This window comes from Coregonus lavaretus (assembly GCF_964263955.1).
Source record: "Coregonus lavaretus genome assembly, chromosome: 14".
Classification (NCBI taxonomy): domain Eukaryota; kingdom Metazoa; phylum Chordata; class Actinopteri; order Salmoniformes; family Salmonidae; genus Coregonus; species Coregonus lavaretus.
This window is the reverse complement of record NC_140001.1, coordinates 47,008,056-47,075,300: the sequence shown is the minus strand read 5'-3', so window position 1 is coordinate 47,075,300 and position 67,245 is coordinate 47,008,056. Positions and strand designations below refer to the sequence as shown.

The following is a 67,245-nucleotide window of genomic DNA, read 5'->3' as shown; positions in this document are numbered from 1 at the left end:
TGTGGGGTACAGTGATGAGGTAGTCGTTCAAAAATAATCTTAAACACTATTATTGCACACAGTCCATGCAACTTGTGTGACTTGTTAAGCACATTCTTACTCCTGAACTTATTTAGGTTTGCCATAAAAAATACTTATGACTCAAGAGATTTTAGTTGATCATTTTTCATTAATCTTTGAAAATAAAATGAAAAACATAATTCCACTTTGACATTATGGGCTATTGTGTGTAGGCCAGTGACACAACATCTCAATTTAATCCATTTTAAATTCAGGTTGTAACACAACAAAATGTGGAAAAGGTCAAGGGGTGTGAATACTTTCTGAAGACACTGTAGTCTCTCTACATAGTCTCTTTTATATCAGGACATTATTGAGGATATTGTGACATGTACATCATTTCTGGATGTTTTGAGCCTAAACTACACTGACAGTGATTGTCTCTCTTTGGCTCAAAATATCCTGTAATGATATCCATGTTATCATGCTGTGTATATTATGTATATATATATATATATATATAAATTAATGTTCTTTCAACCTTAGGGGCTTTCTGGTAATCGGCTAAGATGGCTGTTGTAGCTGTGTGGTTAACCCTATAGGTAAATGACGTATACTACTTTGTATTACTAATATAATAATATATTTCACTATATCACTGTATTTTTGCTTTATATGTGAGATTAGATTAATAAAATCCCTCTCTCTTACCCTTTTCTATTTCCCTTACCGCAAATACACCGACATTTAGTCTGTCGATAGCAAATTGGTTAATTACAAAAACTATACATTGTAAAAAATGTTTGTTCTCTGCAAAAACCTGTCAGAGATCCTTCGGTGTAGCTAAAGTATCCTGGCAAGTTCCTGACTCAAAATCTTAAACACTGTTTAGCATTTTTGTCTTAAAGGTCCAATGCAGTCGTTTTTATCTCAATATCAAATCATTTCTGGGTAACAAATAAGTACCTTACTGTGATTGTTTTCAATTAAAATGGTCAAAAAGAAACAAAAATTGCTTCTTAGCAAAGAGCAATTTCTGAAGCAAAAGTTTATCTACGACTGTCTGGGAGTGGTCTGAGTGGGGAGCAGAAAACTGAAAACGATCTGTTATTGGCAGAGAGGTTTGGAACTCTTTTTCTTATTGGTCTATTAACTCATTTACCGCCTGGTGATGTCACCAGGTAGGCCATAACTCCATCCCACCAAAACAGGCTGAAATTTCAGGCAGTCTTTTCAAACAGCTCTTACACTAAAAGGACAATATCTTCATTTTCACAATTTCACAGTATTATTCCAATCGCATAGTGTGGATATATATATATATGTGTGTGTGTATATATATATATATATATATATATATATATATATATATATATATATATATATATATATATATATATATATATATATATATGTGTGTGTGTATGTATGTGTATATATATAAAACCATATTAAAAAACAAAGACAAAATCACGTTTTTGACTGCACTGGACCTTTAAACAATCAATATGAGGGCTTTGCTCATAATTGTGAGAAATTAAGAATGTGAAATATATACCTGTAACTGTTACTAGATCTGTATTTTATGGGCCGAGAATATGTTTTTGTGCAATAGGCCTACGATGCTCGTTTTTAATGATGGTTTTAGAGAGAGACATGAATTGATCTGTCTGGAATAAAAGTTAATTTTTTTATTATGGTTGCAGTATTGACAGGCTCAAATTTTGTAGAGGTGTTCCTTATCATTCAAGTGAAATAATGTGGGAAAATATGTGAATTATTACTTATAACAATGTAGCCATCAACCAGAGATCGGAAGTTTAGCTATGGTTGTGTTAATGTTCTCATGGATACTGAAAATATACCTAACTGATTATGTAAGTATAATAATTATTAATGAAGTTTAAATTGATGTAGACATTTTTGATAATCACATTTCTCAAAACAGAGTGTTTATTCGTAATGCATTGTAACTCGAGTGAGTTGGGTTTGAGGCTGTGCAAGGGAAAATTCCTGTTCTGTTAGCCAAGACAGTTCAGTAGTTGCAATGCTTGTGAAAACAGATGACATTGGATTGTGTGATAGAACGACAGACCGTGAGTACAGTGTACAATTGTCATTCAGGTGACTCAAAACATATTCAACAACACAGTTTTTGTGTTATTTTAATGTAAAATTACAATTTTGCAGGGCTTTAAGATATTGTAAGTTACTATAACTTAATTATCAATCACTACCAAATGTGCTTTGAATATCATTCCTATATTGTGTGAATAATGACTATACATTATAATATCTGTTTGTAATAGAAAACAGTTGTACTAATAAAACGTCTGATATATTAAATGCTATTTGGACACACGTTTATTTATTATTGCACACATTTTGGTAAGTAGCCTAAACAATAAAGGTAGGCCATAGCCCACTAGATCTACATGTAGGCCTATGGAAGACATTTGCCAGGAAAGGAACTAGTTAACTAAGGACACACTGTTATTGAATGGGTATTGATGCAATGCTAACATAGCCTTTAAACCTTTCTATTTTATAATATTGATGCAATGATAAAGTATAGGCTATAACCATTAAACTCACTCCATTCATTCTTGATTGAACAAAGATGCTCCCAAGGATGGAGGAGGTCCAGTTTTTAAAAGCAGATTTATTCTCCTCAACGGCTTTTTGACCTGAAGTACCATTTAGGTCTCCACATGAGCTGACAAAATGTGACCAAACTGTTTGACCACACCGTTTTGTTGCGAGTCCGCTTTTGCGCACAGCGCCATGCAAAGGGTAGGTCTCTGTTTCCATTACAGTTTTTTTTCCTTTTCGTTTTGGTCGTATTTTCACAAGTATGTGGTGAATTTTCAAAACTCTTCAAAACTCCAAACTGGTAACACTTGTAACACAGCCAGTCTTACATTCAAAACCTTTCATTGTGCATTCATTTTGTTTGTAGACGTCTTTCACCACACAACCATTGATCCAAAATATATACTGAACAAAAATATAAACGCATCATGTAACAATTCTAACAATTTTACTGAGTTACAGTTCATATAAGGAAATCAGTCAATTGAAATAAATAAATGAGGCCCTAATCTATGGATTTCACATGATTGGGCAGGGGCGCAGCCATGTGTGGGCCTGGGAGGGCATAGGCCCACCCACTTGGGAGCCAGGCCCACCCACTGGGGAGCCAGGCCCAGCCAATCAGAATGAGTTTTTCCCCACAAAAGGGCTTTATTACAGACAGAAATACTCCTCAGTTTCATCAGCTGTCCGGGTGTCTGGTCTCAGATGATCCCGCAGGTGAACAAGCTGGATGTGGAGGTCCTGGGCTGGCGTGGTTACACGTGGTCTGCGGTTGTCAGGCCGGTTGGACGTACTGCCAAATTCTCTAAAACAGCATTGGAGGCGGCTTATGGTAGAGAAATTAACATTCAATTCTCTGGCAACAGGTCTGGTGGACATTCGTGCAGTCTGCATGCCAATTGCACTCTCCTTCAAAACTTGAGACATCTGTAGCATTCTGTTGTGTGACAAAACTGCACATTTTAGAGTGGCCTTTTATTGTTCCCAGCACAAGGTGCACCTGTGTAATGATCATGTGGTTTAATCAGCTTCTTGATATGCCACACCTGTCACACCTGGATTACCTTGGCAAAGGAGAAATGCTCACTAACAGGGATGTAAACAAATTTGTGCACAAAATTTGAGAGAAATAAGCTTTTTGTGCGTATGAAAAATGTCTGGGATCTTTTATTTCAGTTCATTAAACATGGGACCAATACTTTACATGTTGCATTTATATTTTTGTTCAGTATATGTGTAATGTGAACTATAATGAGTACATTGGTTTAATCACCAAAACACAACATACTGAGATCTTCTCAATTTAGTTACTTTAACAACCAGTTCATCCAATAGCAAAAAAGTTAAGATACATTTCAAAATTGCCCTTTGAATGTAGAATGCTACTGTACTGTAAACTACAGTACATGAATCTGTTTTCACATTAGGCAATACAGTTGCACTACCCATTAAAATTGAATGAACATCAGATTTCCATCCCATGTGTGATCAAAGGTGTTATCAATAAAAACATATATTTTTTAAATATAACTAGGCAAGTCAGTTAAGAACAAATTCTTATTTACAATGACTGCCTACACCGGCCAATTATGCGCCACCCTATGGGACTCCCAATCACGGCCAGTTGTGATACAGCCTGGAATCGAACCAGGGGATCTGTAGTGACGCCTCAAGCACTGAGATGCAGTGCCTTAGACCGCTGCGCCACTCGGGAATGAAGACATCTTCACAGTTTTTTTAATTGCTTTGGTACTATTTTCAAAACTCTTAGTACAAAACTCCAAACTGTTAAGACTTGTAACGCAGCCAGTCTTACATTCAGAAACTTTTATTGGGCATTCATTTTGTTTGTAGTCATCTTTCACCACACAACCATTGACCCAAAAATATACAGTGCCTTCAGAAAGTATTCACACTCCTTGACTTTTTCCACATTTAGTTGTGTTACAGCCTGAATTTAGAATGGATTCAATTGAGATTTGTCACTGGCCTACACACAGTACTGGCTTACACATATAATATCAAAGTGGAATTTTGTTTTTAGACATTTCTACAAATTAATTCAAAATGAAAAGCTGAAATGTCTTGAGTCAATAAGTATTCAACCCCTTTGTTATAGCAAGCCTAAATAAGTTCAGGAGTAAAAATGTGTTTAACAAGTCACATAATAAGTTGCATAGACACACTCTGTATGCAATAATAGTGTTTAAGAGGATTTTTGAATGACTACCTCATCTCTGTACCCCACACATATAAAGTTACTGTATCTGTAAGGTCCCTCAGCCGAGCAGTGAATTTCAAACACAGATTCAAACACAAAGATCAGGGAGGTTTTCCAATGCCTCGCAACGAAGGGCACCTTTGGTAGATGGGTAAAAAAGCAACAAAAACATGTTTTCACTTTGTCATAGGTGGGTGAGAAAAAAAAGATGTAATCAATTTTGAATTCAGGCTGTTACAAAACAAATTGTGGAATAAGTCAAGGGGTATGAATACTTTCTGAATGCTCTGTAAGTTTACTGTGAAATATAATGAGTACATTGGTAAGATCCCCATCCGCTGGACCGCCCCAGAGGCCATCGCCTTCAGGAAGTTCACCTCAGCCTCCGACGCCTGGAGCTACGGCATCGTCATGTGGGAGGTCATGTCCTTCGGAGAGAGGCCCTACTGGGACATGAGCAACCAGGATGTGATCAACGCCATAGAGCAGGACTACCGCCTACCGCCGCCCATTAATCACCAAAACACAACATAATGATATCTTCTCAATTTAGTTATTTTAACAACCAGTTAATACAATAGCAAAATACATTAAGAAACATGTTTCAAAATTGCCCTTTGAATGTAGTATGCTACAGTAAATGGAAGAAATTACAGTACCTTACTCTGTTTTCACATTAGGCAATACACTTGCACTACCCATTAAACAATCAACATTTCCATCATTTCTATCTCAGGTGTGATCAAATGTGTGATCATTGAAGACCTCTTCCACAATGTAATCAAATGAAAGAAATGAAAGAAACATAATGTTTAGCAGGCATTAGTTTGCATCAAGCCTGTCTTGAGAATTTGGCCATAGGTTCTCATTGGAATCGCAGTAAATATCCTAATTGTTCATGGACCTGGGGAAATTCCTTTTGGCATGGCGAATCCAAGCCTGACATAGGTCTGGATTGAAATCATTGCATGCATCATCCATAGCCTGAAGGAGGGTGGTACAGTCATGGCGATCATTCCTCTTCCACCTGTATTTTAATAATGTATTGTATTTTACAGTATTGTATTGTACTTATGTATTGTAGTGGTTCTGTATGTGACTCAGTTCATAAGAGCATGGCACTAGCAACACCAGAGTTGTGAGTTCGATTCCCACTGTTGTCACTTTGGATAAAAGTGTCTGCTATGTAATTGGCATACACAGTGCATTCGGAAAGTATTCAGATCCCTTGACTTTTTCCACATTTCGTTACGTTAAAGCCTTATTCTAAATAAAAACATGTCCTCATCAATCTACACACAATACCCCATAATGACAAAGTGAAAACAGGTTTTTAGAAATGGTTGCAAATGTATTACAAATAAAAAACAGAAATACCTTATTTACATACGTATTCATGCCCTTTGCTATGTGACTTGAAATTGAGCTCAGGTGCATCCTGTTTCCATTGATCACCGTCCGGCCAAACTGAGAAATCGGGGGAGAAGAGACTTGGTCAGGGAGGTGATAGAGCTTGGTCACTCTGACAGAGCTCCAGAGTTCCTTTGTGGAGGTGGGAGAACCTTCCAGAAGGACAACCATCTCTGAAGCACTCCTCCAATCAGGCCTTTATTGTAGAGTGGCCAGACGGAAGCCACTCCTCAGTGAAAGGCACATGACAGCCCGCTTGGATTTTGCCAAAAGGAAACAAGATTCTCTGGTCTGATGAAACCAAGATTAAACTCTTTGGTCTGCATGCCAAGCATCACGTCTGGAGGAAACCTGGCACCATCCCGACAGTGAAGCATGGTGGTGGCAGCATCATACTGTGGGGATGTTTTTCAGCGGCAGGGACTGGGAGACTCTTGATGAATAGCTGCTCCAGAGCGCTTAGGACCTTAGACTGGGGAGACGGTTCAACTTCCAACAGGACAACGTCCCTAAGCACACAGCCAAGACAACGCAGCAGTGGCTTCGGGACTAAATGTCCTTGAGTGGCCCAACCACAGCCCGGACTTGAACCCGATCTAACATCTTTGGAGAGACCTGAAAATAGCTGTGCAGCAACGCTCCCCATCCAACCTGACAGAGCTTGAGAGGATCTGCAGAAAATAATGGGAGAAACTCTGCAAATACAGGTGTGCCAAGCTTGTAGCGTCATACCCAAGAAGACTCCAGGCTGTAATCGCTGCCAAAGGTGCTTCAACAAAGTACTGAGTAAAGGGTTTGAATACTTATGTAAATGTGATATTTCGGTTTTTATTTTTAATACATTTGCAAACATTTCTAAAAACCTGTTTTTGCTTTGTCATCATGGGCTATTGTGTGTAGATTGATGAGGGGGAAAACAACAATTTAATCCATTTTAGAATAATGCTGTAATGTAACAAAATGTTGTAAAAGTCAAGGGGACTGACCCCAGCAATTTCATTTTGAATAGATGTTTACTGTTTAGGGGATGCATTTATTTCTTGTTTTGATCTTTCTGGATTATTTGCGGATTGGTATTGTATTGATGTTGTATAACTGCACTGTAGGAGCTAGAAACACAAGCATTTCACTGCACCTGCTGTTGTATCTGGTAACATGTGTACGCAACCAATAAACCTTGATTTGATGTGTTACAGTGGCTTGCGAAAGTATTCACCCCCCTTGGCATTTTTCCTATTTTGTTGCCTTACAACCTGGAAATAAAATGGATTTTTTGGGTTTGTATCATTTGATTTACACAACATGTGTCACGACTTCTGCCGAGGCTGCCTCTCCTCCTTGTTCGGGCAGGCTTCGGCGTTCGTCGTCACCGGCTTACTAGCCACTGCCGCTCCATATATCATCATTCCATTTGTCTTGTCTTGTCAATTACACCCCCCCCCCCCCCCCCCCCAATTACAGCTGCAAGTCTCTTGGGGTATGTCTCTATAAGCTTGGCACATCTAGCCACTGGGATTTTTACCCATTCTTCAAGGCAAAACTTCTCCAGCTCCTTCAAGTTGGATGGGTTCCGCTGGTGTACAGCAATGTGTAAGGCACACCACAGATTCACAATTGGATTGAGATCTGGACTTTGACTAGGCCAGTCCAAGACATTTAAATGTTTCCCCTTAAACCACTCGAGTGTTGCTTTAGCAGTATGCTTAGGGTCATTGCCTTGCTGGAAGGTGAACCTCTATCCCAGTCTCAAATCTCTCGAAGACTGAAACAGGTTTCCCTCAAGAATTTCCCTGTATTTAGCACACCCCCAGACCATCACATTGCCTCCACCATGCTTGACAGATGGCATCAAGCACTCCTCCAGCATCTTTTCATTTGGTCTGCATCTCACAAATGTTCTTCTTTGTGATGCGAACACCTCAAACTTCGATTCGTCTGTCCATAACACTTTATTCCAATCTTCCTCTGTCCAGTGTTCTTTTGCACATCTTAATCTTTTATTTTATTGGCCAGTCTGAGATATGGCTTTTTCTTTGCAACTCTGCCTAGAAGGTCAGCATCCCGGAGTCGCCTCTTCACTGTTGATGTTGAGACTGGTGTTTTGCGGGTACTATTTAATGAAGCTGTCATTTGAGGACCTGTGAGGCGTCTGTTTCTCAAACTAGACACTCTAATGTATTTGTCCTCTTGCTCAGTTGTGAACCGGGGCCTCCCACTCCTCTTTCTATTCTGGTTAGAGCCAGTTTGCGCTGTTCTGTGAAGGGAGTAGTACACATCATTCTACGAGATCTTCAGTTTCTTGGCAATTTCTCGCATGGAATAGCCTTCATTTCTCAGAACAAGAATAGACTGACGAGTTTCATAAGAAAGTTATTTGTTTCTGGCCATTTTGAGCCTGTAATTGAACCCACAATTGTTGATGCTCCAGATACTCAACTAGTCTCAAGAAGGCCAGTTTTATTGCTTCTTTAAACAGTTTTCAGCTGTGCTAACATAATTGCAAAAGGGTTTTCTAATGATCAATTAGCCTTTTAAAATGATCAACTTGGATTAGCAAACACAACGTGCCACTGGAACACAGGACTGATGGTTGCTGATAATGGGCCTCTGTACGCCTATGTAGATATTCCATAAAAAATCAGCCGTTTCCAGCTACAACAGCCATTTACAACATTAATAATGTCTACACTGTATCTCTGATCAATATGATGTTATTTTAATGGACAAAAAAACAAGGATATTTCTAAGTGACCCCAAACTTTTGAACGGTAGTGTATACATGACAATGTTTTCTAAAGTTATTGTTGTCACACACTGATCTGTTTCACCTGCCTTGTGCTTGTCTCCACCCCCCACCCGGTGTCTCCCATTTGTCCCCATTATCTCCTGTGTATTTATACCTGCGTTTTCTGTATGTCTGTGCCAGTTCGTCTTGTCTTGTCAGGTCATTCCAGCATGTTTCCCGTTTTTCCTGTTTCTCTAGTTTTGTTTTCTAGTCTTCCCAGTTCTGACCATTATGCCTGCCCTGAGCCTGCCTGCCGTTCTGTCTCTGATTGACTCTGCCATTGATTACTGACCTCTGCCTGTCCTTGACCTGCCGTTTGCCTGCACCCTGTTTTATAATAAATATCTGAGATTCGAACTGTCCACCTCCTGTGTCTGCATCTGGGTCTTATCCTGAGTCATGTTAGTACGAACTGGTCCTGACTGACCCAGCAGACTCGGACCAGCTCCGCAACGCTGTCTACTTCCAAGGAGCCACCATTGGAAGACACAAGGAGTTCCTTCAAAGCCTTATGGAAAGACTCCAGACCTTGGCGGAACACCATGACCATGCTTTCAATCCATTACTGAAACTATTCCACGGATTATCTACCAGGCAGCAAGCCACTGCGGTAACCTCCCAGACTCTCAGTAACCCCGCTACCAGCTACGTTTCTCCCCAGCCTACCCCGGCTTCCCGTGAACCCCGCTTACCTCCTCCGGAGAGCTGTGATGGAGATCCAGGAACCTGCCGGGTGTTTCTCTCCCAGTGCTCCCTCATCTTCGAGCTGCAGCCCTCTTCATTTCCCTCAGATCGCTCGAAGATAGCGTACCTGATAACGCTCTTGTCCGGGAGAGAACTCGCCTGGGCTACGGTGCTGTGGTAGCAACAATCCACCGTTTGCCTCAGTCTGGAGGAGATTATGGTGGAGGTAAGAAAGGTGTTTGATTCTCCGTTGTCCGGTAGAGAGGCTGCTCGGAACCTACTTCAACTGCGTCAAGACTCCTATAGTGTGGCAGACTTCGCAGTGGATTTTCGCACTTTTGCCGCCGAGAGTGCCTGGAACCCAGAATCCCTGTTCGACATGTTCCTTCATTGATTATCGGAGGTGGTTAAAGACGAGCTCACAGCCCAGGAGCTGCCCATGGACCTCGACTCTCTCATAGCCTTGACCACACAAATCGATGGGCAGCTACGGGAACGTAGGAGGGTGAGGAGGTCTGTTCCCGGTCACACTCATTCATCCACGATTACCACCTCTTCTCCGAGGAATCCCGGATGTTCCCGTAGTCTACATTGCCGGGAGAATCCGATGTCACCCGAGTTCCCTCGGGAATCACCAACGGCAGTCGACACGTCTCCTCCGGAGCCCATGCAACTGGGCAGGGCTAGATTGTTTCCTGTTGAACGCTTGTGCAGACTGAGCACCAAGAGCTGTCTGTATTGTGGTACTACATGACATCACATATCTATCTGTCCATTAAAAGACCAGGCTCATCAGTAGATACAAGTATGCTGGTGAGCCGTACGGGGAGTTTCCAATCTTCCTTTACTCGCACCCCTCTTCATGCCATCCTGCTGTGGGGTGACGGTGCTCATTGACTCTGGGGCCGACAAGAGTTTTATGGACACTACCCTGGTGTCGGAGCTGGGAATCACCACACAACCCCTCTCCATTCCCATGGACGTCACTGCGCTGGATGGGCGTTCTATTGGCAGAGTTAAACACAATACTGTTCCTATCAACCTGCGAGTGTCAGGTAATCACAGTGAGTCTATGCAGTTCCTGCTCATCGAAAAACCTTATGTACCCATGGTTTTGGGGTTTTCATGGCGCCAGAGGCACAATCCCCTGATCGACTGGGCTACTGGATCTATCATGGTGTTGGAGCCCGTTCTGCCATGCGCACTGTCTGGAGTCAGCGCAGCCTGCCCCGGAATGTCTGTCTGCGGGCTTGGGAAAAGCCTCGGATCTCTCTGCCGTTCCCGCGGAGTACCAGGACCTCCAGGAAGTTTTCACACACCTACTCATTCAAGATTTTTCTTAGTTTTTTGCAGTTTTTTACATTGTATAATATTAGTGAATACAGCAAAACTATGAAATAACACATATGGAATCACGTAGTAACCAAAAAAGTATTAAACAAATCAAAATATATTTTATATTTGAGATTCTTCAAATAGCCACCCTTTGCCTCGATGAAGGCTTTGTACACTCTTGGCATTCTCTCAACCAGCTTCACCTGAAATGCTTTTCCAACAGTCTTGAAGGACTTCCCACATATGCTGAGCACTTGTTGGCTAATTTTCCTTCACTCTGCCATCTGACTTATCCCAAACCATCTCAATTGGGTTGAGGTCGGGGGATTGTGGAGGCCAGGTCATCTGATGCAGCACTCCATCACTCTCCTTCTTGGTAAAATAGCCCTTACACAGCCTGGAGGTGTGTTGGGTCATTGTCCTGTTGAAAAACAAATGACAGTCCCACTAAGCCCAAACCAGATGGGATGGCATATCGCTGCAGAATACTGTGGTAGCCACACTGGTTAACTGTGCCTTGAATTCTAAATAAATCACAGACAGTATCACCAGCAAAGCACCCCCACACCATAACACCTCCTCCTCTATGCTTTACGGTGGGAACCACACATGCGGAGATCATCTGTTCATCCACACCGCGTCTCACAAAGACACGGCGGTTGGAACCAAAAATCTCCAATTTGGACTCCAGACCAAAGGACAAATTGATCATGTTTCTTGGCCCAAGCAAGTCTCTTCTTCTTATTGCTGTCCTTTAGTAGTGGTTTCTTTGCAGCAAATCGACCATGAAGGCCTGATTCACACAGTCTCCTCTGAACAGTTGATGTTGAGATGTGTCTGTTACTTGAACTCTGTGAAACATTTATTTGGGCTGCAATTTCTGAGGCTGGTAACGCTAATGAACTTATCCTCTGCAGCAGAGGTAACTCTGGGTCTTCCATTCCTGTGGCAGTCCTCATGAGAGCCAGTTTCATCATAGCGCTTGATGGTTTTTGCGACTGCACTTGAAGAAACTTTCAGTTCTTGAAATGTTCCGTATTGACTGACCTTCATGTCTTAAAGTAATGATGGACTGTTGTTTCTCTTTGCTTATTTGATCTGTTCTTGCCATAATATGGACTTGGTCTTTTACCAAATAGGGCTATCTTCTGTATATCCCCCCTACCTTGTCACAATACAACTGATTGGCTCAAACGCATTAAGAAGGAAAGAAATTCCACAAATTAACTTTTAAGAAGGCACACCTGTTAATTTAAATGCATTCCAGGTGACTACCTCATGAAGCTGGTTGAGAGAATGCCAAGAGTGTGCAAAGCTGTCATCAAGGCAAAGGGTGGCTATTTGAAGAATCTCAAATCTCAAATATATTTTTATTTGTTGAACACTTTTGTGGTTACTACATGATTCCATATGTGTTATTTCATAGTTTTGATGTCTTCACTATTATTCTGCAATGTAGAAAATAGTAAAAATAAAGAAAAAACCCTTGAATGAGTAGGTGTTCTAAGACATTTGACCGCTAGTGTACATCCACCTATTTTTTTGTTAAAAAGCCGGCTGTTCCGACCAAGATCAAACTCTGTTGAGGGTGTAGGATGGCCTGACTGGATTCGGAGTGTTTCCAGATCTACATCTCTTAGTTGAATGGCATGCTCATGTTCCTGTTCTTGTCTTTCCTTGTGCTTTAACTCTAATTTCTGTTGCTTCAATCTCTCCTCACTTTCTCTTTCCTTTTCCTCAAATTTCTGTTGTTCCCATTTTGCCTTTAGTTCTAACTCTTGCAGTTGTATGTCTACAGGACTCACCCTACTACCCGTAGCACCCTTTTCATCAACCTCCCTCTCCGGAAGGATTTCCTCTTCTACCAAAGCAGTACCGATCAACTCTTTGACTACTGCTTTTGGATCGCCTGATGCCACCTTGATGTCATAATGCTTTGCATTGACGATCAGATTCACCTTCGTACATTTATCTAGCCTCTCCCATGTGGGGTTTTCCACAAATGCTTCCAACTTAAAGTTAATGTTTAAAATTGAATAAGCCTGTGTGTTTATGTAACTTCTAAAATGATCTTACATCAGTGACAGAAACTACCACAAAAGTGTCTTCTGAACACTCAAGGATCAGCGTAGGTGATTAGAGCGACTACCATACTCATGGGAAACAAAATCCCGGACGAGCCCCGATTTTGTTACATTCCCCTGCAAGAAAACCAAATACTGTCGCTCAAACAGAAGGGGGAACTAACACTGAGTCACTGACAACAACCAAAACGAAACAAGTGGGGTTTTAGGAGGGGTTCTGAAAGACACTCATGGGGGTGTCCACTCAAAGTTGACTAGCAACAACTGGAACCTAAGACACCCACCATGAGCGGCCACTAAATTTGCTTAAGAAGAGGCAAACAAAAGAAAAACCCACACCGAACTTAAAGACAGAAAGCAAACCAAAAAGGTGGAGCAAAACAAAATCAGGGAAATGTTTTTCTAGAACTCAAAGTAGGGCGAAGCAACTAACGGTGTTAACTGTCCACATCCATCAAAAGCATTGGGCCAGCCACTGTTAAATAGCCCCTGGGCCAGCACAGGTGAAACACCTTCCCATTAACGAGATGGCAACCAGCACAGGAATAACACAAACTGACAAACGAGGTGACACCAATCAGCGTGCCCTACGTGATAACGAGCTATACGCGCTTAAGTCCAACCTCCAAACATAAATGGAACAACCAAAACCTGTAACGTGGGACCTAATCATAGAATTACATAGAATCCCTATTAATTGAATAGTATCTCTCTGGGCCTAGTTGTAAAGATTTTTCATTTAACTTTTAAAATGTGTTAACTTTATTGTGGCATAAACACAACTAGTCATGATGTTTTCATCTGATTGTCAAACAGTCACTTCAAAGGGCTTCTTTACTAGGCTACCCGCGCATGTTCATCCACTCGCAACATACAGTGCCTTCAGAAAGTAAAAATAAATAAATAAGAAGTATTCAGAACACTTTACTTTTTCCAAATTTTGTTATGTTACACCCTTATTCTAAAATTGATTTTTTTTTAATAATCCTCAGCAATCTACACACAATACCCCATAATGATAAAGTGAAAAGAGGTTTCTAGAAATCTTTGCAAATGTATTAAAAATAAAAAACAGATACCTTATTTACATAAGTATTCAGACCTCTCGCTATGAGACTCGAAATTGAGCTCAGGTGCATCCTGTTTCCATTGATCATCCTTGAGACGTTTCTACACCTTGATTGGAGTCCACCTGTGGTAAATTCAATTGATTGGACATGATTTGGAAAGGCACACACCTGTCTATATAAGGTCCCACAGTTGTCAGAGCAAAAACCAAGCCATGAGGTCGAAGGAATTATCCGCAGGGATCTGAGAAAGGATTGTGTCAAGGCACAGATCTGGGGAAGGGTACCAAAACATTTCTGCAGCATTGAAGGTCCCCAAGAACACAATGGCCTCCATCATTCATAAATGGAAGAAGTTTGGAACCACCAAGACTCTTCCTAGAGCTGGCCTCCTGGCCAAACTGAGTAATCGGGGGAGGAGGGCCTTGGTCAGGGAGGTGACCAAGAACCCGATGGTCACTCTGACAGAGCCCCAGATTTCCTCTGTGGAGATGGTTGTCCTTCTGGAAGGTTCTCCCATCTCTGCAGCACTCCACCAATCAGGCCTTTATGGTAGTGGCCAGACGGAAGCCACTCCTCAGTGAAAGGCACATGACCGCCTGCTTGGAGTTTGCCAAAAGGCACCTAAAGACTCTCAGACCATGATAAACAATACTCTCTGGTCTGATGAAATTAAGATTAAACTCTTTTGCCTGAATGCCAAATGCCATGTCTGGAAGAAACCTGGTACCATCCCTACGGTGAAGCGTGGTGGCAGCATCATGCTGTGGGGATTTTCTTTCAGCGGCAGGGAGTGGGAGACTAGTCAGGATCGTGGCAAAGTACAGAGAGATCCTTGATGAAAACCTGCTCCAGAGCGCTCGAGACCTCCGACTTGGGCGATGGTTCACCTTCCAACAGGACAACGACCCTAAGCACACAGCCAATACAACGCAGCAGTGGCTTCAGGATAAGTCTCTGAATGTCCTTGAGTGGCCCGGACTTGAACCCGATTTAACATCTCTGGAGAGACCTGAAAATAGCTGTGCAGCAACGCTCCCCATCCAACCTGACAGAGCTTGAGAGGATCTGCAGAGAAGAATGGAAGAAACTCCCCAAATACAGGTGTGCCAAGCTTGTAGTGTCATACCCAAGAGAATTCAAGGCTGTAATCGCTGCCAAACGTGCTTCAACAAAGTACTGAGTAAAGGGTCTGAATACTTATTTCTAAACTAGTTTTTGCTTTTTCATTATGGGGTATTGTGTGTAGATTGGGGGGGGGGCAATTTAATCAATTTTAGAGTAAGGCTGTAATATAACAAAATGCGGAAAAAGTGAAGTGGTCTGAATACTTTCCGAATGCACTGTATTTCCAGCCTCCAAACAGTGGTGAATGCAAAGGGACATCTGTTACTCAACACCCAAAAGTGTAATGACATTTGGCAATTGTCATTAGGCCAGAATCTATGCGTTTCGGTGTCGGCCACTCATCTCTGCCTTGGCAAAATGTATGTGTTTTCGTCTAAACACATCGCATTTTGGAGCGTAGCTACCACCCGTTTTTTTGTTAGTCATTTAGCAGACTCTCTTATAATGTTTAATGTCTCTGACGTGGTAATGATAAAAAGTGGTGTAATAGCCTACAGTTTTCATGACATTTTGTTTTAATTATTGTGATAGGCTCATGTTTTACTGGTAAGGCGTACACCCACTATTTATTTTGCCGGGACGCCGTACTGGACTATATCGCCTTACTTTCACCCCTGCTTATGGTATAGCTGGGGGCAAAGCTGCGGGGGTGTGCTATGCCAGTGGTTAATGTATTTAATCCTTCTTTAAACGTTTTTTGTGCAAGTAAGCCTCCACCAACTACACTCTTAGAAAAAAGGGTTCCAAAAGGGTTCTTCAGCTGTCCTCATAGGAGAACCATTTTTGCTTTCACGTAGAACCCTCTGTGGAAAGGGTCCTACATGGATCCCAAAAGGGTTTTACCTGGAACCAAAAGGGTTCTTCAAAGGGTTCTCCTATGGGGTTTATGTTCTAGATAGCACCTTTTTTCTAAGAGTGCAGGCTACTCAGGAACCATGCGCAGGTCTTGTACCATTTGCATATGGTGACTCCCTTCTCGCTTTAGGTCTTCACAGTAACATTGAAGTGCTTTGACCTGTTTCTTTGGCAACACATTTTTTTTTTTAGATTTGGTGCAAATCCATTTGGCATGTGATAAATTAGGGCAGTGGTTGCTTTTTAAGATAATTTTGAGTTGAGTAGAGAATTTTGAATTTAGTTTATTTTGAGTTGAGAATAAAAATATTTTTGAATTTGAATAAGAGGGTCAGCTATATTCAAGGGACAGTTTTATACAATCATGCTGCTGGTGACCCACAAACAGACCTTTTTCAACTAATTAAAGTAGATGTAGCTCTTGATTAGTTTAGCGTTTTACTAGGCTACAGGGTCGGAACAAAAGCATATCCATGGACCGTGCTCAAGACCAGGAATGAGGAACAATTCAAATGAACATTTACCCAAAATCTATTTTCCCAATCTAACCGTGAGGTTGTTTCTGCTCTGTGCAACTGCAGATCTCATAGGAAAGGCCTGGGTTTGTGTAGGTTGGAGATGACTGAGGCAGAGACTTACTATAAAGCTCCTGCTGATTCATGGCTGAAGCGCTGGCTGTGGGCCTACAGACACCCTCAAATTCCATGGGATTACTGTCAGCAGAGGGGGCCTTCCGCTCCTTGTAGACAGCGCCTCCTGGTGGGAGACTTTGTGATTCTCGCCCTGACAGCCATGATACTGCTTCTCCTTCGGAATTACCGCGGCATTGTCATCAAACGCATCTGCCAAGACCAGGATGAGAGCTCTGCATAAGCTATGTGGAGGGACCAGATGATCGAGGACTGAAAGGCACTACCATAAAAATATAATTAGTAGAAAGGGCAAAGCCCATCAGACCAAAGCAATTTGACTGCACCCTCATGGGTAAACTCAGTATGGCTGACATTGCATTGCAATTCTATTTCTATGGGGACTACAACTGTTTCTGCTCTCTTGCCACCTCCTTTTGACAGACTGGCACCCAGGCTAGGTCTATTCCATATCATGATGATAACCTACAGCAAAATTGACAATACATGCATTTTAAAAATGTCCTCCATTTGAAAAAAGAGCAAGTCTGTAGGGATTTTCTGTCGGATTGAATTACTTCTACACAATTAACATTCATTTAATGCCTTACTGTGATTAAGATTTGCATAATTCACATTCCCATTTATTCTGCACTGTAAAGCCTAAAATAGACCAAGTGCTGAAAGTGGCACAAGTATAATTACAATGTAGTAGGCTAATTAAGGACAATGGATGCTGTGTGTGTGTGTGTGTCACATATAGGCTACAAAATAAGTTTCCTTTCCACACATCAGTGCCTACTCAAAGTCATGACATTATGCACTAGGCCTACATTGGCTTGTGGAGAAAGGTAGTAATTGCCTTACAATTTAAAAATAGATATAGCATGTTTAAAATCATGTTAATTACATGTTGTAATATATGAAATATTGGAATGATTAGCTTACTTTATAGGCTATTGTATGAATGTGTAATAAAACTGACCTGTTCACAACTTGATGAACCTCAAAACGGAGGTAGCCTAGCCTACAATCAATAGGCCCTAATAACGCTATATAGTAAGATGGATAGCTCATTAATTAATACGGTCATTGGGGTAGTAGTCTACTAGTTCATTTACTTGAGCTCAAAGCCCCTCTCCCTCATCAGCGGCAGTGCTGCCACCTTGTGTCAGTTGGTCCTGAACACAATGTGGAATGCATCTCATATTTCTATCAAAACTTTGAGAGATCCTACGAAGAATGTCTTTAACACATCGATACCCTATTTTTATTTGTAATATATCCTGCCTTCAAGTTGGCCTGTATGGAAGAAATGGAAATATACTGAACAAAAACATAAACGCAACATGCAACAGTTTCAAAGCTTTTACTGAGTTACAGTTCATATGAGGAAATCAGTCAATTGAAATAAATAAATTAGGCCCTAATATATGAATCACATGACTGGGAATACAGATATGCATCTGTTGGTCACAGATACCTTAAAAAGAAACGGGCCTCACAATGGGCATCAGGATCTCGTAATGCTATTTCTGTGCATTCAAATTGCTATCGATAAAATGTAATTGTGTTTGTTGTCCGTAGCTTATGGCTGCCCATACCATAACCCCACCGCCACCATGGCGCACTCTGTTCACAACGTTGACATCAGCAAACCGCTCGCCCACATGATGACATACATGTGGATGCCATACATGTGGTCTGCAGTTGTGAGGCTGGTTGGCCAAATTCTCTAAAACGACGTTGGAGGCGGCTTATGGTAGAGAAATTAACATTCAATTGTCTGGCAACATCTCTGTTGGACATTCCTGCAGTCAGCATGCCAATTGCATGCGCCCTCAAAACTTGAGATCTGTGGCATTGTGTTGTGTGATAAAACGACACATATTAGAGTGGCCTTTTATTGTCCCCAGTACAAGGTGCACCTGTGTAATAATCATGCTGTTTAACAAGCTTCTTGATATGCCACACCTATCAGGTGGATGGATTATCTTGGCAAAGGAGAAATGCTCACTAACAGGTGTGTGCACAAAATGTGTGCACAACATTTTAGAGAAATACGCTTTTTGTGCATATTAACATTTTCTGTGATCTTTTATTTCAGCTCATGAAACATGGGACCAACACTTTACATGTTGCGTTAATTTTTTTGTTCAGTGTTGATGGATGTGGTGCGTAAGTGTGGTTAAAGGAGAGAGAGCATTTAGCACAATGTGTTGCTCGCCAACTAGGCAATGCATTTGAAGGCTGTTCTCAGTCAACCCATCTACACCTTCTGTCCAGACTAGTAGTGCAGTGCGGGTGATGGGGTGCTGCAACTAAGTCACAGAGCATTTGATATTTTATGTATTCTAGCTAGGTGGCAAGGTGGCTAACATTAGCTAGCTGGCTGACATTAAGTTGGCTAGGGGTTAGGGTTAAGGTTAGGCTTAAGTTTAGGAGTTAGGGTTGAGGTTAGGGTTATCTAAAAGGGTAAGGTTAGGGTTAGGGGAAGGGTTAGCTAACATGCTAAGTAGTTGAAAAGTAGCTCAAAAGTAGTATGTAGTTGAAAAGTTGTTAATTAGCAAAAATTATTATTTAATTTTTGTCTTAAGTAACCATCTGTCTTATGTAACCATACCAAACTTAACATATCATACTAGTTTAATATTGGATATTCAGCTGATATATATTCTCTCTTCAATAGCTATCGAACAAAGTATGCCATGACTATGAAAATAGTATATTCTGAATCAGGGGTAGATGGAGAACAATCCACACAAACAGTACCAGTCAAAAGTTTGGACACACCTACTCATTCAAGGGTTTTTCTTTATTTTTACTATTTTCTACATTGTAGAATAATAGTGAAGACATCAAAACTATTAAATAACACATATGGAATCATGTAGTAACCCAAAAAGTGTTAAACAAATCAAAATATATTTTATAATTGAGATTCTTCAAATACCTATTCCTGTGGCGTCCTCATGAGAGCCAGTTTCGTCATAGTGCTTGATGGTTTTTGCGACTGCACTTGAAGAAACTTTCAAAGTTCTTGAAATGTTCCGTATTGACTGACCTTCATGTCTTAAAGTAATGATGGACTGTCATTTCTCTTTGCTTATTTGAGCTGTTCTTGCCATAATATGGACTTGGTTTTATATTTTATATTTGAGATTCTTCAAATACCCACCCTTTTCCTTGATGACAGCTTTGCACACTCTTGGCATTCTCTCAACCAGCTTCACCTGGAATGCTTTTCCAACAGTCTTGAAGGGGTTCCCACATATGCTGAGCACTTGTTGGCTGCTTTTCCTTCACTCTGCGGTCCGACTCATCCCAAACCATCTTTAATTGGGTTGAGGTCGGGTGATTGTGAGGCCAGGTCATCTGATGCAGCACTCCATCACTCTCCTTCTTGGTCAAATAGCCCTTACACAGCCTGGAGGTGTGTTTGGTCATTGTCCTGTTGAAAAACAAATGATAGTCCCACTAAACCCAAACCAGATGGGATGGCATATCGATGCAGAATGCTGTGGTAGCCATGCTGGTTAAGTGTGCCTTGAATTCTAAATAAATCACAGACAGTGTCACCAGCAAAGCACCCCCACACCATAACACCTCCTCCTCCATGCTTTACGGTGGGAAATACACATGCAGAGATCATCCGTTCACCCCCACCGCGTCTCACAAAGACACAGCGGTTGGAATCAAAAGTCTCCAATTTGGACTCCAGACCAATGTCCATTGCTCGTGTTTCTTGGCCCAAGCTAGTCTCTTCTTCTTCTGTCCTTTAGTAGTGGTTTCTTTGCAGCAATTCGACCATGAAGGCCTGATTCACCTCTCCTCTGAACAGTTGATGTTGAGATGTGTCTGTTACTTGAACTCTGTGAAGCATTTATTTGGGCTGCAATTTCTGAGGCGGGTAACTCTAATTAACGTATCCTCTGCAGCAGAGGTAACTCTGGGTCTTCCATTCATGTGGCGTCCTCATGAGAGCCAGTTTCGTCATAGTGCTTTATGTTTTTTGCGACTGCACTTGAAGAAACTTTCAAAGTTCTTGAAATGTTCCGTATTGACTGACCTTCATGTCTTAAAGTAAGGATGGACTGTCGTTTCTCTTTGCTTATTTGAGCTGTTCTTGTCATAGTATGGCATTTAAAATGCAAGAGAAAGGCCACAATATTTGGGCTCCTGAGTGGCACAGTGGTCTAAGGCACTGCGTCTTAGTGCTTGAGGTGTCACTACAGACCCCCGGTTTGATTCCAGGCTGTATCACAACCGGACATGATTGGGAGTCACATAGAGCGGCGCACAATTGGCCCAGCGTTGTCTGCATTTGGCAGGTGTAGGCTGTCATTGTAAATAAGAATTTGCTCTTAACTAACTAATAAAGATGAAATGTAATATTGCATTTTAGGCGCTATTTAGATTTTGGCCACTAGATGACAGCAGTGTGTGTGCAAAGTTTCTGAATTATCCAGTGAAGTATTGCAATACTGGACTATTTTGTATCAAATCTGCCCAAATGTGCTGAATATTCAACTGATACATTTTCAAGTACATAACTATAGAGAACATACAAAAATGATATGGTAATACAAAATGTAAGTAAACACACTCCCAGGAATGTCATACATGATGGATCATTAGCTTATACACTAACTTTCACACATCTAGACGGCCAGGCGGGGTGGGTGTGGCACCAGAGACAGCAGGGGTTCAAACTGTAGAACCCAGTTCCTACATTTGAATATAAAAATTGATTTTATCAAACAAAACTATGCTACATTTTATCTCTGGGACCCTTAGGATAACAAATCAGAGCAAGATTACTGAATGTGAATGTATCAAACCAGTTGCCGTGATACGTTTTTTGTTGTTGTGCACTCTCCTCAAACAATAGCATGGTATTTTTGCACAGTAATAGCGCCCCGTGTAGCTCAGTTGGTAGAGCAATGCGTTTGCAATGCCAGGGTTGTAGGTTCGATTCCCACGGGGGGCCAGTGTAAAAAAAAATTATTATGCACTCACTAACTGTAAGTCCCTCTGGATAAGAGTGTCTGCTAAATGATGTAAATGTAAATTGGACAGTGCAGTTAGATTAACAAGAATTTAAGCTTTCTGCCCACATAAGACATGTCTATGTCCTGGAAAGTTTGCTGTTACTTACAACAGTCATGCTAATCACATTAGCGCTCGTTAGCTCTACCGTCCCGTACGCGGGACACTGATCCCGTAGAGGGTAACACTTTCTTGGTTACTACATTTACATTTACATTTTAGTCATTTAGCAGACGCTCTTATCCAGAGCGACTTACATGAGCAATTAGGGTTAAGTGCCTTGCTTAAGGGCACATCGACAGATTTTTCACCTAGTCGGCTCGGGGATTAGAACCAGCGACCTTTCGGTTACTGGCACAACGCTCTTACCCACTAAGCTACCTGCCGCCCTGATTCCATATGTGTCATTTCATAGTTTTGATGTCTTCACTATTATTCTAAAATTTTAAAATTAGTAAAAATAAAGAAAAACCCTTGAATGAGTAGGTGTGTCCAAACTTTTGACTGGTAGCGTGTATATATATATACAGTGCCCTCCACTATTATTGGCACCCCTGTTTAAGATGTGGTCGAGGACTTCCAAAAATTCTCATTTTTTTTTAAACAACATAGAACCCAAATGCAAAAAAAGAGAAAAATCCAACCTTTTATTTAAGTACATTACTTTGGTGGTAAAAAAAAAAATCACACATTTAGAAAAAGAAAAACTTGAAATCATGTGTCCCACTATTATTGGCACCCCTAACAATTCCGCTGAAAATGTTAATTGATTTTTTAAAAAATATATGTTTCTGTAGTTGCTAAAGTTGGTCAGGGTATCTAGGAACTTTTAATTAGTAATTCATGACTTCCTGTTTCCCTGGGGTATAAATATGACGTGACACAGAGGCCTAATTCTCTTACCCATTTGTCAACATGGCAAAGACAAGAGAACACACCATTCAAGTAAGGCAGATTTGTGTCGACCTTCATAAGTCAGGCAATGGCTACAAGAAAATAGCCACTCGCCTTAACTTGCCCGTATCTACAGTCAGAGGAATCATTAAGAAGTTTAAAACAACTGGAACAGTGACAAACAAGGCTGGAAGAGGTCCCAAGTTTATCTTGCCACAACGCACAGTGAGGAGGATGGTAAGAGAAGTAAAAAAAAGTCCTAAGCTCACTGTCACAGAATTGCATCAAAGAGTGGCATCTTGGGGTCACAAAGTCTCCAAAACAACCATCAGACGCTCTCTATATGCCAACAAGCTGTTTGGGAGGCATGCAAGGAAAAAGCCTTTTCTCACTAACACTCACAAACGTAAACGTCTGGAGTTTGCTAAGCGGCACTGGGACTTCAACTGGGATCGTGTGCTTTGGTCAGATGAGACTAAGATTGAGCTTTTTGGCAACAAACACTCTAAGTGGGTCTGGCGTAAAACAAAAGATGAGTATGCCGAAAAGCACCTCATGCCCACCGTGAAGAATGGTGGAGGATCTGTGATGCTGTGGGCCTGTTTCTCTTCCAAAGGCCCTGGGAACCTTGTTAGGGTGCATGGCATTATGAACGCTTTGAACTACCAGGACATTTTAAATAAAAACCTGATGGCCTCTGCCAGAAAGCTGAAGATGGGTCGTCATTGGGTCTTTCAGCAGGATAATGATCCAAAACATGTGGCAAAATCTACACAAAAATGGTTCAGCAGTCACAAACTCAAGGTCCTCCCATGGCCATCTCAGTCCCCAGACCTCAACCCAATCGAAAACCTGTGGGGCGAGCTAAAGAGGAGAGTGCATAAGAGAGGACCCAGGACACTGGATGATCTAGAAAGATTGTGCAAAGAAGAATGGTTAAAGATCCCTCTCTCTGTGTTCTCCAATCTTGTGAAATGTTATAGGAGGAGATTAAGTGCTGTCTTGTTGGCAAAAGGGGGTTGTACAAAGTATTAACATCAGGGGTGCCAATAATTGTGGGACACATGATTTCAAGTTTTTTTTTTTCTAAATGTGTGATTTTTTTTTTTACACCAAAGTAATGTACTTAAATAAAAGGTTGGATTTTTCTTTTTTTTTTGCATTTGGGTTCTATGTTGTTTAAAAAAAAATGTGAATTTTTGGAAGTCCTCGACCACATCTTAAACAGGGGTGCCAATAATTGTGGAGGGCACTGTATATATATATATATATATATATATATATATATATATATATATATATATATATATATATATATATATATATATATTCAGTATTCAATAGCTCTTAAACAAAGCTTGCCATGACTTTGAAAATGATATATTCTGAACCAGGGGAGGATGGAGAAAAGCTATTTTTTGGCACTGTCCTATGCACTATACCCCATAATGTCAAAGTGGATTTTTATTTTTTTCTAAGTTTTACAAATTAATAAAAAATGTAAAGCTGAAATGTCTAGAGTCAATAAGTATTCAACCCCTTTGTTTTGGCAAGCCTAAATAAGTTCAGGAGTAAACATTTGCTTAATAAGTCACATAATAAGTTCCTTGGACTAACATGATTTTTGAATGACTACCTCATCTCTGTACCCCACACATACAATTATCAAGACAGTGAATTTTCCTGAGTTGCCGAGTTATAGTTTTGACTTAAATTTACATGAACATCTACGGCAAGACCTGAAAAAGATTGTCTAGCAATGATCAACAACCAATTTGACAGAGCTTGAATAATTTTTTTAAGAATACTGAGCAAATGTTGCACAATCCAGGTGTGGAAAGCACTTAGAGACTTACCCAGAAAGACTCACAGCTGTAATCGCTGGTGCTTTTACAAAGTATTGACTCAGGGGTGTGAATACTTATGTAAATGAGATATTTCTGTATGTCATTTTAAATACATTTGCACACATTTCTAAAAACATGTTTTCACTTTGACATTATTGGGTATTGTGTGTAGCTACGTGATAAAAAATGAACAATTTAATACATGTTTAATTCTGGCTGTAACACAACAAAATATGGAAGAAGTCAAGGGGTATGAATACTTTCTGAAGGTACTATGAACAAAGCTTACCATGACTATTACATTCTATCATCTGAATCAGTGGAGGATGGAGAAAAATCCAAGCCTGTTTTTATTTTTATACTTTTTTTATTTTGGATTTCAATCTTCAATAGCTCTTAAACAAAGCGTGCCATGACTATGACAATTATATATTTTGAATCAGGTGAGGATGGAGAAAAATCCACATATTTTTTTGGTTGAAATGTTGATATCTTCATAGTCATGGCACGCTTTGTTTAAATACTCTTGGAGATGGAAATCCGAAATCTTATTTCTTTAAAGAAAAAAGAAAAAAAGTGTGGATTGTTCTCCATCCCACCCCTGATTCAGAATTTACCATTTTCATAGCTTGGTTCAATAGCTATTGACGAGAGAACCGAATATCCAATATAAAACTAATTTTACCTCGGTCTGTGGGCGTTGCTATCAAATCATTGGTCGTTATTACTGTATGGACCGGGTGTCCTCCTGTTCCTTCTCTCACTTTTCCTGGGAATTGCTGGAAGCTTTCAAACTTCATCATATTTTTTATGTATGTCCTAATTCTAGGCTACAATGCAGGTTTGTTGAATGACAATCTGTTTTTTTTATTGTAAAGCTCTGGGCTGTGCATTCTCAGGGATCTTCGGGAGAGATATTGTCCAACATTTGTTGAACAACCCCCATCAAATCATTGGAGTGGATTTGGAAGTATGATATCGGAAATGAAAGGATACACTTTGAAGTGGACTGTATAATGATTTTGTAGACCTATAGTAGGTTATATTTTTCTGCTAAAGCATAATAACGAAATCACATTTTGTAGAAGAAAAAAAAAATCCTAGAAGACCAGCAGCCAGTCAAAATGCCATGGGAAATAATACTTTGCGGAATTATGCTTTTGCTGAACATGAGAACGTGTGAAAGCTTCCCCAACAAGTTTGATGATGACATTGACAAACGTATTGACCCATTACATGACGTTATCGATCCATTAGATTATGAGAGGATTGATGATGAGTTTGATAGGAATGTAACTGCTTGTGGTGAGTGCTCACCTGAGTTGTGTCCCGAGGCACAAGAATGCAGGGCTGGGCTAATTTTGGACAGTTGTGGTTGCTGCCAAGAGTGTGGAAATCTAGAGGGACAGACGTGTGATATTGGCGACAATAATGTATTTTACGGTCTCTGTGGGACGGATCTTCAATGCAAAATTGACGATTTGGATGTTGGAGATGGGGAAGTTGCGGAGCCGCAATGTGTCTGTCAATCGCAAGATGCGCTTTGTGGTTCCGATGACAGAACATACATGAACATTTGTCAGTTTAAAGAAGCGTACTTCTCAAATTCATCACTCAAGATGAAGCGCAAAGGTCCATGCAAAACAGGTAAATCGCTTATTATGATGCTATGCGCTTTGATTTTCGCCTAGTGCTGTCTCAGTCAGTGTAAATGTACTCATCTACAGTTACTTCTAATAAACCGTGATTAAATTGGAGGACAGTAGACAAAAGATGACTTCGGGAAACTAACATTATGGCCAAAACAGAAACAAAGCCTATTCAATCAATCTGCCAGCGAAATAATAATTAAAGTGATATTGGGCATACGAAACACACTTTATTGTCCCATGTAACACTTTGCCATGTTTTAAGAAATACCCGACACAGACCATCAAGTCAGAAAATGTAAGAAAAATAAATATGGATTAGGGCAAAGTGGTTTGTTGTCAACAGTCTTAGATTTTTCTGACAGAGTAGCAAGAGAACTCACTGAGACTGATCCAGAGGAATCTTTACTCCACCCCCAGGTTTGAGGATTTCGGGGCTGGCCTATACTTTCCCCACAGGCATTGGGAAAGATTTATTGTTTTAACCAGCTCCAGGAGTCAAGCCCCTCTCAGCCTGCAGCTCAGGAGTGAGAGAGGAAATGGCTCGTAAACACCCCAACTCTACCTCTTATTTTTTCAGTGCCGATCATCAAGGTCCCACCCCAGAACCTGGTGAATGTTACGGGCAGTAGCATGGTGTTCCTCTGTGAGGTCTTTGCCTTTCCAATGGCACTGATTGAATGGAAGAAGGATGGCAAAGACATTATTCTTCCAGGAGATGACCCACACATATCTGTCCAGGTGAACCTTGTTCACCTCTGCTGTTGCCTTAGTATATTATTTAATGTTTCCAACAATATACTTACTTATTGGATGATGCAGAAAGATTGGGTGAATTAGGCATAGGTCCTTGGTATTTCATTTTATACACTGCGTCATAGAATTATGTACATTCATTCAGTCCTAAACAGTAGGCTATGCTTAAACATGTCCTTTGTCTGTGCTGTGCTGGACAGTCTCGAGGTGGTCCCCTGAAGTATGAGCTCTCCAGCTGGCTGCAGATCGAGGAAGCTGGCCTGGCTGATGCTGGCACCTACCGCTGTGTCGCTCGGAACGAGCTCGGCAGTATCTCTGCAACGGCTGTGTTAGGAGTTCTAGGTCCAGGTAATGGCCGTTCTAGAGACAGTTCTAAAGCTGTCACACAAATCTCTCAAAATGACAGAATTCTATGGAGAATATAGTATATCTTAGATGTGAGATTGACTCTTCTTGATCTGTTTACGATGCTACTGTAGGCTAATAACCCAATCTAATACTTTTTCCAGAGGAGATGTCCGTCTACTTGATGGAGAACATGACGGACATTTTGGAGTACGGCCACTCAGAGAGAGAGTATGATGAGGATTACTACTAGTGATGTCCTCCGTTCTAAGGAATCAGCCCTCACTAACGGAGGTGCTGATGGCATCCTGAAAGTCTTCACAATTGTTGTAGTGTTGCACGTGCAGATTTGGTACAAACTGTTCAGCTTAACCACATGTTTTCATCTCTACATGTAGTCAAGATGGTGAAAGTGGAGAAACTCTTTGGATGTGATATACAACAAAATCACAGGTGAATATGTGTGGAAGTGGATTATGGAAGCGTCTGATCATTCCTGAAGTCTATATTGTACAGTATATAGTACTGAAAGCATAAGGAATGAATGTCTCTGTTCAAACCCAAGCTGTTCAAACCCATTTTCCTTGTGACTATAAGTCTACATTCCAAACCATATAAATGATGTCTTGCAGGAAAGTTAGCCCAACTGTCCTGTTACTGTCTGGTAAAATGTTTAGCCATCCCCTCAAGATGAACCTGGCATGTGTTCATCCAATATGTGCAACTGGATGTACTCTATGTGGAATGTCTAGGTGCATTGTTGTGTCTCAGAACTGGAATGTATTTTTAGTTGGTTTATAGGTTTCCATCTATCGCTGTAATGCTTGGGCAGATGTGTCAGTAAGCCAAGTCCAGCTCTGGTCGTGGTGGAAAGAAGCCCACAGATGGTTTTAATGTTTTGTGGAGCTCAGACATGAAGAGAAACACCATCTCCTTTGTGTCCTTGTGTCAACAAGGTTCTCCTATGCATTTCCTTTTATAAGAGATTATGGACTACTTTGTACTTGATCTAAATATAGCCATGCATCTACGCAAAGGAAGCAACATCAGACTAAGAATACTATGAATATATTATGAATATGAATAAACAAATTATATTACAAAGATTTGTTATATTATGCTACTTCTGAATATTACAATATATCTAATCATCTCAAAAGGGGAGCTGTGTTTTTCCAAATTATTTATGCTTTCATCTGGATAAAAAAATCTGTATTGACAAATTAAATGTAAAATGCATACATTTTGATGCGATGATGGATTACTACATACTGTTAGTTGAGTGCATATTGCATTCCCAGAAGAAAGAAATATGCAATAAATGAAAAACAGTAATCACAAACAGTCTCTGAGTGTATTTGCGTGCCGAAGTCCCTTCAGCAACACTGACTGTTAAAGTAATTACAGTCATACTGGTGTAAATCAAAGCCATGCTCTGGACCCCTACTCTTGAAATAATCAGACAATATCCCTGTTTGTTTGCTTCCATTTTATTTTGCTGTGTTATTTCAAGCAGAGCCCCTCATTGGAGGAAACCCCCAGTCAAGGAGTAACTCCCCAACTCTTGGAATCAGTTCATTTTCAACTGTATTCTTTTTTTTATATATATCAAGAGGATTGTCTGAGGCTCAGATGGGTATGGGGCTTTCAATTCCCTCGAGCTCGCCTAATATCCTGTCCACTGAAAATACATTACTGGCAAAGGAGGAGCAAAACGGTTTGAGGGAAGCAGTTCAGGTCTGCTTGAAACAGAGCTACTTGGCCTGGTTGACAGTCACAGACAGCACCAGGGTGGAAAACATAATACATTCAGGGCCTGTTTTATTTCAGAGCTATGTTTTAGTGATGTAAAGAAAGTAGGGAAATTGATATTCCTTGAAAGGTTGCAGGAATTAGGAGACAAAGCAAGAAAATGCACAATATACAGGATTCCTCTAGGGCACATTGTACTTCTACCACATGAAAACTATCAGGAAATACCTTTCCAGAGATTCAAATAATGCAAATGTATTCCAGACCTCTTCACCCCTATTAATTCTATTTTTCAACTAGATGCTGAGCAGACAGATTCAGTATCAAAATCCATAGGACTTAAAGATCACATTTATTTTCAGATTTATGACAAGTTAAGCAACTTTTTTTTTTTAACATCCTGCTTCACAGATTAAAAAGTACTTACAAAGAAAACTTGGAGTCAAGCTGTGTTGGTACCTCCTGCTGGCCAAAGACTGTACAACAGCATACAGTGTAAAACTCCACATAACACAGTATATTTCTAAAGCAAAAATATATATAAGTTATTGTAGGTGTATTCAAGACCTTCACAGCAGAAATTGGGTATATGATAAACCACGATTAAAATGCAATATGAGTGGTTTTATGAAGCATTAGGGAGCAGTAGAAAACAACCCTTGAGAAATCCTCTGAATTCAGTTTTACAATGGGCTCACACATACCTTTTCAGGATGACAACTTTGGTGTGGGCACCCTCGGTTTTCACTTTAGTTCATTTTCACCCTCACATTATCATACGGAGAGTTCTCCTCCTCTTCATGTTGGAGTGTATCTGGCGGAAAAGCTCTTTTTGGTAGCATGGGGACAGCGTAGTCGTCAACGTGAGGGTTGTATGGATACTCATGGCCATTGGGGTCAGCTATGGTGCCCATGATTTTCCAGGCATGACCTCCGACCTCCTCGGGGTCATCGTAAACAGAGGTGGGGCAGTTGGGCTCCAAAGCTACAGCTGCAGCACAGCCCTCCGGTTCATCGTAGATGTGCTCTGCCTTGGTGTAGCTGACTTTGGTGCCCTTAGACCTGCTCAGGCCTGATCGGATGGCCGACTCATCAATGCTGTCGTAGAGAGGATCTGGAGCATCGTCCTCCTGGCAGCCTGACCTCTCAGAGCCCTGCGGCTCCACCCCCGGGGGGAGGTGGACACTAAGCAGTATGTCCGCCATCAGGTTCTTGGCAATGGTGTCAAAGGGGAGGGAGTAGTCTGAGTCCTCGGAGGAGTGGTTGGGTCCAGCGCTGAGGCTGAGGGAGGGCTTATCCTCCTGCTCCCTCCTCTCCAGAGGCATGGTGATCTCCGAGTAGGTCTGACTCTTGCTGTTCATCAAAGGGCAGCTGGAGATGTTCTTCACCTGGTTCTTGCAGGGAATGCCTCTGGTGTCCAGTGTCAGGCTCTTGACCCCAGTGAGGAGTTTTTCCGTGGGGGCCTCCAATTTGGCATGGGCTAGGTGTGGGGGAGAGGAGCCGCCTCTCTGCAGGGCCTCATTGATGGTGCTGTAAACACCCGGCTCCCCTGCTGGCTGGAGCCTGGGACCAGGGTCCATCTCCTGGCCTCCTGAGGCCTGTCGGAGGGGTTGGCCTGCACTCCTCTGGAGGTTGATGGCGGACTCCAGGGCTTGGAACAGCATGTTGCCCTGTTTGGTGTCAAACTCAAAGCTACCTTCGCCAGAGTCACATCTGCGTCCCGCTTCAAAGGAAAACGTCACCTGCAAAGTAATTTTTGTGAGATTGCTTAAGACTTCACTCTGAAGGGAAGTTACTTACGTATAATTATCAGCTTTTTATATTCACTCATAGGGAGAGACCTTGTTGTGCTTTATTTAAAGACTGTACTGTATTTGGGTCGCCTTTCTTTAACACTCAAATAATTGTCCTCAACTAGGGTTGCAAAAACTTGCCCAAAATTCCCAGGTTTTCTAGAAGTCCCAGAAAGAAGATTAGTGAAATCAGGAGGGAAAAACCGGGATATCCAGGAATCCCCCAACAAGGATTTCTTGAAAACCTTGGAATTCTGGGAAAGTTACCGGAATTTTACAACCCTATCCTCAACCATTCCAAGAGAGATTTGTTGAGTGTTTAGATGGGCTTTTGGAGTTGACAGTTTGATGTCACCTTGTCCCGTCCGAACCTCCGGAGGAAGCGGTAGGGCCAGCTGAAGAGAACCTCTCCTGATTTGGGCTCTTTGAGGAGGAGGCTGTCGAAGTCTGTCCGTAGAACACAGGGGCCTCTCAGCTTGCAGCGCTCTGCTGCCTCCGTCCTCCTCACCACCACCCTGAAGTCCTTCACTGCTGTGAAACAGACAGACAGGATGTAACAGACAGACAGCATGGGAAACAGACAGACACTATGCTCTAACTCAACGCAAACAATATCACACTGACTCAAATTGTAGTGTCCTTATTACACATGGATTTTTACACCATATTGCTCAAGTGAACAGTAAACCTGGCTTTAAAAAAACAGATAAAGCAACACCTCACAGAACAACGCCTCTCCCTTATTTGACCTAAATATTTTGTGTGTATTTACTAATAGATGCTACTGAATGTAATGTCTTTGAATGTTCTGTATTATGTCATGTACTGTATATAATAAATAATAAAATACCAAATACCAAATAAAAATAGCAAAGATGGGGGAGGTTTGAAAATGCTGTGGGGTTGCTTTGCTGCCTCTGCTACTGGGGGCCTTGAAAGAGTGCATCCTGTAATCATCAGATATCAGGTGTTTTGTAGTCAATTGTTCAACCCACCCACTGGGCACACCACGTAATTTTAATGTATATAACTGGGTCATAATTGGTTGAGATGTTGATCAATGAGATTACAAACTATATTATCCCACTCAAAAAGACAGACAAAAGTTAGTTGAATTTCCAATGTGTTATCACTATGCTTTCAACCATATAAAAGCACAACCAAATTCCAATGGAAAAACAATGTCTAATTTTTGGTTTAGTTGTCACCCAAATACTGTATTACAAAGTAATATTGAATTGTGTTTGGTTGACAACGAAACCAAATATCAACATTTGAAGGAAATGTATGTACTGCTTGGATAGTTCCATCTGAGCCACTGGCTTAATCCCATTCTTTAACTTTTATTTTTGGTTGAGTTGGAGACGTGAATCCAACATATCATTTGTTAACTTGTATTTAAAAAGTGATATTGAATTGTGTTTGGTTGTCAATGCAACCAAATATCAACATTTTGAAGGAGGTGTATCTTTTGCTTGGATAGTTCCATCTGTGCCACTGACTTAGTCTGGATTTAATTCCAGTGTGTCTACAAATTAATAATTGATATGTTCAGTGATGTAGTGGTAAAAACAAATAAGTGGGTAAACTCTGAACTCCGGTGCGGTGAAAAAAGTCACGCTTCCTATACTTTAAATGCATTTTTCTGCAAAAGGTGGGTCAATTTGGCAAAATAAAAGTGGGTAAACTGCACTTAGTTGCATTTGTCCTCCACTTCACCACTGGATATGTTGGATTCACATCGCCATCTCAAACAAAAATCTAAGTTAAAGAATAGGACTAAATCAAATCAAACTTTAAATGCACTTTAAATAAAGTTTGATTTGATTTAGTCCTATTCTTCAACTTACATTCTTGGTTGATGGAGATGTGAATCCAACATATACACTACCGTTCAAAAGTTTGGGGTCACTTAGAAATGTCCTTGTTTTCGAAAGAAAAGCAATTTTTATGTCAATTAAAATAACATAAAATTAATCAGAAATACAGTGTAGACATTGTTAATGTTGTAAATGGCTATTGTAGCTGGAAATGGCTGATTTATAATGGAATATCTACATAGGCGTACAGAGGCCCATTATCAGCAACCATCAGTCCTGTGTTCCAATGGCACGTTGTGTTTGCTAATCCAAGTTTATCATTTTAAAAGGCTAATTGATCATTAGAGGCGACTCCAGGATGCTGACCATCTAGGCAGAGTTGCAAAGAAAAAGCCACATCTCAGACTGGCCAATAAAAAGAAAAGATTAAGATGGGCCATCTGAGATATGGCTTTTTCTTTGCAACTCTGCCTAGAAGGTCAGCATCCCGGAGTCGCCTCTTCACTGTTGATGTTGAGACTGGTGTTTTGCGGGTACTATTTAATGAAGCTGCCAGTTGAGGACCTGTAAGGCGCCTGTTTCTCAAACTAGACACTCTTGCTCAGTTGTGCACCAGGGCCTCCTACTCCCCTTTCTATTCTGGTTAGAGCCAGTTTGCGCTGTTCTGTGAAGGGAGTAGTACACAGCGTTGTACGAGATCTTCAGTTTCTTGGCAATTTCTCGCATGGAATAGCCTTAATTTCTCAGAACAAGAATAGACTGTTTCTGGCCATTTTGAGCCTGTAATCGAACCCACAATTGCTAATGCTTCAGATACTCAACTAGTCTCAAGAAGGCCAGGTTTATTGCTTCTTTAATCAGCACAACAGTTTTCAGCCGTGCTAACATAATTGCAAAAGGGTTTTCTAATGACCAATTAGCCTTTTTAAATGACAAATTATTAATTTGTAGACAAACTGCCAGACTAATAAGTCAGTGGCACATGTGGAACTATTCAAGCAGAAGATACATGTCCTTCAAATGTTGATTTTTGGTTGCGTTGACATTATATACAAAGTTTGTCTATGTTGGAATTTGGTTGCCATGATGACATACAGTGCCTTCAGAAAGTATTCACATCCCTTGACCCCTTGAGATTTTGTGTCACTGGCCTACACACAATACCCCATTATGTCAAAGTGGAATTATGTTTTTAGAATCTTTTACAAATTAATTACAAATTAAAAGCTGAAATGTCTTGAGTCAGTAAGTATTCAACCTCTTTGTTATGGCAAGCCTACATAAGTTCAGGAGTAAAAATGTGCTTAGCAAGTCACATAATACGTTCAACTCACTCTGTGTGCGATAACAGTGTTTAACGTGATTTCTGAATGACTACCTCATCTCTGTACCCCACACGTACAATTATCTGTAAGGTCCCTCAATTCGAGCAGTGAATTTCAAACACAGATTCAACCACAAAGACCAGGGAGGTTTTCCAATGCCTTGCAAAGAAAGGTACCTATTGGTAAATGGGTAAAAAAAAGAAAATCAGACATTGAATATTCCTTTGAGCATGGTGAAGTTATTAATTACACTTTGGATACACCCAGTCACTACAAAGATACAGGCGTCCTTCCTAACTCAGTTGGCGGACAGGAAGGAAACCGCTCAGGGATTTCACCATGAGGCCAATGGTGACTTTAAAACAGTTAGAGAGTTTAATGGTTGTGATAGGAGAAAACTGAGGATGGATCAACAACATTGTAGTTATTCCACAATACTAACCTAAATGACAGAATTAAAAGAAGGAAGCCTGTACAGATTTTTTTATTTTTTATTTTTTAAACATGCATCCTGTTTGCAATAAGACAATAAAGTCAAACTGCAAAAAATGTGGCAAAGAAATTGTCCTGAATACAAAGCGTTATGTTTGGGGCAAATCCAACACAACATATCACTGAGTACCACTGCTCATATTTTCAAGCATGGTGGTGGCTGCATAATGTTACGGGTCTGCTTGGACTAGGGAGTTCTTTAGGATAAAATAAACTGAATGGAGCTAAGTACAGGAAAAATCCTAAAGGAAAACCTGGTTCAGTCTGCAATAGACATGGAGACAAATTCACCTTTCAGCAGGACAATAACCTAACACACAAGGCCAAATATACACTGGAGTTGCTTACCAAGACGACATTGAATGTTCCTGAGTGGCTTAGTTACAGTTTTGACTTAAATAGGCTTGAAAATCTGTGCCAAGACGTGAAAATGGATGTCTAGCAATGATCAACAACCAACTTGAAAGAGCTTGATGAATTTTAAAAATAATAATGTGCAAATACTGTACAATCCAGGTGTGCAAAGCTCTTAGAGACTTACCCAGAAAGACTCACAGCTGTAATCGCTGCCAACGGTGATTCTAACATGTATTGACTCAATACTTACATGTATTGGTGTCAATACTTACGTAAATGAGATATTTCTGTATTTCAATGTGAAATTTCACCCTCAAAACAACAGTTTACGTTGATTCATTTTTTCAAATACAATGTATTTTCCACGTAGATTCCACGTCACAATATGTTGACAAATTACGTTGAAACAACGTTGATTCAACCAGTCTGTGTTGAGTGGGCAGTGTCCAAAAACTGGGTCTACATTGAAGGTTGCGGGTCTTCCTGCAGGACAACGACCCCAAACACACATAAAAAAGCAGCCAGAAATGGTTAAGAAGTAGTGCTGGACTGTTCTGGAGTGGCCAGTAAAGAGTCCAGATCTGAATCACATCTAAAAGCTATAGCAAGATCTGAAAACAGCAGTTGGTGGAGGGCATCCCTCAAATATTGAAGAATTAGAGCAGTTTGCTGCTGAGAAGTGGGGCAAATTGTCAGTACAACGGTGCAGCAAGCTCATAGATGGCTATAAGAAGTGTTTGTCTGCAGTTATCTTGGCCAAAGGCTGCACAACCAAGTACTAGCCCAGTGGTGCCAATAATTGTGTCCATGCCATTTGTCTTTATTTTCTCAATAAAAAATGTAAACTTAAGTTTCCAGAAATGTAATTGTTCCTTCAATGTTGAAAATCTATTTTATTTTAGAAGAAATAGGGAATTATTTAAGAAAAGTGCAAGTGTGCCAATATATTTGGCCTCAACTGTACAGTACAGAGTTAAAGAACAAAGACTCTCTGCATGTCCTAGCATATTGTACTGTAGGCTCACAGGCTCCTTTTCCAAAGTGGTGCGATAAGTGATTTTCCAAAAGAAATCCAGTTGTAAAGTGATCATTCCAGTGCTGGAAAAAAAAACTGCTACTGTGGTTCCCATGATGAACGAAACAAGCCAAGTTACAGTCGGTGCAATGAACATAAGCTATGGGGGAGAGCACTGCACTTTGTCAGTTGTTCTGTGGGAGGGAGATCAAATCCCTGTCACAGCCAGAGGCATACGACTCCTGTTTTTCCATTCACTTGGATAACGGTCTTTAAGTGAGAGAAATGTGGAACGCATTCTCATTACCAATCCTAGACCTACACAGAGCCATGTACAGTGGCTTGCGAAAGTATTCACCCCCCTTGGCTTTTTTCCTATTTTGTTGCCTTACAACCTGGAATTAAAATCGATTTGTTGGGGGTTTGTATCATTTGATTTACACAACATGCCTACCACTTTGAAGATGCAAAATACCTTTTTTGTGTGAAACAAACAAGAAATAAGACAAAAAAACTTAAAACTTGAGCGTGCATAACTATTCACCCCCCCAAAGTCAATACTTTGTAGAGCCACCTTATGCAGCAGGGGGTATGTCTCTATAAGCTTGGCACAGGGATTTCTGCTTATTCTTCAAGGCAAAACTGCTCCAGCTCCGTCAAGTTGGATGGGTTCCGCTGGTGTACAGCAATCTTTAAGTCATACCACAGATTCTCAATTGGATTGAGGTCTGGGCTTTGACTAGGCCATTCCAAGACATTTAAATGTTTCCCCTTAAACCACTCGAGTGTTGCTTTAGCAGTATGCTTAGGGTCATTGTCCTGCTGGAAGGTGAACCTCCGTCCCAGTCTCAAATCTCTGGAAGACTGAAACAGGTTTCCCTCAAGAATTTCCCTGTATTTAGCGCCATCCATCATTCCTTCAATTCTGACCAGTTTCCCAGTCCCTGCCGATGAAAACCATCCCCACAGTATGATGCTGCCACCCCCATGCTTCACTGTGGGGATGGTGTTCTCGGGGTGATGAGAGGTGTTGGGTTTGCGCCAGACATAGCGTTTTCCTTGATGGCCAAAAAGCTCAATTTTAGTCTCATCTGACCAGAGTACCTTCTTCCATATGTTCGGGGAGTCTCCCACATGCCTTTTGGCGAACACCAAACATGTTTGATTATTTCTTTTCTTTAAACAATGTATTTTTTCTGGCCACTCTTCCATAAAGCCCAGCTCTGTGGAGTGTACAGCTTAAAGTGGTCCTATGGACAGATACTCCAATCTCCGCTGTGGAGATTTGCAGCTCCTTCAGGGTTATCTTTGGTCTCTTTGTTGCCTCTCTGATTATTTTATTAATGCCCTCCTTGCCTGGTCCGTGACTTTGGTGGGCGGCCCTCTCTTGGCAAGTTTGTTGTGGTGCCATATTCTTTCCATTTTTTAAATAATGGATTTAATGGTGCTCCGTGGGATGTTCAAAGTTTCTGATATTTTTTTATAAACCCATCTGTACTTCTCCACAACTTTGTCCCTGACCTGTTTGGAGAGCTCCTTGGTCTTCATGGTGCCGCTTGCTTGGTGGTGCCCCTTGCTTAGTGGTGTTGCAGACTCTGGGGCCTTTCAGTACAGATGTATATATACTGAGATCATGTGACAGATCATGTGACACTTAGATTGCACACAGGTGGACTTTATTGAACTGATTATGTGACTACTGAAGGTAATTGGTTGCACCATATCTTATTTAGGGGCTTCATAGCAAATACATATGCACGCACCACTTTTCCGTTATTTATGTTTTAGAATTTTTTGAAACAAGTTTTTTTTTTAATTTCACTTCACCAATTTGGCCTATTTTGTGTATGTCCATTACATGAAATCCAAATAAAAATAAATTTAAATTACAGGTTGTAATGCAACAAAATAGGAAAAACGCCAAGGGGGATGAATACTTATGCAAGGCACTGTATTTAGAATCTAAATACATGGCTCTGGTAATACATACATACGTACATTTTCCAAATCCCTTTAGAGAGAGCTAACAATATGGGAGTTTGAATATACTGTAGATCACAATGTGTAAGCATGATTTCAAACCAAATACTTCCCACTAATGGATGAAATGGATGAAAACCGACACTTGTGAAAACCTGTCACATCCATCCCTATCCCTTCCCTTTAGGGTGCCTTCAAACCAGAATGCATGAAACACATGTCAAACGCAGCGGTTTAGTAGGGCGGGGAGAAATGATTAGCAAGAAACGGTGTTCTACATTTAAAAATTGGTTGTGACGGACACATCTTGGCAACTTTTCTTATTGACAGCACATCACAACCCTAGGCCCTCCCCCATTGCACTGCTCCCATTGAGCAGGTAGCTTAGTGGTTAAGAGCGTAGTGCCAGTAACCGAGCTGACTAGGTGGAAAATCTGTCGATGTGCCCTTGAGCAAGGCACTTAACCCTAATTGCTCCTGTAAGTCGCTCTGGATAAGAACGTCTGCTAAATGACCTTTTTTTTTTTTTTTTTTTTATAAAACATTGGGTTGCTGCATTTTTTTACAGATCCGTTTGTCTCATTTCAAAGCACCCTTAACTGAGCTGGATCTTCACTGTAGCCTCTTTGAGCAGCACCTATGTAACAGAGCTGAGCAGAGCAGCATGTTTGTAAAATGTGGCTTAGGAAGCCACAGACATATTGCTGCACTGAGTAGAGGATGTTTCGTTGAGAAGATGCACTGGCATGCAACCTCTCAGCACTTCCTCAATCAACAAAAAGAGAGAAGGGCCTATTGACTTCCTGTTACATCCAAGCCCTATATGACAGAAATACCCTGTTCTTAAAATAAACTCGCTGACTTCTCTATACAGTAGCTCGGCTCCACCTCTTTGCCACTGGTGGATGAGCCTAAACCACTAAACCAGTTTCTCATCTGAATTTATTTTTATAAAAAATATTTCTCCTCAGTTCCGTTCTACATTGCCTTCAGGTCATGTGATACTTTGCAGTCTGTCTGTAGGCCTATTTGGAGGCACATCAAACCAAGCGTGGCCCTGTGAAATGCTATTGTGTAAGTGTTTTGGTTTCTGGGTTCTTCTCTTCCCAGGTGCTTGGTTCAGAAGGTTGAGGTTGAGGAGTTGCTTCCTCTGCCTGGTGCACCACATGCGTTTGCCGTTCGTTTATGAGAGGCATCGGATTGCATGACTGAAAATGGCACATGAAATAAAAAAAACACAGAGAATTCAGGATGGAATTCAGACTATCAAAGACGGACAACTCCACAGTCACTTCAACTCAAGGTGCCATGGCTACTACATACACTGTGTAATGCCGATAGCACTACTTTCAAATTAGACAACTGTGCTTCCTTTGGCTCATACAGTATCTGGCTACGATCAGCTCAGTGGAGCCTATTCATATCACACACAGAGATACTATTACATTTTTGTCATCCTACAGTAAACATGTCCCTTTTCATAAATACCAGAAAACAATCTGAATCGGAGTGTGTACCCACAGAACAATACACTGGCTGCAGGCCTGTCAGCTGAAAGTTTAGCAGACGCTCTTATCCAGAGTGACTTACATTATTATTATTTTTTTCATACTGTCCCCCCGTGGGAATCAAACCCACAACCCTGGCGTTGCAAACGCCATGCTTTACCAACTGAGCTACATCCCTGCCGGCCATTCCCTCCCCTACCCTGGATGCCGCTGGGCCAATTGTGCGTCGCCCCATGGGTCTCCCGGTCGCAGCCAGCTACGACAAAGCCTGGATTCGAACTAGGATCTCTAGTGGCACAGCTAGCACTGCGATGCAATGCCTTAGACCACTGTGCCACTCGGGAGTCTAGTTGCATGCAGAAGTTGTTACGCTTGTGATCTCAAACGCAGGCTCTGGTTTACCTCACTTGCATCTACTAATAATAGACATACTGGTATGATTAACCCAAATCACTGCCACAATACTGTAGCTATTACTATGTTGCTGCTAAGGACACATCTTGTTCTAGTTTTTATCAATAAGGAACTAATGATAGTTGTAGACAAGAATATCCAAGATCCAGGGTGAGAACAACATAGCTAAAAACTGGACACAGATTAAGTCTTTAATTAAAAAGCATGCTCAATGGAGAATCTCCATTGAAATAGCTTTTTAGTCCAGTATTTATCTGTCTGGGAAATCAGCCCTAAATGTTGTTGGTTGTAATGATGTGATTTTTAACAGACCAATGTATATGTCAAAAGTCATGTATTTCCCTCATTGCACTTTTAAGACATTGAGAGAACAGAAAACAGCAGAAAACAGGATGTAACTGACTTCTGACTGATAAGTAAGTGGTCAATGTGCAAACATGCGGACACTGGTGGAGCAATACTCGTCAACCACAAGACAGGAACATGTGGCACAATTTTCCACTATGTATAAGAAATAGAGATGTACACAATGTGTCTTTGTGTGGAAGAGGCCACTGAAAATATATTACAAAATGCAGTTAGGTTTTATATTATAGTTTCACATTTTTATTTTATTTTATCTACTGTATAGTCAAGTTTTTTGAACATTTGCCTCCAATGGAAAATATTAAGAAGAACTTCCTCTATTCAAACTGTAATGCTCCTATGTATACACCCCAATATGACTTACTTGACTAAAGCCCTAGGTTCCTTGACTTGAGCACTGTATACCCTCCAGTATACACTCCAGTAACTGATTATAGTGGTGACAAGTCAGGCACCTTTATCCTCTCATTACAAGCCATTAGATGAAGGTCAAAGAACAGGGTCCCATGACCTGAAAGAGCTCAGGGCTGTATTAGATATAGTGGGTCACAGCAAGTGCTATGTAGTCAGACAGTATAAGTGGCACTTTTCTCTGCAGTTATCTTAGAATGCCCTGTGTGTGTGTGTGTGTGTGTGTGCTTGCACTAGTGTATGTGTCATGCTATGTAAAATGATTTAGTTTTCCTTCACGGGGTGAAGAGCAAGACTTACCACTGTCTCTTCTGCTGTACAGAGAGTTGTCCTCCATCCCCATTTCTGCAGGATCTGCCTTTGATCGCTGCATACTGCTACGCCTCATCCCTCCTTTCTCACCCCAGTTCATCTGCATGGGCCAAATATACCAGTCATCATAAACATACTGTGAACGTCAACATTTCCACATTTTGGAAGAAAACAGACTGCAGGGCATTGGAATGTATGTATTGTTGGTTGTGCGTAATAATAGCAGTGTTCACTTGTGTACTTAGCAGTGTTCACTTGTGTACTTAGCACCAGATCTGTACCAGCTGTTTCACCAGTGTTAGTTGGATAATGGATAATGCTGGCTAGCTACTGCTGTGGCACTGTTTTTTTCCACCTGAATTGTATTTTGCTAACACAAAGCATATAAGGGAGAGACTGTTTACTAAGTTCAAAATACAAGCTGAGTGAGCCATTAGTCTTCAGCAGTCAGCTAAAAACAGTTCAAATTGGTGGGTTTCTTTGCTAAACCCTGCCACTGTTTTTCATCACATGATGGTAGAGTCAAACCTCAGAAGCCAGTGTGTGACTATCTTTTTATAGCATGACAGTTTTGAGTTCCTGAATTATCTGCTTGCTTTTCAAACATATCTTGAAGTGTAATGTCATATATTGCTGTATGTATGTTGCTGTATCAGTTATGATTTAGGTCCCCAGCCCTATGTTGAACTGTACATGAACTGTACATGCAGCATCACAGAAAGTGAGACCCCTCTACTTTTAAGCAGAATAAAACCTGACAGAACAAGGGATCTGACTGAACGTACAGGGAATGCAATTTCACAAAGTTTCTGTGTCCAGTCGTCCAGCTCGACCATCTCCGCAGCAAACACAAAAAGTTTGTCTGCTGTCTCCACATGGAACTGGCCACAGTCTTTCGGGGAGCCCTCAATGTCCACCTCTGACACCCGGATACAGTCGCTTAGCTTGATCACCTTCTTGCTCTCCTGCTGCTTGCGGAGGCTTTTGTCTGATTTCTCCAGGGTGCTCGCACCATCTTTGTATTCAAAGAACTCCAAGCGTGAGATGGAGCAGGTACTCTCCCTGTACAGGATCGACCAGACCTTTTTCCATTTCTGTAGGGGAGTATACAAAGCATTGGGTCAGACAGCAACCAATATTTACATTTTTAAGAGATGTCTCTACGTGGTTACTGTAAACCCTATTACTAGTTTCACTTCCTATAGCCTGGAATAGGTTTGACCGTATCCAACTTGTTCAGCATGTGAAAAGAGGAAGACAAAGTGAATCTATCATTCTGAATCCAATTTCAACACTGCTCTTCATATGGCATTGTTCAATACTGTTGAAGGGAATAACTTGGATGCGTTGCTCTGTGAATGAAGTCCCTTTAAAACATGAAATATTTTGCAATACTACAAAGAAATGCGATTGATTCAGTCTGCCACAGTGGAGATGGGTTTTACAGATTGGCTGCTACTGCTGCTATTGCACGACTAAATCAAAACCCTCTAAGGGGAATTTCGACACTGGTCTGAGACCTGCAATACTGCTCCTGGAGCTAATACAAACACATCAGGGAAGTCTAGCCTGACAGGAAATTGACCTTAAGTATAGGTTACTCCCCCTGGTTTAACTAAACAGAGACTCTTTAATCTACATAAGTCGTTGGTACTGAACAATGCAAATCTTTGGCTGTACCACATAAAAGTTATTGGTTGATGTTTGTCTTTATAACTGGATAAATACCGCTGGTGATTCCAACAGATGACTATCTCAAGGCAAACTTCTCATGAAGAGATTGAAAACTGTGAAAAAGGAAATATGTATGTAATAGAGAGAAGTAGTAATTGCATCTTTTTGTAGGCACTAACTCTGCCATGGTTCTTTGGACAAAGCCTATGGGGAAATTAGTGTCATTTTTGTAGGGGTTTTGGATAAAGCCGAAAATAAGGTCTGTGGTAAAGACAGGCTTAGGAGATCTTATACGTTTTGTTCTGAGATAATCTTCATCAGCTAACGTCACTTTTTGTGAATTTTGAAGCATTTATGTAATTCTTAAAAAGCACATAAAGGCTTCATAATTAATAAAGGTCATGTTAACTGACTGATATTGTCCCATAAAACAAAACATATAACCTCAGACCTTATTTTCTGTGTTTATCACAAAACCCTATTCTTTCCCCATTCATTTTCACCATAGGGATGGCTGAACGAACCAGAGGTAACTCATTTCCGAGTTTTAGGACTACAAGCTGGCAAACTCTATACAACACAGCAGAGTATTTAACGCTCTCTCTTCAGTCATGTGTGGCAACATCATTATACTGTCTTTCTTGATGAGCGTTAGCTATACTGTACAAAAAAATCTAGTTGTTTCAACGTATTATTATTATTATTAAGTAACTGGTTCCACAGCCATTTTTTTTATTTACTCAACTTTTTGGTCCAAGTGTTACCTGAACTAGAAAAAAATTGTTGGCCTAAAATTCAGTCAATTTAAAATGATGTGTTTGCTCAACTTGTCTCACATGTTCATTCAACTATAAATTATTATTTGGGCATCTAAAACTAAAAAAGGATGTGCAACTGGTTACACACACACAAACAGTGCTTTTATCTTTCATATTGTACACACGTTGACATACATGATTACATTGTGCATGTTCATTTATACAGTCATTATTATTCAACATGTCCTAACCTGGGATTTGAACTCACAACCTCTTGGTTCATGGCATTTTGATCTTCCTGCTACGCCACCATGTCTGTGTCAATTATCAGTTAATCTGACTATTCTCTCGTCATTGTTTTGATTGACTTATTTCAGCAATTATGGGGGTTTCTGTATAGTTGTCTAATGTTGGTGGAGCATATTACTCTGTTTTAATGTTACTCCTTAATAAATCAAATAGTTTTTCTTGAGTGTACTTTTAACAGAGCTGAGATTTAGTGCAAAGTGTAGCAATAGAGGCGAAAACAGTCATTGAAATCAGTAATTGACACAGACATGGTAGCGTAGCAGGAAGATTGGAATGCAGTGAGGTTGCGAGTTAAAATCCCAGATGAGGACATGTTGAATATGAATTACTGTATAAATGCACATAATAATTGAAAACATTGTATGTTAAAAACACTGTGTGTTTGTATAACTAATTCCACAGCCTTTTTTAGGTAAGACGCACAAATAATAATTTCTAGTTGAATGAACATATGAGACAATTTGAGCGAACACATCATTTTAAATTGGCTGAATTTCTGAAGTTTGGTCCAACTATTTTTTTTTCTTTCAGGTAACACTTGGACCGAAAAGTGGAGTAAACCAAAAAAAGGCTGTGGAACCAGTTATTTCATAATCATTCGTTGAAACAACTAGACATTTTGTTTTACGGTGTAGATGATTTCACAACCTCAATCCATTAGCAGCTCTTTCTTACATGATAAGAATACCACTAATTCGATTGGTGGATGACTCATGCTCATGATATCGAGAAGGCATAAGCCATTGAGTTTACGTGTGTGAGTAAGCAACACATATTAATACAGTGTGTACAGGCCACACAGAGACTCTTAGAAGAGTGCCAGATCTTACCTTGCCAAACCTCTGTTGCTGTAAGTAGAGCATTCCTTTCTTCCTGATGTCCTCCTCCATGGTGCACCAGCTCTCAGTTGCCCCTACTCCTCTCCACTTTTATCTCTGTTCAGCACGACACCCTGCTTGTGGTATCTATCTACAAATGAAGCAAACACCTCAAGTTCCCTGTCATGTTGACTTCCTGTATGCGCCGCTGCATCACAGAACACATCCGTCTAGAACTAGGACACGGGGTGTGTGTGGTACATTTTTGTCATTTAGCAGACGCTCTTATCCAGAGCGACATAAAGGAGCAATTAGAGTTAAGTGCCTTGCTCATGGGCACATCGACCGATTTTTCCCCTAGTCGGCTCAGGGATTCGAAACAGCAACCTTTGGTTACTGGCCCAACGCTCTTAACCGCTAGGCTATCTGCCACCCTGTGCGAGTGCGTGTGTGTGTGTTTGTGTGTGTGGCCTTTTGGTGAGTGAACCTCTTGTTTCTCAATCACAAGAGCCGCAATTGTTTTGCATGTTGTTTGAATGTTACATATTACATGATCTCTGTAGCTCAGCTGGTAGACAACAGGCGCTTGTAACGCCAAGGTAGTGGGTTCGATCCCCGGGACCACCCATACACAAAAAATGTATGCACGCATGACTGTAAGTCGCTTTGGATAAAAGCATCTGCTAAATGGCATATTATTATTATTATTATTTATCTGGAGTGTGATATGTGTACAAGTGGCGCCTATCATAAGTCAAATATAATTGGTGTAGCAGGATGGCTGAACAAATCTCATAATCTTATAGCCTTATTGGAATAGGCTACATTTAGTAAATTCTGTACAATTATTTTATTTTCATTTCACAACCCGTCTGACTCTGTGTTCAAATGATTGCATCCTTCCTGTGTCAATTTTCCATCATCTAAGCAACATTTGAATAACTACAAAATAGACTTCTTGGCTATATTTGGGTCATGTTAGCAAAAAACTGTAAGGGGTCCCAAACTTTTTCACTCGGGGGGCCCCCTTTCCAGCATTGGGGAACATCCCGCGCCCCGCCCTGCGCGTGCGCCACGCCTATTTTTATGGGCAAAAGCACTGTTCATGACACAAACTGTTCACATCCCTCTTGTTGGTGGAGAGAATTTTGCAGTTTTAAAGCAAATTTTCTTGCAATTCTATACATTTCGCCATGTCTAATGTGTATTCATGTGACATTTGAGTGACAAAAGAATTACAACAATATCTATGGGCTAAAAAAACGACATAATTTTTTTTTTTGCTGACATGGGCTAGTTGATCTGGACGTTTCTGACAAGTTATAAATAGCTCTCTAAGGTATGCAATTACTAACATGACAATTTTCTACATTGTAAAATAATAGTGAAGACATCAAAACTATGAAATAACACATATGGAATCATGTAGTCACCAGAAAAGTGTGAAACAAATATTTTATATTTGAGATTCTTCAAAGTAGCCACCCGTTGCCTTGATGACAACTTTGCACACTCTTGGCATTCTCTCAACCAGCTTCATGAGGTAGTCACCTGGAATACATTTCAATTAAGAGGTGTGCCTTGTTAAAAGTTAATTTGTGGAATTTCTTTCCTTCTTAATGCGTTTGAGCCAATCAGTTGTTGTGACAAGGTAGGGGAGGTATACAGAAGATAGCCCTATTTGGTAAAAGACCAAGTCCATATTATGGCAAGAACAGCTCAAATAAGCAAAGACAAATGACAGTCCATGATTACTTTAAGACATGAAAGTCAGTCAATGTTTCTTCAAGTGCAGTCGCAAAAACCATCAAGCAGTATGATGAAACTGGCTCTCATGAGGACCGCCACAGGAAAGGAAGACCCAGAGTTACCTCTGCTGCAGAGGATAAGTTCATTAGAGTTAACTGCACCTCAGATTGTAGCCCAAACAAATGCTTCACAGAGCTCAAGTAACAGACACATCTCAACATCCACTGTTCAGAGGAGACTGCGTGAATCAGGCCTTCATGGTCGAATTGCTGCAAAGAAACCACTACTAAACGACACCAATAAGAAGAAGAGACTTGCTTGGGCCAAGAACTACGAGCAATGGACATTAGACCGGTGGAAATCTGTCCTTTGGTCTGATGAGTCCAAATTTGACATTTTTGGTTCCAACCGCCATGTTTTTGTGAGACACAGAGTAGCTGAACGGATGTTCTCGGCATGTGTGGTTCCCACCGTGAAGCATGGATGATGAGGTGTGATGTTGTGGGGGTGCTTTGCTGGTGACACTGTCAGTGATATATTTAGAATTCAAGGCACACTTAATCAGCATGGCTACCACAGCATTCTGCAGTGATACGCCATCCCATCTAGTTTGCGCTTGGTGGGACTATCATTTGTTTTTCAACAGGACAATGACCCAACACACCTCCAGGCTGTGTAAGGGCTATTTGACCAAGAAGGAGAGTGCTGCATCAGATGACCTGGCCTCCACAATCACCCGACCTCAACCCAATTGAGATGGTTTGGGATGAGTCGGACCTCAGAGTGAAAGAAAAGCAGCCAACAAGTGCTCAGCATATGTGGGAACTCCTTCAAGACTGTTGGAAAAGCATTCCAGGTGAAGCTGGTTGAGAGAATGCCAAGAGTGTGCAAAGCTGTCATCAAGGCAAAGGGTGGCTATTTGAAGAATCTCAAATATAAAATAGAGCTTCTACCCCCAAGCCATAAGACTCCTGAACAGCTAATCATGGCGTATATTTGAGTATATCTTTTCATGTGACAACACTGAAGAAATGACACTTTGCTACAATGTAAAGTAGTGAGTGTACAGCTTGTATAACAGTGTACATTTGCTGTCCCCTCAAAATAACTCAACACACAGCCATTAATGTCTAAACCGCTGGCAACAAAAGTGAGTACACCCCTAAGTGAAAATGTCCAAATTGGGCCCAAAGTGTCAATATTTTGTGTGGCCACCATCATTTTCCAGTACTGCCTTAACCCTCTTGGGCATGGAGTTCACCAGAGCTTCACAGGTTGCCACTGGAGTCCTCTTCCACTCCTCCATGACGACATCACGGAGCTGGTGGATGTTAGAGACCTTGCACTCCTCCACCTTCCGTTTGAGGATGCACCACAGATGCTCAATAGGGTTTAGGTCTGGTACATGTTTGGCCAGTCCATCACCTTTACCCTCAGCTTCTTTAGCAAGGCAGTGGTCGTCTTGGAGGTGTGTTTGGGGTCGTTATCATGTTGGAATACTGCCCTGCGGCCCAGTCTCCGAAGGGAGGGGATCATGCTCTGCTTCAGTATGTCACAGTACATGTTGGCATTCATGGTTACCTCAATGACTTGTAGTCCCCAGTGCCGGCAGCACTCATGCAGCCCCAGACCATGACACTCCCACCACCATGCTTGACTGTAGGCAAGACACACTTGTCTTTGTATTCCTCACCTGGTTGCTCCACACACGCTTGACACCATCTGAACCAAATAAGTTTATCTTGGTCTCATCAGACCACAGGACATGGTTCCAGTAATCCAGGTCCTTAGTCTGCTTGTCTTCAGCAAACTGTTTGCGGGCTTTCTTGTGCATCATCTTTAGAAGAGGCTTCCTTCTGGGACGACAGCCATGCAGACCAATTTGATGCAGTGTGCGGCGTATGGTCTGAGCACTGACAGGTTGACCCCCCACCCCTTCAACCTCTGCAGCAATGCTGGCAGCACTCATACGTCTATTTCCCAAAGATAACCTCTGGATATGACGCTGAGCACGTGCACTCAACTTCTTTGGTCGACCATGGCGAGGCCTGTTCTGAGTGGAACCTGTCCTGTTAAACCGCTGTATGGTCTTGGCCACCGTGCTGCAGCTCAGTTTCAGGGTCTTGGCAATCTTCTTATAGCCCAGGCCATCTTTATGTAGAGCAACAATTCTTTTTTTCAGATCCTCAGAGAGTTCTTTGCCATTAGGTGCCATGTTGAACTTCCAGTGACCAGTATGAGGGAGTGTGAGAGCGATGACACCTAATTTAACACACCTGCTCCCCATTCACACCTGAGACCTTGTAACACTAACGAGTCACATGACACCGGGGAGGGAAAATGGCTAATTGGGCCCAATTTGGACATTTTCACTTAGGAGTGTACTCACTTTTGTTGCCAGCGGTTTAAACATTAATGGCTGTGTGTTTAGTTATTTTGAGGGGACAGCAAATTTACACTGTTATACAAGCTACTTCACTACTTTACATTGTAGCAAAGTGTCATTTCTTCAGTGTTGTCACATGAAAAGATATATTCAAATATTTACAGAAATGTGAGGGGTGTACTCACTTTTGTGAGATACTGTATATATATATATTTAAGCAATAAGGCCTGAGGGGGTGTGGTATATGTGGTCCTCTGTAGCTCAGCTGGTAGAGCACGGTGCTTGTAACGCCAAGGTAGTGGGTTCGATCCCCGGGACCACCCATACACAAAAATGTATGCACGCATGACTGTAAGTCGCTTTGGATAAAAGCGTCTGCTAAATGGCATATTATTATTATTATATGAACAATATACCACAACTAAGGGCTGTTCTTATGCATGACGCAACGCGGAATGACTGGAAACAGTCCTTAGCCGTGGTATAATAGCCATATAACACAACCCCCAGAGGTGCCTTATTGCTATTATAAACTGGTTACCAATGTAATTAGAGCAGTAAAAATAAATGTTTTGTCATACCCCTGGTATATGGTCTGATATACCACGGCTGTCAGCCAATCAACATTCAGCGCTCGAACACCACAGTTTGCGAACCACTGGCCTATGTCACCTGTATTGGTCAGGTGAAAACATGCAACATGTTCTTTGTGATAGGCTTCTGGTTGTTCTGGAAAGAGGCCCTGTTGTCAATGACAATTAAAATAAGGGTCTAATAAGGCAATAAATAAAACCAATAAACACATTTTTATTATTTTGTTTTGTTGTTATAATAAAAATTCGATAATAAGGTCAGTGAAAGAGATGTATCATAGGTAAATAGATGTATCATAGGTAATGGTCTAGGCCTGCCTAAGGTAATTTTCGTATAGAAGCGCACGAGCTTGAGAAGGATGGGAAAGGGGAATGTGATGTAATGTATTGTATTTATGTTAATCACCTATTTTTTACCCAAACAACTAGTGAAATATAACCAACAACAACAACAACAACAACAAATATATAGCCTATAAAAAAAAAAGGAAAAGTGGGGAAGGTGTGTATTGTGTACAGCTAGCTAGTTACTAAGCAACGATGGTGGAGTGAGCAGCAGTGGCATTGAGTAGCTGGATAACTTTTCTGCTCGCTGGCAAACAACGAGTGACAGACTGCTTATTGTTACAATATAGCGAAATAAGGTTAGCTATAATTAACAGTTTTTTAATAAGAATAATTATTATTTTGTTAGAGTATGGCTAGCACGCGGATTTCGGAGCAATTGCCCCCGCATATTGACCCGACTCAAGCACCTGTTGCATTCGGCAACCGAGCCCTTCCTCGGCTCTCTCTGGAACTGCAAGATCCACAGCTGTGCATACGACAGAGAGCTCTTGCAGCCCTCTGTGACCTGGTTCATGACCCAGAGAGGGCATATGAGGCTATTCACAAAGGTAAGATGCATATTGCATTAGTATAAAATCCTTGCTTTCTTAAAGAAAACATTAGTGGAATATCATTTTTAAATGAATTGCTGAACCTGTTTCATGAGGCACAAATCTTGCATTGTAATGATTTTGGGAGAGAATACATTCACCTGTGCAGGTTAACCTGGTGTCATTGTTAGGATATTGTAGTGCTGGCCACCCAGTCATGTATGCTCAAGTGTTGAGTCATTTGCATAAGGCAGATACACGCTTGTTATCAGCTAGAGCGCAGGACTGTTCACTATTGTTATGTTCCCACGGTTGCCCATTGTTTACTTAGTTGGCTGATATCTCACTGCATGGACGCTGGATCTCCCCGTTCTGTGCCCGAGATAGCTAGCCCTACTAGCCTACACTCCGAATAAGACAGTTCTAGTGCTTTTTATTATTTACCTTTGAAGCTGACTGCCTGAACGAATATCCTTGTCGTGGACTCAGTTCGTACCCACGCACAACATCACGACAATATTGTCCTTGAGGAAGCTAGAAGTGTGCCTGTTAATTGCACAATAGTCAACAAAAGGGGACAACAAGGCTTAGCCTTCTGAGTAGATCATTTGGGCTACATTCTTCACAAAGCTTTCTCTTAACCAGTGGGAAGTAAATGTTTCGGAACTAGATATCCTCTGTGAATTTGTTTCAGGCTGTTTGGAGAGGCTGAAGGTCCTGCTGCAAGACGGAGACAGCTCAGTGAGATTCAAAACTACAGAAGTCCTTTACCTACTAGCTACCCATAATGTGGGGAGGTGAGCAATCCCATTCCCAGGGATAATTTGGTCCACCCAATGGTCAAAAAAATGCACACACGTGCTATGGTTACTGCAGACAGTAGGTGGCAGCCTAGTACAATATGGTTTATCAACAATGTCAATGACCATAGTCAAAGAGGAAGAGGCGAAGCAAGGTCGTTTACTCGCCCAAAGTCTGTCTACGTTAAGCAGATCATTAATTATTAAGTAAGTGAAGAGTTTTTGTATTGCGGCAATGAGTGTCAAATTTAGTCAAGATACAAAATTAATTGCTTTATTGATACGTGAGGCTTATTTGATCTAATATACGTTTTGTAATGCTTAGGTTGTTACGAGTGTACTGATAATAAGTGTGATGCACCTGACATCCCGGCCACTTTGAGAAGAAACACTTTATTTCGGAGTTGTCCCTGTTGAAATTTGAAATGTCTATGCATATTCACAAGGCTAGCATCTCACTCTCCATTGAATACAGGCGGATGACTTCAACACCTCTCATCGAATATTCAAAAAAGTATTCAAATAACGAGATGTATCGTTATTTGAATACTCTGTGGACAACGAATCCCATTGTTAGGGCGGCGACACAAGCATCTTGTCATTATATCCAGTATCTCTGCCACAGTCATCTTCTGTATGGCAAGTTATCCTGAGCAAACAATCCTTAGTAAAACATTTTTGGGGTACTTATTTCACACCCATAAATAGTAGACAAGACTAGACTTGTGGCAAATTAGTGTAAGAAATCTTGGGTGGGGTGGCGTTTGTTGTGAGTGACACATGTGTATGTCCCTAGAGAAGCCTTCCTCACGTGGGATGTGGTGGCTCCACTGTCTGATCTTCTAGACGAGCCAGTTGATGCCTGTCGTAAAAACATGCATCGTGCACTGAAGATGGTGGCTGAGTTTCCTGCAGGTACGTAGGCCTAGGCTTTGGTCTTTGGTTTTCAGCTGCCCCAATTACAGTGACACTCCAGGCAAGCTGAAGGACATCATTACACATTACATTTGGATGTATTTTGATTTAGACACTATTCAAACACTATAGCTGTGTTCGAATACCCATACTAAATCAAATCAAATCACATTTTATTGGTCACATACACGTGTTAAACAGATGTTATTGCGGGTGTAGCGAAATGCTTGTGTTTCTATTTCTGACAGTGCAGTATATCTAACAAGTAATATCTAACAATTTCACAACATATACCCAATACACACAAATCTAAGTAAAGCAACGGAATTAAGAAGGCTCTGTCGTAGCCGGCCGCAACCGGGAGACCCATGGGGCGGCGCACAATTGGCCCAGCGTCGTCCAGGGTAGGGGAGGGAATGGCCGGCAGGGATGTAGCTCAGTTGGTAGAGCATGGCGTTTGCAACGCCAGGGTTGTGGGTTCGATTCCCACGGGGGGGCCGGTATGAAAAAAAAAAAAAAAAAAAAAAAAAAAATGTATGCACTCACTAACTGTAAGTCGCTCTGGATAAGAGCGTCTGCTAAATGACTAAAATGTAAGAATATATAAATAAATATATGGACGAGCAATGTCAGAACGGCATAGACTAAGATACAGTAGAATAGTATAGAATACAGTATATACATATGAGATGAGTAATGTAAGATATGTAAACATTATTAAAGTGGCTAGCCTTCCTGTGAGATCAGGTGCTGTAGGTGTCCTGGAGGGCTGGTAGTTTGCCCCCGGTGATGCGTTGGGCAGACCGCACCACCCTCTGGAGAGCCCTCCAGTTGCCGTACCAGGCGGTGATACAGCCCGACAGGATGCTCTCAATTGTGCATCTGTAAAAGTTTGTGAGGGTTTTACTAACATACTGTATACTACATACTTAATGAGTATATACTACATACTATATACTATTAGTTCATTTTAGTATACTGTAAATTAATGGTATCCTTTCAGTTGAACGTATGAGCGCTTCGCCTGTCTACCGGAAGTTGATGCTGTTGCTATGCAACCTCTTGCTAGCTTGTTAGCATTTTATGACTTCGGTGTGTTATTAAGGGTACGTTCGTAAATTCAATCTGGGGTGCCAGACTCTGGGCGTTCGTAAATTCAGAGCGTTTCGCTCTCGGAGCGTTCAGAGCGCACACTGCCAGGCAGTGTCACTAGACGCTCTGGCCGAGGAGTAGGGTTGATCCGAGCATTCTGACCTCACAACAGCAGTCAAGCACCCAAGCTAACTGGCTAACTTGCTAGCTACTTCCAGCCACAAATGAGAGAACACCTCAGTCTGACCATTTTACTCGCCCTAGCAGAGCTGGTTAGGCTGTTTTCATGTTATCCAGAGTGTTGGTGACTGTACCTGTGCTGCTGGCAACAATTAAATTCTGCTGTTTTGCTGACGTTTACTGACACCGGCCATATTCAACTGGTGTTGAGTGTTAGTGGCCACCAGGACTATTTGCAAATGGCCACCTATTAATCAAATGGCCACCTGGACTATTTGCATTGACAGCCCCCCCCCCCCCCCCCCCCTTTGTTTTTATACTGCTGCTTCTCGCTGTTTATTATCTATGCATAGTCACTTTACCCCTACCTACACGTACAAATTACCTCAACTTCCTGTACCCCCGTACATTGACTCGTTACCGGTACCCCCTGTATATAGCCTCATTATTGTTATTTTATTATGTTACTTTTTTACATCTTTAAAAAAAAAAAAATGTTTATTTAGTAAATATTTTTTAAACTCTATTTTCTTAAAACTGCATTGTTGGTTAAGGGCTTGTAAGTAAGCATTTCACGGTACGGTCTACACCTGTTGTATTCGGCGCATGTGACAAATAACATTCGATAGAAGCTCTTACACAAGATCTTCTAAATGCAACAATTATTAATGAAACCTTTATTTAACCAGGTAAGCCAGTTGAGAACAGGTTCTCATTTACAACTGCGACCTGGCCAAGATAAAGCAAAGTAGTGCAATAAAAACAACACAGAGTTACATATGGGGTAAAAAAAAAAACATAAAGTCAGAAATACAACAGAAAATATATATACAGTGTGTGCAAATGTAGCAAGTTATGGAGGTAAGGCAATAAATAGGCTATAGTGCAGAATAATTACAATAGTATTAACACTGGAATGCTAGATGTGCAAGAGATGATGTGCAAATAGAGATACTGGGGTGCAAAAGAGCAAAATAAATAACAATATAGGGATGAGGTAGTTGGGTGGGCTAATTTCAGATGGGCTGTGTACAGGTGCAGTGATCGGTAAGGTGCTCTGACAACTGATGCTTAAAGTTATTGAGGGAGATAAGAGTCTCCAGCTTCAGAGATTTTTGCAATTCGTTCCAGTCATTGGCAGCAGAGAACTGGAAGGAATGGCGGCCAAAGGAGGTGTTGGCTTTGGGAATGACCAGTGAGATATACCTGCTGGAGCGCAGACTACGGGTGGGTGCTGCTATGGTGACCAATGAGCTAAGATAAGGCGGGGATTTGCCTAGCAGTGATTTATAGATGGCCTGGAGCCAGTGGGTTTGACGACGAACATGTAGTGAGGACCAGCCAACAAGAGCGTACAGGTCACAGTGGTGGGTAGTGTATGGGGCTTTGGAGACAAAACGGATGGCACTGTGATAGACTACATCCAATTTGCTGAGTAGAGTGTTGGAGGCTATTTTGTAAATGACATCACCGAAGTCAAGGATCGGTAGGATAGTCAGTTTTACGAGGGCATGTTTGGCAGCATGAGTGAAGGAGGCTTTGTTGCGAAATAGGAAGCCGATTCTAGATTTAACTTTGGATTGGAGATTCTTTATGTGAGTCTGGAAGTTGAGTTTACAGTCTAACCAGACACCTAGGTATTTGTAGTTGTCCACATACTCTAGGTCAGACCCGTCGAGAGTGGTGATTCTAGTCGGGTGGGCGGGTGCTAGCAGCGTTCGATTGAAAAGCATGCATTTAGTTTTACTAGTGTTTAAGAGCAGTTGAAGGCTACTGAAGGATTGTTGTATGGCATTGAAGCTCGCTTGGAGGTTTGTTAACACAGTGTCCAATGAAGGGCCAGATGTATACAAAATGGTGTCGTCTGCGTAGAGGTGGATCTGAGAGTCACCAGCAGCAAGAGCGACATCATTGATATACACGGAGAAAAGTGTCGGCCCAAGAATTGAACCCTGTGGCACCCCCATAGAGACTGCCATAGGTCCAGACAACAGGCCCTCCGATTTGACACACTGAACTCTATCTGAGAAGTAGTTGGTGAACCAGGCGAGGCAGTCATTTGAGAAACCAAGGCTATTTAGTCTGCCAATAAGAATGCGGTGGTTGACAGAGTCGAAAGCCTTGGCCAGGTCGATGAAGACGGCTGCACAGTACTGTCTATTATCAATCGTGGTTATAATATCGTTTAGGACCTTGAGCATGGCTGAAGTGCACCCGTGACCAGCTCGGAAACCGGATTGCATAGCGGAGAAGGTACGGTGGTATTCGAAATGGTCGATGATCTGTTTGTTAACTTGGCTTTCGAATACTTTCGAAAGGCAGGGCAGGATGGATATAGGTCTGTAGCAGTTTGGATCTAGAGTGTCACCCCCTTTGAAGAGGGGGATGACCGCGGCAGCTTTCCAATCTCTGGGGATCTCAGACGTTATGAAAGAGAGGTTGAACAAACTAGTAATAGGGGTTGCGACAATTTCGGCGGCTAGTTTTAGAAAGAAAGGGTCCAGATTGTCTAGCCCAGCTGATTTGTAGGGGTCCAGATTTTGCAGCGCTTTCAAAACATCAGCTGTCTGAATTTGTGTGAAGGAGAAGCGGGGGGGGCATGGGCAAGTTGCAGCAGAGGGTGCAGAGTTGGTGGCCGGGTTAGTGGTAGCCAGATGGAAAGCATGGCCAGCTGTAGCAAAATGCTTGTTGAAATTCTCGATTATTGTAGATTTATCGGTGGTGATAGTGTTTCCTAGCCTCAGTGCAGTGGGCAGCTGGGAGGAAGTGCTCTTATTCTCCATGGACTTTACAGTGTCCCAAAACTTTTTGGAGTTAGTGCTACAGGATGCAAATTTCTGTTTGAAAAAGTTAGCCTTTGCTTTCCTGACTGCTTGTGTATATTGGTTCCTAACTTCCCTGAAAAGTTGCATATCGCGGGGGCTATTTGATGCTAATGCTGTACGCCACAGGATGTTTTTGTGCTGGTCAAGGGCAGTCAAGTCTGAGGAGAACCAGGGGCTATATCGGTTCTTAGTTCTGTATTTTTTGAATGGGGCATGTTTATTTAAGATTGAGAGGAACTTATTTTTAAGGAACAACCAGGCATCCTCTACTGACGGAATGAGATCTATATCCATCCAGGATACCTGGGCCAGGTCAATTAGGAAGGCCTCCTCGCTAAAGTGTTTTAGGGAGCGTTTGACAGTGATGAGGGGTGGTCGTTTGACCGCGGACCCGTTACGGACGCAGGCAATAAGGCAGTGATCGCTGAGATCCTGGTTGAAGACAGCTGAGGTGTATTTAGAGGGTATGTTAGTCAGGATGATATCTATGAGGGTACCCATGTTTAAGGATTTAGGGTTGTACCTGGTAGGTTCGTTGATAATTTGCGTGAGGTTGAGGGCATCTAGCTTGGATTGTAGGATGGCTGGGGTATTAAGCATATCCCAATTTAGGTCACCAAGCAGTACAAACTCAGAGGATAAATGGGGGGCAATCAATTCACATATGGTGTCCAGGGCACAGCTGGGGGCTGAGGGGGGTCTGTAGCAAGCGGCAACAGTGAGAGACTTATTTCTGGAAAGGTGGATTTTTAGAAGTAGAAGCTCAAACTGTTTGGGCACAGACCTGGATAGTATGATAGAGCTCTGCAGGCTATCTCTACAGTAGATTGCAACTCCACCCCCTTTGGCAGTTCTATCTAGACGGAAAATGTTATAATTGGGGATGGAAATTTCAGAATTTTTGGTGGCCTTCCTGAGCCAGGATTCAGACACTGCTAGAACATCAGGATTGGCAGAGTGTGCTAACGCAGTGAATAACTCAAACTTAGGAAGTAGACTTCTGATATTTATGTGCAAGAAACCAAGACTTTTGCGATTACAGAAGTCATCAAATGATAGCTCCTGGGGAGTAGGAGTGATACTGGGGGCTACAGGGCCTGGGTTAGCCTCTACATCACCAGAGGAACAGAGGAGGACTAGAATAAGGATACGGCTAAAGGCTTTAAGAACTGGTCTTCTAGTGCGTTGGGTACATAGAATAAAGGGGGCAGATTTCCGGGTGTTATAGAAAAGATTCAGGGCATTGTGTACAGACAAGGATATGGAAGGATATGAGTAAAGTGGAGGTAAACCTAAGCGTTGGATTCATTGAAAGAGACTGGTATCAATTCAAATCCTTAGATGATGGCCATGTTTTAGGGCCTTATGACGTTATGACCTCCTGTCTCCTGGGCAGGTGCAGTGTGTATGGTGACTTTGGGCTTGGTTCCCCGGCTGGTGATGAAGCTGCCTGTTGAGCAGGAGGAGATCCGGGCCCTGATCCTGGCCACTCTCAGCTACTGTGTGAGGGTGGATGCCCTGCCGGCCCTGGCCAGTGACGGAGTGCCCATGCTGCGAAACCAGCTGTCTCACCCCTCCCCTGACATCCGCCGGGCCGCAGCCTCCGCCATGGTGGGCATCAGGTGAGCAGAGACACAAACATGGGCTGAGTCCCAAATGGCACCTTATTCCATACATACTGCACTACTTTTGAACAGAGCCCTATGACAGGGCCAATAAAACAAATAGATTTAAGTATTTGGAATCACGTAGGACAAAAAATGCACTCTAGTAATATGTGCAGGCAAAATGAAAATCAAATTAAATGTAAGTGGAAACAGCTTGCTTTGAACTAAGTTGTGATTCCATTTGAAGAACCCTGTTTGCCCTGTTAGTGTTCCATCAGAAGGGAAGCACAAGGTGTGTGAGGAGGGAGTTCTCCCAGTCCTGGTGAAGCTGCTATCAGACTGCGACCCAGGAGTGACTGCCAGTGCTGCTGGGACTATTATGAACACAGCTATTATCACTAAAGGTAAGGAGGGGAATGGTTGAATGTGAGAGAAAGGATATTTTAGATATCCATTGTGACTATTGTCGTTAGTAATAGTTTAGAGTTAGGGTGCAAGTTTGCATGTGACAACGTAGGCTTATCTCTATGTTGCTGGGAATGTACATTAAAGAGACATTCCGGAGGGTTGAAAACTACCTCGTTATTTTTTTAAACCTCCCGTTTTGTCAATGTATAGCTCATACATGCATAATAAACGATCTACAGTGCTCTCCCAGCGGAAAACCCCACAGAATCCTTAATAAACGATCTACAGTGCTCTCCCAGCGGAAAACCCCACAGAATCCTTAATAAACGATCTACAGTGCTCTCCCAGCGGAAAAGCCCACAGAATCCTTAATAAACTATCTACAGTGCTCTCCCAGCGGAAAACCCCACAGAATCCTTAATAAACGATCTACAGTGCTCTCCCAGCGGAAAAGCCCACAGAATCCTTAATAAACTATCTACAGTGCTCTCCCAGCGGAAAACCCCACAGAATCCTTAATAAACGATCGACAGTGCTCTCCCAGCGGAAAACCCCACAGAATCCTTAATAAACGATCTACAGTGCTCTCCCAGCGGAAAACCCCACAGAATCCTTAATAAACGATCTACAGTGCTCTCCCAGCGGAAAAACCCACAGAATCCTTAATAAACGGTCTACAGTGCTCTCCCAGCGGAAAACCCCACAGAATCCTTAATAAACGATCTACAGTGCTCTCCCAGCGGAAAACCCCACAGAATCCTTACATTCTAACCTGCCGTAACTTAGTGCATGAGATCTACGTGCTTGTTCCCTGTCAAGTATTGAACGTGCACTCTAAAGCAAGATGGGATGAATGGCTGCATGAGCTTATGAATGGCTGCATGCGCTTACCATTAGTTATTTTGATAACAGTGAAAATACATTGCATACGTCGATCAAATCCATGCATAAGTTAGAAAACATCCAAAATTAGATCTATAAGACCTCAGTAGTAGTTTCATTTATCTCTTTCAATGCATTTCTCTGCAAACCAGAAAATGTTGTGTGCTAAAGATGGCATTGTAGCCACACAAATACATTAGAAGATAATTGTCAACCCGATCAGAAACACTATGCTCACAACCTGTATCTCCTAAATGGTGTTTCTGGTGTATTTTGTGAGGGTGGATGTCTCCCGAGTGGCGCAGTGGTCTAAGGCACTGCATCGCAGTGCTAGCTGTGCCACTAGAGATCCTGGTTCGAATCCAGGCTCTGTCGTAGCCGGCCGCGACCGGGAGACCCATGGGGCGGCGCACAATTGGCCTAGGGTAGGGGAGGGAATGGCCGGCAGGGGATGTAGCTCAGTTTGTAGAGCATGGCGTTTGCAACGCCAGGGTTGTGGGTTCGATTCCCACGGGGGGTAAAATAAAAATAAAGTAATGTATGCACTAACTGTAAGTCGCTCTGGATAAGAGCGTCTGCTAAATGATGTAAATGTATTTTGTTTGAATTTTGGAATATATTGTGCAATAGGCGATGCGGTTTTTACAATGCGCGCGTCCATCCATTTATCCCATTCATGAATCGTGACACAACACATAACTTTGATGCACTCGAGGAATGTATACTGCAAACCCACTTGTAAGATATTGGCCTACCTTTATTTTGTGTCAACCATCCCTCCAAATGAAATAATTCCATGTGTTCACCTTTTGTCTTTATAAACTTTCACACACGTATTCCATGATATGGGGTAATCCAATGTGGGCAACACTGCAGCTGTTGATCGCCAGCGATCATCATTCATCACGTAGGCATATGATATAATCGATACACGATTTTCAAGGAGTTGGACATTTGATGCAAACATATACTGTAAGTATACATTTTCCATTGTATAAAATGTGCAGACATTATCACATTCGCTTGCTGTTTGACATACTAGTCTGCTGAGACCATGCGCTATAACGGGATAACAACCAAACATGATGGACAATGTTAATTGGCAGGTGGAATGATGTGCAATGAGGTTGCAAGGTTAAAATGGAAGGCGGCATCAGGTCAGCACAGTATTGTCCAATGAGGTTGCGGGGTGAGCCAAACGTGCACGCTCAACATGCATACCACAGAGTTTTTTTCATTCTCTTTGTGCACATGCTACAGAGGCTTGAGAACAATGACGTTATGATGTTGTACACAATTGTGCACCATTTTCAGGGACACGTTTTAACTTGTGAGCGCTACTTTCAAAACTACTGGCTGAAATTCTACAAAACTAATGGAGCATCTCTTTAACGTACTGTAATATGGACAAGAATAACCTTAATGCAAGGGTGTCAAACAGGGCCGACCCACTGGGCACAGACGTCAGTTCAATGTTTGTGTTTTGATTTACATTTGGTTGAGTTGTCAACTAACTTCAAATCAACGTGAAATCAACAAAAAAATTCGCCATGTCATTGGATTTAGGTTAACAGTTGGGTGAAAAAAATAGGAAATGCCTTTACGTTGATGAGTTTTTGCAAATCCAATTCATTTTCTACGTTGATTCTACATCATCACATAGATTTTTGGGTTTTAAATGATGTAGAAACAACGTTGATTCAACCAGTTCTTGCCCAGTGGGGAGTGTCTGTGGGCTCCCTTTCAGTCGGTTACTCAGTATAACATACTATAGGGAGTCAACGACCAATCACATTCACCTGAAGAAAACTGAAAACACGCCCAACGGGCCAATGAATGCAGAGCCCACCCTCGGAAGCCCCACCTATCTGGTTATAACACTGGGGCTCGCATTAATTTCTGCAATTCTTCGCTCTTCAGCTCGCCTGAAGCAGAACTTGTCATGCAATTTACAAGCACACAAAGACTACTGGATTCTGCTCCGACTTAGGTGTCTGTTAGTGCGGAGAGAGTACTCATCCCCTAGATGTTGCTAGTTTTGGGTCATTGCTTGGGTAGGATTTATGTTTGCTAAAAGCCTTCAGACTTCTGCTCTGCTTGTGTAGCCAGTGCTTCCTTGCTTGAGTAAGATGGCCAGTGGTAAGAGTAAGTTACAGGCTAACCAGATGGATTTGAACCTCCGACCATGCCCTAGGAAAGTGGTCACCAATGGGTCGATCGCGATTGACTGGTCGAGCTCCAAGGCATTCCTAGTCGGTCACCCAAAATGTCTGTAAAAAACCCAACAATATTTGTTGCATTTGTTTCACGCTATTGGCGGTAGGTGCACTTGATTCAGCAGCCCTAGCAAAGTGTTCCCATTTTAAACCATTTCATGTGTCTGAAGGTAGAACTCCACCTACCCGGCAGGCCCAGAGAACAAATCAAGTGCACTTATAGGCCATCTGCTGGCCAATCAGATAGCTCAGATCACCGTCTGCACAGTTTCCTCGTGCCATAGACTGTAAAAAGAAGCCTCGATCGCACAGCAAAATTGATCATGTGAGATTTCAAAACGTTTAAAACCATGACTAGAGAGAGACTCAACGAATACATCGAAGAACTGCTGTTTTTATAAGTTCATGTTTAAGTTGTTATTCAGCACTGTCAACACTTTGTTCAACACTTTTGTAAGCCATAAAATGCGCATTCTCCGTATCACAGGAGGTTGGTGGCACCTTAATTGGGGAGAACGGGCTCGTGATAATGACTGGAGCTGAATTATTGGAATGGTATCAAATACATCAAACACATGGTTTCCAGGTGTTTGATGCCATTCCATTTGCTCCGTTCCGGCCATTATTATGAGCCGTTCTTTTGTTGTTATTATTAGTGGCTTGTGGCTTTTTTAATATCAAGGAATATTCCACTTCCTCTGTTCATAGGAGTAACAACATCAATTGGTGCATGAGGCAGAAATAATGCAGTGCGACTTAAGTTTCACCATCAGCTGGAAGACTGTGTCACCTTTTCTCAGTGGAGGGAGGGCGAGAGGAGGGACTGACCATCAGTTGCAGGCCATCAGTCCAGTAAAAAAAAAAGCACATTATTATGCAAAGTTAGCTGTGGCTCACAAGTAATACAACAAATTAGACAGCTTGCATTTTGACTCAGAATGGGATCTTGACTCAGAAAAGGTTGGCGACCACTGCCCTAGTGCATGTGGTTTCACAATGAAAATATACTCAAAAGTGCTATCCTGTTTGCCTGGGGTGGAAACACGCTCGGGCTGCTTTGGCTTGGAACAGTTCCTGTGACTGGTGTCAGCGGCTGAGTTCAGACTCCCTTGTATGCTGACTTCATAGGAAAATTGGGGTTACTGGAGGAACACAGGAGGCTGCTGAGGGGAGGACAGCTCATAATAATGGCTGGAATGGAGTAAATGGAATGGCATCAAACACATGTAAACCATGGAAACCAGTGTTTGATGAGTTCAATACCATTCCATTAATTCCGTTCCAGCCATTACTATGAGACGGTCCTCCCCAATTAAGGTGCCACCAACCTCCTGGGGTTCAATTCCCCTATGGGCATTCCAGTTCTCTGCTTCCCTGAAGTTTTTCAGAAACCGCATTCTGGAAAGGATGTGGTGTCTCTTGACTGGTTTTGGGGGGTTTTCGGAGAAAGAGATGGATTCTTTGACAATTTTTGGGGCCTTCCTCAGTGTGCATAGCCAAGTTGCAGAAGGTTCTGGTTCCCTATATGGGGCTCTGACAGTTCAGGCCTCATGAGGTTCTGACAGTTCCGGCTTCTCGGGTAAGTATTAGGAAAAAAGGTGGCTTCTGTAATCCCTTTTTGGAGCCGGTGGAACCTTTGTGTGCTTGGGCTGCCGTGGGCCTCCTAGTTTGGTACCCTCTGAGCTGGCAAAACTAACATATGGAATTGTTTTAAGATGGTCATACCATCCATCATTTAGCTATTTGATTTGGAATTTTAGGACCCCTTTAGGTATCATGTAGTTTTTTGTTTTTTTTGGTACAATTATTTGATCAAATATTATATTTGGGCCTCCCGAGTGGCGCAGCGGTCTAAGGCACTGCATCGCAGTGCTTGAGGCGTCACTACAGACCCGGGTTCAATCCCAGGCTGTGTCACAACTGGCCGTGACCGGGAGTTCCATAGGGCGGCGCACAATTGTCCCAGCGTCGTCTGGGTTAGGGGAGGGTTTGACCGGGGGGGCTTTACTTGGCTCATCATGCTCTAGCAACTCCTTGTGGAAGCCTCAATGTCTCAATGGATAGTGTCAATGATAGTGTCAACCTCATCATTAACTCACTCATGCTCACTTCTCCCCTCTGTCGTCCACAGGGAAGTACCAAGCCTTAAAGGCAGGTGCCATCCCCCCGTTGCTGGAGCTGGTGGGCAGTGAGGACAGAGCTGTGTGTGCTAACGCGCTGCGTGCCCTCACCGCCCTGGCTGAAGCCCCCTGCGCTCGGGAACAGCTACTGGAACATGTGCCGCTATTAAAGGCAAGGCTCAATCACCCAGCCGCCATTATCTGCCGGGCAGCAGCCACCGCCATCCGCGTCATCTCCTGGACCCCCTGAGAGAAAGAGAGAGCAAGGGAAGGAGATACAAATACCTGCACTCTCACTCTCTGATTCTCCCTCACTCCTCTCCTTATTCTCTGTCCCTCACATACATGCTCACACACACACACACACACACACACACAGTGCTTCTTCTACTACAGACACTCACACACTTCCTTAATGTAAATGTCTGCTTGTGTACATTTACCAGACTAGTAGACCCACCTCTTATTCATCATCTGTCTGTTTCATCTATCCTGTTCATGTGATTAAAACTGATCACAGTGGCAAGTTTTCACCTCCTCTGTATAGAGGTTCACCAACTGGCGGCCTGCGGTTGATTTTATTTGCCCCCCCCAAGTTTTCTGGCTCGCAGTTCACCCTGGACTCTACAAGGTGTCGAAAGCATTCCACAGGGATTCTGGCCCATGTTGACTCCAATGACTCCAATGCTTCCCACAGCTGGATATCCTTTGGGTGATGGACCATTCTTGATTGTCACGGTGCTGTGTATGGGTGTGGTGTAGAATCAGGCGCAGGCAGCAGAGGGTAAGTCCAACAAGACTTTACTGAGCACGAAAATTAATCCAAAACAGCCCGGAGGCAAAAAGACGCACACAGGCGTAACTACAAGCGCACACACAGGTGCGTAAATCTCTCCTCACACAACAAGGAGGAAGCTCAGGAAAAATAGCGTACCGACACGGGTAGCGCAACCACGACACGAACAATTACACACAACACAAACCTAACAACAAGGAAACTAAATAGGGTGCTAAATGAGACCTAACACAAAACAGGTGTGACTAACAGACAAAACCAAACAAACAAGAAACATCGAGCGGTGGCAGCTAGAACTCCGGAGACGACGACCGGCGAAACCTGCCCGAACAAGGAGGAGGAGCCGCCTCGGCCGAAACCGTGACAGTACCCCCCCCTTGACGCGCGGCTCCAGCCGCGCGCCGCCTCCGGCCTCGGGGACGACCAGGGGGACGCGGAGCAGGGCGCGTAGGATGACCACGATGGAATTCGGTCATCAGGGACGGATCCAGAATGTCCCTCCTTGGCACCCAGCACCGCTCCTCCGGACCGTACCCCTCCCACTCCACGAGATATTGGAGACCCCCCATCCGGCGTCTCAAATCCAGGATGGTCCGAACCGTGTACGCCGGAGCCCCCTCGATGTCCAACGGGGGCGGAGGAGTCTCCTCAATCTCAAAGTCCTGGAGTGGACCAGCTACCACCGGCCTGAGGAGAGACACATGGAACGAGGGGTTAATATTCTTGTAATCAATAGGTAGTTCTAACCTGTAACTCACCTCGTTCAATCTCCTCAGGACTTTAAAAGGCCCCACAAACCGCCGACCCAGCTTCCGGCAGGGCAGGCGGAGGGGCAGGTTTCTGGTTGAGAGCCAGACTCGATCTCCAGGTGCGTACACTGGCCCCTCACTGCGGTGTAGGTCGGCGCTCGTCTTCTGTCGACGTATGGCACGCTGCAGATGGACGTGTGCAGCGTCCCACGTCTCCTCCGAGCGCCGCACCCACTCATCCACAGCGGGGGCCTCGATCTGGCTCTCATGCCATGGTGCCAGAACCGGCTGGTACCCTAATACACACTGAAAAGGGGTTAGTTGGGTGGAGGAGTGGCGGAGAGAGTTCTGTGCCATCTCGGCCCAGGGCACATATCTCGCCCACTCCTCCGGCCGGCCCTGACAATATGACCTCAGAAACCTACCCACATCCTGGTTGACTCGTTCAACCTGCCCATTACTCTCCGGGTGGTAACCCGAGGTAAGGCTCACGAGACCCCCAAACGTTCCATAAATGCTCTCCAGACTCTGGAGGTAAACTGGGGGCCTCGATCGGACACTATATCCTCGGGCACCCCGTAATGCCGGAAGACGTGAGTAAATAGAGCCTCAGCGGTCTGTAGGGCCGTAGGAAGACCCGGCATGGGAAGGAGACGACAGGCCTTCGAGAACCGATCCACAACGACCAGGATGGTGGTATTCCCCTGTGAGGAGGGAAGATCGGTAACAAAATCCACCGAGAGGTGAGACCAGGGTCGTTGTGGAACGGGCAGGGGCTGTAATTTACCCCTGGGCAAGTGTCTGGGCGCCTTACACTGGGCACACACTGAGCAGGAGGAGACATAAACCCTCACATCCCTGGCTAACGTTGGCCACCAGTATTTCGTACTAAGGCAGTGCACCGTCCGGCCAATACCCGGATGTCCAGAGGAGGGGGACGTGTGAGCCCAATAAATCAGCCGATCCCGGACCTCGAGCGGGACGTACACCCGACCCACCGGACACTGTGGAGGACTAGGCTCGGTGCGTAACGCCCGCTCGATCTCCGCATCGACCTCCCACACCACCGGTGCCACCAGACAAGACTCCGGTAGTATGGGAATGGACTCCACGCACCTCTCCTCCGTGTCATACCGACGGGACAGAGCATCTGCCCTCCCGTTCTGGGACCCAGGGATGTAAGTGATCTTGAACACAAACCGGGCGAGAAACATAGTCCATCGAGCCTGGCGAGGATTCAGTCTCCTAGCTGCCCGAATGTACTCCAGGTTACGATGGTCGGTCAGAATGAGGAAAGGGTGCTGAGCCCCCTCAAGCCAATGCCTCCACACCTTTAGGGCCTGTACTACGGCTAACAGCTCCCTGTCCCCTACGTCATAATTCCGCTCCGCCGGACTGAGCTTCTTAGAATAAAAAGCACAGGGGCGGAGCTTAGGTGGTGTACCGGATCGTTGAGAAAGAACTGCCCCGATACCGGCCTCAGACGCGTCCACCTCAACTTGGAAGGGTAAAGTGGGATCCAGGTGCGCCAACACCGGGGCCGAGGTAAACAGGTCCTTCAGTCTCCCAAAGGCCCTGTCCGCCTCAGCTGACCACTGCAAGCGCACCGGACCCCCCTTCAGAAGAGACGTTATGGGAGCTGCCACCTGTCCAAAACCCCGGATAAACCTCCGGTAGTAATTCGCAAAACCCAAGAACCGCTGCACCTCTTTAACCGTAGTTGGGGTTTGCCAATTACGCACGGCGGACACTCGGTCCACCTCCATTCTCACCCCTGACGCAGACAACTGGTAACCCAAAAAGGAAACTGACTCCTGGAAGAACAGACATTTCTCAGCTTTGACATACAGGTCATGCTCCAACAGTCTCCTCAATACCCTGCGCACCAGGGCTACATGCTCGGCCCGAGTAGCACTGTACACAAGAATATCATCTATGTACACCACTACTCCCTGCGCCTGCATGTCCCGGAAAAGTTCGTCTACAAACGATTGGAAGACTGATGGAGCATTCATTAACCCATATGGCATGACGAGATACTCGTAATGGCCGGATGTAGTACTAAATGCTGTCTTCCACTCATCGCCCTCCCTAATGCGCACCAAGTTATATGCGCTCCTGAGATCCAATTTTGTGAAGAACCTTGCCCCGTGTAAGGACTCCGTCATGGTCCCAATCAGAGGAAGTGGATAGCTGTACTTCACCGTCACCTGATTGAGACCGCGGTAATCAATACACGGACGCAAACCTCCATCCTTTTTCTTCACAAAAAAGAAGCTCGAGGACGCGGGAGAAGTGGAGGCCCGTATGTATCCCTGTCTCAGAGACTCGGCAATGTAAGTCTCCATTGCCCTTTTCTCCTCCTGTGACAAAGGATACACATGGCTCCGCGGAAGCGCTGCTCCTGTCTGGAGGTCTATCGCACAATCCCCTTGTCTATGAGGTGGCAACTGTGCCGCTCTGGTCTTACTGAACACGAGCGCCAAATCCTCATACTCAGGAGGAATGTGCAGTGCTGGCATCTGGTTCGGACTCTCCACCGAGGTCGCCCCTACGGAAACACCCAGACATAACCCCTCACACTGAGCAGACCACCCTTTAAGAGCTTTCTC

At 42.6% G+C, this 67,245-nt stretch overlaps 3 protein-coding genes across 5 annotated transcripts; 2 read left to right on the top strand and 1 right to left on the bottom strand.

The window, feature by feature from the left end:
• Positions 1-25,707: 25,707 nt before the first annotated feature.
• Positions 25,708-27,586, top strand: kazald3 (Kazal-type serine peptidase inhibitor domain 3; the record flags this gene model as incomplete). Its single annotated transcript, XM_084176477.1, has 4 exons — positions 25,708-26,230; positions 26,813-26,973; positions 27,189-27,336; positions 27,498-27,586. 4 exons carry the CDS (start codon positions 25,708-25,710, stop codon positions 27,584-27,586), a joined length of 921 nt encoding a protein of 306 aa, XP_084032603.1.
• A 1,230-nt stretch (positions 27,587-28,816) lies between these two features.
• Positions 28,817-44,579, bottom strand: dok2 (docking protein 2). 3 transcript variants are annotated; one of them, XM_084176329.1, is made up of 5 exons: positions 44,450-44,579; positions 41,664-41,972; positions 40,867-40,978; positions 31,234-31,409; positions 28,817-30,827 (listed from the first exon to the last, which is right to left on the bottom strand). In XM_084176329.1, exons 1-5 carry the CDS (start codon positions 44,507-44,509, stop codon positions 29,835-29,837), a joined length of 1,650 nt encoding a protein of 549 aa, XP_084032455.1. In that variant the 5' UTR covers positions 44,510-44,579; the 3' UTR covers positions 28,817-29,834. The 3 variants fall into 3 exon arrangements, with proteins under 3 accessions (XP_084032455.1, XP_084032456.1, XP_084032457.1); XM_084176330.1 differs by having other exon boundaries at positions 31,234-31,406; positions 44,450-44,556; XM_084176331.1 differs by having other exon boundaries at positions 41,832-41,972; positions 44,450-44,556.
• A 5,283-nt stretch (positions 44,580-49,862) lies between these two features.
• On the top strand, positions 49,863-63,338 carry rsph14 (radial spoke head 14 homolog; the record flags this gene model as incomplete). The annotated part of the gene is made up of 6 exons (XM_084177084.1): positions 49,863-50,061; positions 50,738-50,840; positions 51,640-51,758; positions 57,252-57,477; positions 57,730-57,866; positions 63,100-63,338. The coding sequence occupies 6 exons, from the start codon at positions 49,863-49,865 to the stop codon at positions 63,336-63,338; spliced, it is 1,023 nt and encodes a 340-aa protein (XP_084033210.1).
• Between the last annotated feature and the right edge of the window lie 3,907 nt (positions 63,339-67,245).

What these genes read in the sequence shown, in the direction of transcription:
- dok2 (XM_084176329.1), bottom strand. Translation starts at nt 44,509, where the DNA reads ATGGAGGAGGACATCAGGAAGAAAGGAATGCTCTACTTACAGCAACAG. An exon ending in TTTGTGAAATTGCATTCCCT is followed by an intron (nt 40,979 to 41,663) that starts GTACGTTCAGTC and finishes TGGCCCATGCAG; the next exon opens with ATGAACTGGGGTGAGAAAGG. An exon ending in GGAGGTTCGGACGGGACAAG is followed by an intron (nt 30,828 to 31,233) that starts GTGACATCAAAC and finishes ATTACTTTGCAG; the next exon opens with GTGACGTTTTCCTTTGAAGC.